Source organism: Phocoena sinus, chromosome 8, assembly GCF_008692025.1.
Source record: "Phocoena sinus isolate mPhoSin1 chromosome 8, mPhoSin1.pri, whole genome shotgun sequence".
In the NCBI taxonomy this organism is placed as follows: Eukaryota; Metazoa; Chordata; class Mammalia; order Artiodactyla; family Phocoenidae; genus Phocoena; species Phocoena sinus.
In genome coordinates this window covers 100,181,089-100,247,592 of record NC_045770.1, presented here as the reverse complement: position 1 = coordinate 100,247,592, position 66,504 = coordinate 100,181,089, and the positions used below count along the sequence as shown (strand labels likewise).

Genomic DNA, 66,504 nt, shown 5'->3' with positions numbered 1-66,504 from the left:
GCATAAGGAACCACCTCAAGACTCTAGTTTTTCATGAAAACAAAGGACTAGACTTACTCTATGGTGAACTTTCAGAGTAGAACAAGGACAAAGGTTAAATGGGAAGAAGGCAGATTTAACTTTAATTTGATAACAACTTCCGTCTTTAAGTTACCATTGTTATTCCAACGGTTTGCCAAGCACCTTGCAGAGATAGGGGTGTGTGTGTGATGTTTGGAAATGTTCATTTCCTTCCTGTTCTCACAGGGCAGGAAAGAAGGAATGGAAAGGTAATACTCTAGGCCAGGAGGAGGGTGGTAGTTAAAAGCAGAACATAGCACTTAAGAATGCAGTGCCGGGCTTCCCCGGTGGCGCAGCGGTTGAGAGTCCGCCTGCCGATGCAGGGGACGCGGGTTCGTGCCCCGGTCCGGGAAGATCCCACGTGCCGCGGAGCGGCTGGGCCCGTGAGCCGTGGCCGCTGAGCCTGCGCGTCCGGAGCCTGTGCTCCGCAATGGGAGAGGCCACAGCAGTGAGAGGCCCGCGTACCGCCAAAAAAAAAAAAAAAAAAGAATGCAGTGCTGCAGCCCGATGGCCTGGGTTTAAACCCCAGCTTGGCCATCTACTAGCTGTGTGACCTTGACAAGTTACTTACTCTGTCTGTGCCTTACTTTCCCCATATTTAAATAGGGGATAATAACAGAACCAAATGAGTTAATATGTGTAGGGTGCTTCGATTCATGGTAAGTGCTATATGAGTTTTATATAAAGTTGTTGACTGAAGAAAAAAAGCATGATGTGAGAGTTGTGAGTTAAGTTTTATTGGGGGCAAAGTGAGGGCTACAGCCTGGGAGACAGCCTCTCAGAGAGCTCTGAGGAATTTTGCCGAAGACGCGTGTGGGGGGAGGAGGTCAGCATATACGTGATTTTGGTGAAGGGGGTACGTGCAGTCAAGCACACATTTTGGCAGAGACTCGCTGCTTGTCACGAGGAGCAGGTGTCTCCGTGAATGGTTTTAGTGCTTTTCTAGACATGGGAAGATGCAAGAAATAGGGCTCGTACGATCTTTTCCCGAAAGTATTTATCTGAAGGCTTGTTCTGTCAATTTTCCCAGAGCACAGAGTGCCTCATTCCCGAGCTCCACCCTGAACTCCTTTCAGGGTGTGTTGAAGGTCAACGTCTTCAGTGGCTAGTGACGCCATCCTTGTAGTGCCAGATGGCGAGCGACAATTTTTAGTTGGCAAAGGTAAGCATGTATTTTGGACTCAAATTCGTACCTGTTACACCTGCTTTATGTGGGGAGCTCGTCCGGGATTTAGCAGCTGCCTCAGTGTCATGTAATGATTTGAGGGAACATCTGGTTCCATCTCTGGCTTTGCAGGTGAGGAATCAAGGCCTAGAGAGCAGAAGGAACTTGGCCAAAGTCACTCTAGGCCAAGCAATTTAGTGACAAAACAGGGACTGGAGCTCAGGCAAGTTGGAGTCGTGAGTCAGCCTCTTGCCGGCTGTGGGATCGCTGTGCGGGGCTGTCCAGCTATGGGATGAATGGGCTGCTTTGTGGGCCTCCAGGCTTGAGTGGGAGCCAGCGGAGGCTGTCTAACCTCCAGCTGGTCTGGAGGCTGCTTGGAGGAAAGGCCGTTTTTTCCTTCTGACATCTAGCTGGCCTGAGGGGTTGGGGAGCTTTGTCTGACCTCCTGGAGCCTTATCACAGCTGATGCCAAGGTCAATGGGGATGAAAGTGGGGGGCAGCTGTGGTGTGACACCAAAGGGGACCCAAACTAGAGATGGAGCCTGGCCTGTCTTGACTAAGCGCTTTATCAACAATCACACCAGTTCCTGCATCTTGCTCTTAAAAACCTTGTGCGTGTGTGTGTGTGTTGGGATGGGGTGGGGTGGGCAGGGATTTAAATGCCATGGTGAGATGCTCTCCACTGGGGTGAAATGCACCACTGCTCCAGCTGGTGGCTCACCCTGGTTCATCAGAAATGGTTTCCTCGAAACAGAAACAGATTCACAGTCTTCGAAAACAAATTTACGGTTACCAAAGAGGAAAGGTGGTGGTGGGGGGAGGATAAATAGAGAGTTTGGGATTAACATATACACACTACTATATATAAAATAGATAATCAACAAGGACCTACTGTATAGCACAGGGAACTACACTCAATATTCTGTAATAACCTCTACAGGAAAAGAATCTAAAAAAGAATGGGTACATGTATATGTATAACTGAATCACTTTGCTGTACATCTGAAACTAACACAATATTGTAACTCAACTATACTCCAATATAAAATAAAAATTCAATTTAAGAAAAAGAAAAGGCTTCCCTGGTGGCGCAGTGGTTAAGAATCCGCCTGCCAATGCAGGGGACACGGGTTCAAGCCCTGGTCCGGGAAGATCCCACATGCTGCGGAGCAACTAACCCCGTGTGCCACAACTACTGAGCCTGCGCTCTGGAGCCCACGAGCCACAACTACTGAGCCCACGTGCCACAACTACTGAAGCCCGCGCGCCCTAGAGCCTGTGCTCTACAAGAGAAGCCACCGCAATGAGAAGCCCACGCACTGCAACGAAGAGTAGCCCCCGCTCACTGCAACTAGAGAAAGCCTGCGCGCAGCAACGAAGACCAAACGCAGCCAAAACTAAATAAAATTAATTAATTAATTAGAAAAATAAAAAAGTAAAGATTTCCTCTAGAGACCAGAAGGGGCTCTTTCCCCTCGAGGGATTCCTGATATGATGCTGGAGAGGGCAGAGTGGGTGCAGAACACCTTGACGTTATCTGAGATTGCATTCTCCCCAGCTTTGGTGTGCTTTTGCTTCTAGTGGCCCCTTTGACTGCTCTTTGGGAGGCTGACCTAAGATGGTCCCTTCTTCAGGCAACCCACTGAGACCCCAGCTCATACAGGTTCCCCTCCCAAGTGTTCCTAGAGCATCTTGAAGCTGTCCCTACCGTGTGGCTTTGCCCTTGCTTGATTTTCTGAAACCCACACTGGACCACGTGTTTCAGAGGGCAGGAATCTCACCTGACTCACTTGTAAGTCCATGTAAGTAGATCTTGTCTCTATCCACCAGACTCCAATTGTCAAAACAAGGCTAACACACAGGTTAGTTATTAGGTTATGGGTATTAGGTTACAGGTTCAACTGCTGTAATCAAAGTCTAAATAACACTGTCTTAAATATAATTTCATTTCTCCTTCATGTAATAATAGTACAGGTCGCTCCACAGTGATGGGGACCCGGTTCTTTCCTGTTGCTTTGCCATCTTCAACATGTGATGTTCACCTCTGGTCTAATATGGCTGCTCCGGCTCCTGTCATTACATCTGCATTCCAGCTAGCAGGACAGAGAAGGGGAAGCAGGATGTGCCCCTTTCCTTAAACGGCATAACCAGAGGTTATAAAATTACTTCCACTCATTTGTCATTGGCTACAATGAAGTCACAGTGGCACTTTTAGGTGAAAGAGAGGCTAGTAAATGGACTTTTTAGCTGGGTGGCCCTAGACTAGGGGTTTAATTACCAAATGAAGAAGGAGACAATTAGGAGTGCCTGTTATACCCTCCCGTTTCAGTGAAGATAAGCTGAGTTACACTATGAAGACATAAAACCCCCAAATCTCAATGGCTCAACATAACTAAGGTTTATTTCTCACTCACATCTCGGGTGGGTGGGCAGGGAACCCTGCTCATCACAGTCTCTTGGGGAGGAAAGCAGATGGAGGCTCCCTCTGGATGCAGAGGAAGTGAGTGTGTGGCATATTGGACTCTGGTTCTTAAAGGCTTCCACCTGGAAGTGACGTATCACCTCTACTCACATTCCATTGGCCAAAGTAAATTCCATGGTCATGGTAAAGCTGGGGGTGGTGGGTACATGGAAGGGCAGGGGCAGTGTGATCAGAATATTTATGATAAGTAACAATGGCCACCACCCTTCATTCTTGTGCCTATATTTTGTTCTTCTTTGCTTCTCCCCACCCTGCTCCTCAGCCTCTTTTGGTCTGTAGATACGGATTTGGATGAGATTATATGAGAGGACATATACTAGGCTGTTAATTAGTGGGGAAACCAAGCCAAGAAAGAAAGAAAAAAAAAAGTCCAAAAACTATAAGAAAGCATGTTTGTAATCACAATTCTGCATTTATACAAGATTAGGTGTATGTGTGGTTTATGCATAAATTTAATAAAATAATAAAGGAAAGAAAAATTTAAAATATAATTTCATTTATCAAACCCAACAAAATAATAATAATAAAACTGTACCAGAGTAACCACATAGTAGTATCAGGTTTAAGTTTGGATGCACGTTACAAAAAACCTAAAAGAACCATAACTTTAACAAGATAAAACTTGATTTTTTTTTTTTCTCCCACTTAAACAAATCTGGAGGTGGGCCATCCAGAACTTGACTGGTTTCCACCTCCAAGGTCACTTCATGGTCCAACACAACTGCAGGGGTTCCAGCCATCGCATCTGAAATCCAGACAGCTGTTTAAGAAGAAGGCGGGGAAGTCAAAGAGACTCATCTCCCAGCTGAATCAGCTCCTTTAAAGCAGCCTTCCAAGAAATCCCTCTTATACATCTGCTAATATCACAAAGTCACTAGTCATGACTAACAGCAAAGGAGATTGGGAAGTGCAGTCTTTAAGCTACTGGACACATTGCTATATAACAAAATACATTAGACTCTTAAGGAAAACCAAAAAATGGCTAAAGACTGAACTGGGGGTTATACATACCACATGGCCAAACTTCTTTCGAAAACTGCTTTTCCAACTCAGTTCCCAAATCTCTCTCAATATCTTAGCTTCTTAAATATCTTGTTTTTGTTACCTCACATTCTGACCTACCTGTCTGCCACCCTTACTTTTGTTCACATCACTTCTCCATCCAGTCCACCAGCATAACAAAATCCAGTACTGAGGAGCTAAACAAACACTTTTTAGAAGTGGGTAGAAACACAATGACCATTTCTACTTTAACAGTTTTTGTTCCTGATCAAGGTCATCTGAAGGACTGAGATGTCTTGGAATAGTGAGATCCCTTGTTTCCTCTAAAATCCCAACCAAGAATGTAACTTCCTTGATGCTGGAGATGGTGTGTTTACTTTTGTATCCACAGGTCTTAGCAGTACAGGTATTCAGTGAATGTATGTGGAATGAATGAACAAGAGAAGAGAGTAAGGAGCTGCCTTCTCTTTCTTTCTCTCTCGTTTATTGCATGTATGAGGGCCACTCTGAATTATGAATGACATTGGGTATAATCGAGGCATGGTATATGGGGACATAGGTGCGAGTGATAGGGGACCAGGATCAAAGGGGGTGGGGCTAGAGCCACGGGAAGCTGAAAAGAGCCAGAAGTGGAAAATAGGAAGAAACAAGGTAGGAAAAGCAACTTTTTCTAATGCCACCTGCCTCAGATGACTTGAATCTCCTGGCACATTCCCCCCATCCCCCTCCTTTGCCCTAATTCTCTATCTTTAGTTATTCAGAAGGGACAGCATCACCCTCCCCCTGCCCCACCCTAAGATGACTTGGCAGTGACCCAGTTGATCCAGAGAGCAGTTTGTCATTTCCTCTCAACACCCTCAGTGGAATCACTTTGTCTATCACATTCACAAGTTCTTATTTTCATTGTTTTAGGAGTTTCTAGGATCTGCATAAAGAGGTGTATAAAATAGTCTTTGCCTGTCCTTATAGAAGTTGCTATCTAGAGGGAGTGAATGTTCAATTACAGAAAAATGTAGCAAATACTAAGAAAGGAAAAAAATGTTGGGTGTTTGAAGAACATACAAGGGCGGACACTTACCTAGTCTCGGGGGTACAAGAGAGGCTTTCCAAAAGTGGAGTCTAAGACCTAAAGGATGTGAGTGGTTGGAAACCTGAAACAACAGTGGCTTACAAAGGTGGTTTATTTCCCTTTCCTATAAAAATCCAGAGGTGGGCATCCAGCAGTGTCGTGGGGCATGGGGTTCCATGGTGTCAGGACTCAAGCTCCTTCTATTTTGTTGTGTGGTCAGGTATGGCCTCTCGTCTCATGGTTGCCTCGTGGTTCAAGATGACTACTCTAGCTCCAGCCATTGCACCCACACTCCATGGTCCAACATAGTACCAGTAATTGCAAGGACTGCTGAATATAAACTCACGCTAATCCATCAGCAGGTCTTCTAATTTTTTACCCACAAAGTAATACAAATACAGGATTAAAAATTATATAGCACAAAAGGGTTTATAACAAAAGGTTAAGGTCATCTGCCCTGGCCCTCCCCATCCTCTAGAAACAGTTTCAGCCCAGCTTTCTGGCAGCTGCTCTCAATGGGAGCCACTCTGACATTATGTTCAAAGTGAAATGACTGTAAAACCAGCCATGGCATCCCTCAAAAGAGTTATTGGTGTCTCAGAAGGGTTAGTACCTTGAGACTGCTTTCCCCACTGATCCCTTCCGTGGTCTAACAGGTGACCTCTCGTTGGAGAAGGGTGATCACCTGACCCAATGGCTGTTAATTCTTAGGAGGCCTGGCAGCCTATGAGGAGGCAAGAAAGAGTAAACTCTGCCCAATAGGGGCAACGGTGATTATCTTAGCCAATCAGATCCACTCTCTCTAGAATTTGAAATAGAAATTTGAGACTACTGAAAGAGTGTTAACACAAAGAATAAAGAACAGAGTCAAATAAGAAGAATGAGACCTAGAATATTGCTGTTCCTGGCACTATCACCACCCGTGGATTTTATTGTTACGTGACCCAATAATTTTCATTTTGCAGAAGCTGTTTGAGTTGGGTTTCTGTTACTAGAGACGATGGTCTTAATTCAACATCCAAATAAGGTTTTGAATTTGGGTGGCACGGTTTCCTTGGTCTAAGAAGCTCTCGTTCTGGGGTCCCATTTTTACAAAGCTGCAATTTATGGACGCTGCTGAGAGGCAAACAGGGAATGGGCTTCATCTCTAGGCCTGGTTGTCCAGTACAAACTGCCTAGAGAAGAGAGCGCTAGCATCAGGGCCTTGCTTCAAGGCACCACCCTCATGATTCTGCGCGTGAGGATGTTTAAGGCCATCTGTTATTTTTAAAGCACTACCCATACAGAATGGACTAAATGTAACCCAGGGCCTCGGGAAACAGCTTACTTTTCAGGAAGCTACTCAAGTGTTGTTTTGAGCAGCCCGCCAGTCAGTTCCAGACTGACAGCCACTGCTGTTTGCCAGGGGACACTTAGCACTGTGATCACACCAGTCCCGGCGTGGGGGGTTCCGCAGTCTGAGCTCAGACCATGTAGGGAGTCCCTCGGTGCTGAGGTTCCATTTGTTTCCTTTCGGGTCTCCTTTGGGTCACTTTGAGCAGACCCCCCGCAAGGCCGAGCTCTGTTAAGAAAGGAGACCCTCTCCCACCTACCAGAGAAGCAGCAGACGCTTGCGCAGGCGCACTCGCACTGGAGGCTTGGGTTCCGCCCAATGGGCGGTGTCCCTTCTGGGGGAGGGGCAATGGCCTGCGCGGGGCGGGCTCCACCGTGCGCTAGAGGGATCTCTTGGGCCTTCCCGTGGGTGTGGTCCCGGCTGGCAGCTGGAGTGTGTGTGGGGGGGACGGGAGGACGGTGTCGGGGTGAATCAGAGGCCCCCGGCGCGCACAACGTGCTGCGGGATGAGTGGCGTGGGCCCCAGCTCCTAGCGCCCGGACGTTGGAGGGGGGGGTCACATCCGGCGGGAGGGGGCGGGCCTCGTGGACCCCGGAAGTGTGGGCTCCGGCTCCGATTTAACCCGCGACGGCGGTGGCGGCGACTGCGGCGGTAGGGGTAGGTGAGAGGGGCCCGGGTAGGGGCAAGGACGGGGATGGGGGCGGCGCTGGCAGTTGCTCCCGGCGCGCCTCCGCCTGCTCGCCTCACCTTGGCAGAGGCTGGTGATTGGGCGCGAGGGGCGCGTGACTCCAGCGGAGGGCCGGCGCCCCTGCCCCTCGCAGTGGGAGGGCGGGAAGGAGGGAGGCATTGCCCGAGCTCCCTGCGCAGGTCGCGCCTCCAGCACCCCACCCCCTCACCGCCACCTTTCACCCTCCACCCCCTACTTGAGCGTCCTGCTGGTCACACATTTGGTGACGTTAGAGCCAGTTTGCCCATTGTATAGGCGGGGAAAGAAGCCTAAGGATGGGGTTTGACTTGCCAGAGGGAGTCCAGCGGCAGAATGGGGTCTGAGGGACGCTCTAGTCTTTTAACTCTCAGGGCTATGCCCTTTCTCCAGGGCAGTGAGGTTGTGGCTTTTCAGCCTTGATTCTGTTCTTATCCTTTATTCTGGACCCGGACTTGGGCTGCCCAGCATCACTGACCACTCCTTATTTATGGGCCTGCTGGGTACAAAGGTCATTGGTGTTTGTGAATCTCCAGTGTGTGCCTGTTTCCTCCTGAATTTAGAGAGCAGTGGTGTGTGTGTGTGTGTGTGTGTGTGTGTGTGTGTGTGTGTGTTACTGGCAGAGTTGACTACACACCTCAGGGTTTCAGTCCCTGAGACTAGTCAGTGCTTTCTCAGCCACACAATGTCTGGGCTCACTCACCCTTGGGAACGTCCACTCTTAGCTCTGGAAACTTCAAAAACTCACTTCCCTTCACTTCAGCAATATCCCAGTAGTACTGTTGCTGACTCAGGCCTTTTCCATTCTCTTCATTGGCTCCCTGCCTCTTACCCAGGAGTCCCATTTCCTACTGCTGTACCCAAGATGCTGCCACCTGACTGTCAGGCTGTGACTGTCAGCCCTAGAGCTGGAAGTGGTGGTGACCAAGGGATTTGGAAAGGAAAGACTTTCTTTGGCTATTGTCCAAAGCTGCGACCCTGGACAGGCCTGAACTCTGGTTCTGGATGGGAGTGAGGACTTGGAGTGAAATACTGGACCCTAAAGTGAGAGTTCTTGGCAGTCATAATGTCCAGAAAAGCTTTTCTCCTAGATTATCTGAGAAATCTGGCTTGGTGCCTTTGTAGTTTCTGTTAGGTAGAAATTTTTCTTTGTAGATTTCATCTGGGCTGCTTCTGATGGCTGTGTTTTGTTGTTGTTGTTTGTTTGTTTGTTTTTAAGGTAGCAAAATGTCTGATTTCTTGCTTGGCTGCCATGTGCTATTGGCAGTGTTCTGGGGGCTTTGTGAACATACTGGATTCTGGGAGCACTCAAGGTAGGTGATGAGCCCATTTTGCAGATGAAGTAAGTGGATAGTAGAGATGTTAGGTAGGGTGCTACAGCCAGTAAATGGCCAAGTTGGGATTTTTAACCCATCAGTCTTATTTCCAAGCAGATGTATTTGCTGGATGTTAAGAATCATCTGTGATGCTTGTTAGAGATACAGAGCCTCACCTCTGGATATTCTTGCTTAGATTCTGGAGAGAGACCCAGGAGTTTGTGTGTTTTTTTTTTTTTTTTTTTTTGCGGTACGCGGGCCTCTTACCGCTGTGGCCTCTCCCGCCGCGGAGCACAGGCTCCGGACGCACAGGCCCAGCGGCCATGGCCCACGGGCCCAGCTGCTCCGCGGCATGTGGGATCTTGCCGGACCGGGGCACGAACCTGCGTCCCCTGCATCGGCAGGCGGACTCCCAACCACTGCGCCACCAGGGAAGCCCAGGAGTTTGTATTTTTAACACTTGCACTGGGTGATTCTTACTGTAAGGCAAGTTTGGGAAGCACTGCCTTAAGGAGTTTGTAGATTTGCTGAGCTTGGAAGTGAAATTATTTCTAAGGCTTCTTGTTATTTTTTTGCTTATTGCTGTATAATTTGCTAATCTGCCGTTAAAAGGGCATTGGGGTAGCTAGCTGTATGAATCACCTCTTGAACACTGTTGGCCGGTCCTAGTAGGGTTTTTCCAGACTGACCTAATCAGATCAGCAAAGACCTTGTTTTAATCCGATTGGATCTCTGTTCGGAAATTCTTTTAGCTTCTCCTCACAGTCTGGAGTTTTCAGAAGGTTCCAGTTCATTCCTGGATAGTTGCCCCTTGACAGAGAGATCTCTGTAAAGGCAAAGGTCTGTGAGGTTTTGGGAGCTTTAAAGGCATGTTTATTTAGCAGGTGTTTCCTCCACTGCATTTCTCTCCCCTTTCACTGGTTTATGTCAAAGGCTTGAGCAAATACCAAACAGCTTTGTTTATTGTGATTTAGCTGGGGCTGACAAGTGGAGTCCCTGGGGCTTAGGATGGGCCAGACAGGGGAGGAGAGGGGACACTGAACCATGGAAGCCAAACAGATAAACCAGGTCAGTTATGCCTAGCCGTGAAGACATGTTAAGTACTGCTAATTTATCTGCTCCCTCCTGGGCAGAATTAGAAGTAGTGAAAGAGGGAAAGTCAGCATTATGCTGTTACTTTATTCTTCTTCTGTCCAGTGAACATTGATTTCTAATTTAATTTCTTTGTAAACAGAGGATGTACTTTGTATGCTTTGAACCGTTTTAATTTACTGTTCCATATATAAACATTTTGGGGTGTTATGTTCTTTTGATGAATTGACCTCCTTTATCATGAAATGACCCTTTTAATCCCTGATAGTGTTCTTTGCTCTGAAATCTACTTTGTCTTGTTTTAATATAGCCAATCCAACTTAAAAAAAATGTAGTGCTAATGGATTGATATCCAGAATATTTGAAGAATTCCCACAACAGTGAAAATACAAACAACCTGATTAAAGTGGGCAAAGGACTTGAATAGACATTTCTCCAAAGAAGGTATACAGATGGCCAGTAAGCACAAGAAGATACTCAACATCACTAGTCATTAGGGAAATGTGAGCCAAAATGACAATGAAATACCACTTCACACCCATTAGAATAACTCTTGTTAAAAAAAACCAAAGAACACCAGAGGTATTGGCAAAGATGTGGAGAAATTGGAACCCTTATTTGTATTACTGGTGGGAATGTAAAGTGTGCAGCTGCTGTGGAAAACAGTATGGCAATTCCTCAAAAAATTAAAGATAGAATTACCGTATGATCTAGCAATTCCAATTCTGGGTATATACCCTAAAGAAGTATAAGCAGAGACTCAAACATATATTTGTACACCAATGTTTCTGGCAGCATTATTCACAATAACCAAAAGGTAGAAGCAACCCAAGGGTCCACTGACAGATGAATGGATAAACAAAATGTGATACATGCATACAATAGAATATTATTCAGCTTTAAAAAGGAAGGAAAATTTTAACAACATGGATGAAACTTGAAGAAATAATGCTACGTGAAACAAATCAGTCACAAAAGCATAAATATTGCATGATTCCTCTTATATAAGGTTCCTAGAGTAGTTAAATTTATAGAGACAGGAAGAGTGATGGTTGCCCAAGGCTGGGGGAAGGGAGGAATGGAAGTTAATGTTTAATGGGTACAAAGTTTCAGTCTGGGATAATGAAAAAGTTCTGGAGGTAGATGGTGGTGATGGTTGTACAACAGTGTGAAAGTGTTTAATGTCACAAAACTGTACACTTAAAATGTTTAAAATGGTAAATTTTATGTATGTTTTACCACAATTAAATTGATAGGGATTTAAAAAAATTAGTGCGGTATATCTCTTTACATCTATTTACTTTTGGACTATTTGGTCTTTATTTTTAAGGTGGGTTTCTTGTAGGCAGCATATAGATGAGTTTTGCATTTTGTGAAATCCAGTCTTAAAAATTCTGCCTTTTAATTGGGATGTTTAGACCATTTACATTTAATGTGATTATTAGTGTAGTTGGGTTTAACTCTCAAGGTCCTTCTACTCCACCGTCTTGCTCCAGGTAATATGTTTTAATTTAACATGAGCGTGTCACTTGGGCTGTTTCCTTTGCAATTCCCTCTGACAGCTGTGCTCTGAGTCCAAGATGTGCTCTGAGTCTACTTGTTGGGTAGACATCCTGTCAGAGGTTCCTCGGTGGGGTGCAGTGCCTGAGGGGCAGGCCTTGAATCTGAGACACATGGGGTGCTGGGCGCTGGGCCCTGGTGGGCTCCATCTCTGCTCTAGAGCGCAGTGTATGGGGGATCTGCTTGCATCCGGGGCCCAGGTTACGTCTCCTACCCAGGTTTGCATCTAAAGGGTTAACGACTCTAGCTGGGTTTAACTTTATCATCTTGCTGCTTGTTTTCAATCTGTTCCATGTTCTTTCTTCCCATGTCCCTTTTTTCCTGACCTCCCTGGGACTGAGCTGTTTTTATGATTCCATTTTATTTCCTTTGTTAGTTTATTAGCTGTAACTGTAACTGTTTTTTTAAGTGGTTGCTTGGGAATTCCCTGGCGGTCCAGTGGTTAGGACTCGGCACTTTCACTGCTGTGACTTGGGTTCAATCCCTGGACGGGGAACTAAGATCTGGCAAGCTGTGTGCAGCCAAAAAAATAAATAAATAAAAAGAAAAGAAAAAGAAAAAGAGTGGTTGCTTTAAGATTTGTAGTGCGCGTCTTTTTTTTTCCTTTATTGCGCTTCACGTTATTGCACTTTGCAGATACTGTGTTTTTTTTTTTTAAATAAATTAGAGGTCTATGGCAATCCCACATCAAACAAATCTGTTGGCACCACTTTTCCAACAGCTTTTGCTCACTCACTTCATGTCTCTGTGTCACATTTCAGTAGTTCTCGCAATATTTCAAAGTTTTCCATTTTTATTATATTTGTCATGGTGATCTGTGATCAGTGATTTTTGATGTTACTACTGCAAAAGATTATGACTCACTGAAGGCTCAGATGATGGTTAGCATTTTTTTAGCAATAAAGCATTTTTAATTAAAATTATCTATTTGTTATATAATATCGGCCGCTATTCTTGATCACTTCAGGCAGGAGAGGAATTCTTTTTCTTTTAACGTCTTTATTGGAGTATAATTGCTTTACAATGGTGTGTTAGTTTCTGCTGTATAACAAAGTGAATCTGCTATATGTATATATATATCCCCATATCTCTTCCCTCTTGCATCTCCCTCCCACATAGTATGCATCTTTGACCTGTCACAGTCTATCATCAAGTGATCTTGTACAGCACTTTACACTAACAATAGTATACTCTCATTTCCTCCCTCCTGGCCTTTATGCTGTTGTTGTCACACGTTTCACTTCTATGTGTGTTATAAATCCTGCAATACATTATTACTGTTTTTGCTTTAAACAGTGAATTATTTTGTAAAGAGGTTAAAAAGAAAGGAAAAGCTCTTTTATATTTACTTTTTAATATATATTACAGTTTATCATTTCCAGTGCTCTTTATTCCTCTCTGTAGATCCAGATTTCCACTTCGTTTTACATTCCTTCTGGATTGAGGACTTTTAAAAAACATTTCTTATTCTTCTGGTCTGTTGGTAATGAATTCTTTTAGCTTTTGGATGTCTGAGAAAGTCTTTATTTTGTCTTTGTTTTTGAAAGATATTTTTCCTGAATATAGAATTCTAAGTCAGTTATTTTTCTTTCAGCATTCTAAGATGTGGTTCCAGTGTCTTCTGTCTTACATTGTTCTATGAGTATTCTGCTGTTGTTCTTATTTTTTTTTTTTTCTTCTATTCTTATGTGTCTTTTTTCCTTATGGCTACTTTTCTTTTATTACTGGTTTTAAACAATTTAATTATGATGTGCCCTGGTGTAGTTTTCATATTTCTTGTGCTTGGGTTAATTGAGTTTTTGGATCTGTGGGTTTAAAACTTTCATCAAATTTGAAAACTTTTCAGCTAGTAATTCGTCAGGTATTTTCTCTATTCTCTTCTCTCTCTCTTCTTTGGGGACTCCAGTTACATGTATTTTAGGATGCTTAAAGTTGCTCCACAGCTCTCTGATTCTCAATTTATTTTTTCCCCATCTCTTTTTTTTTTTTTTTTAAATTTGTGGTTTGTTTTGCGTAGTTTCTATTGCTCTGTATTTAAGTTCACTGATCTTTTCTTCTTTAGTGTCTAATCTGGTTATTTCCATCTGGTATACTTTTTATCTCAGACATTTGTAGTTTCCATTTCTAGAAGTTTGATTTGGGTCTTTTTTATATTTTCTATGTCTCAACTTAACATTCTCAATCTTCTTTAGCATCTTGAATATATGGAATATGGTTGTAGTAACCATTTTAGTGTCCGTGTCTGCTAATTTTCTTATCTGTATTTTTGAGTCTGTTTTACTGATTGATTTTTTTCCTCATTATGGATCATATTTTCTTCTTCGTATGTCTGGTAATTTTTGATTGGATGTCAGATGTTGTGAATTTTACCCTGTTGGGTGCTGAATATTTTTACATTTTTATAAATATTCTTGGCATTGTTTTGGGACACTGTTAAGTTACTTGGAAACAGTTTGATCCTTTGATGCCTCACTGTTAAGCTTTGTTAGCTGGGACCAGACCAGCCTTTAGACCAGGGTTAATTTTACCCACTACCAAGGCACTACCCTTTTCAGTGCTCTACTGATGTCCTGTGAGTTAGGAGGTATTTCCACTCTGGTGAGTGGGGACACAGATTAGTCTTGGCTCAGTTTGAGGCCCAAGGATTGTTCCCTGTAATCCTGACCAGTACTGTAAACACTCAGAAGAAAACTGGAGGGGGACTCCCTGCAGATTTCCAGAGTTCACGGTGTAGCTCTCTCCTCTCTGGTATTTGACCCTGTGAACTCTGGCTACCTTGGCCTCCCTAGATTCCCAACTCTCTCTTCCCAACTTGAGGAGACTGTCAAGCTCTGCCTTGGGTACCCCCTCCTTGTGCCATGGCCTGAAAACTCTCTCTAGACAGTAAGTTGGGGCAATTGTAGAGCTCACCTCATTTGCTCCCTGCTTCCGTCCCCCGCTGCCACCCAGGAACCCGTCCTCTGCTGCCAGATATCCAGCGTCTGAAAACTGTTGTTTCGTTTATCTTTTCTCGTTTGTAGTTGTTTGAGGCAGGAGAGTAAATCTGGTCCCTGTTCCTCTAAGTTTGCCAAAAAGTGGAGGTTCCCGTGCAGTCAGCACTTGCTGAGCACCTTGTGTGTGCTAGGCATTGACCTCGGTGCTGGGATGCAGACATGAGTGAGACATGCACTGGGCCCTTGGGGAGCTCCCAGTCTTGCTGGAGAAACATGCTGATTCCTAGGTAGTAATTGCTGTGTGGTACTTACAGGGCACAATGGGAGGGCAGGACGAAGTCTTTGGGAGAAGGAGCAAGGAATGCTTCCCAGAGAGCTGACGGTGAAGGATCAGCAGGCATTTTCAAATTAGAGAAGGTGTAGGAAAGAAACTTTAGGCCGAGGGAATTGTAAGAGCAAAGGCAGGGCAGCAGAGCTGGGAACTCCCAGAGGGCAGGATCCTTGTTGTATTGCTCTTTATAGATGTGGAATACTTGTCAGGTGATTGGAAGCATGTTGTTTGTTCTGGGAATAGGTAGAACAGAGAGTCAGGATGAAGTCTGCAGCCTATGGAGGAGAGGAGAGAGGTCTAGCTGCAAGGAGAGGCTCGGGGTCTGCTGGTGCAGGGCCTTGTAGGCCAGGCCAAGGAGCACAAGATTTTGAACATGATCCTAAACACTGGGTTTTTTTGTTTGTTTGTTTGTTTTTGTTTTTTGGCTTCACCAGGTCTTAGTTGCAGCACGCGGGATCTTTCGTTGCAGCATGGGCTCTTTGTTGGGGCGCGCGGGCTCCTCTTTAGTTGTGGTGCGTGGGCTCCAGAGCACATAGGCTCTGTAGTTGAGACATGTGAGCTCAGTTGCGGTGCGTGGGCTTGGTTGCCCGGTGGCATGTGGGATCTTAGTTCCCCGACCAGGAATTGGACCCGTGTCCCCTGCATTGGAAGGTGGATTCTTAACCACTGGACCGCCAGTGAAGTCCCAAACACTGGGTTTTTTTAAAAAAAGTTTCCAGCAGGGTGCAAGAGCTCTGATCGACTGCGTTCTCTGGAGATTACTGGGGGATGTGGAAGAGGGCTGGAGAGGGCTGAGTCTGCTAGAACCAGGCAGGCAGCTGCTGGGGAGGTTGGCTTGTGGTGGACGTTCTGCACCAGGATGGAAACGAGTCCAGAGCTGAGTGCGGCGGCTGGTACGGCATTGCCACCTCTAGCCTGTTTGACGATACCTTTGTATAGATTCCTGCCTGAGTCCAGAGTAGATCTGAGGAGGCTCAGGCCTGGTTTCTCTTTTTCTGTGGCTACACTGTTGCCCCCAACACACCTGCCTGCCTCTGCTGGAACCAGAAGTTCGTAGGGTCAGGCATCGCTGGCAGGGGTAGGGTCCGGAGCTGCCCCACTTTATACTAGCCTAGGATGGCCCCAGATCAGCTAGAAAGTAGTGTCTCATCATCTCGGACTTTGAACAGACACGCTTGAGTGACCCCGTACAGACTCCTGTTATTTGTCCTGCGTGTGTCTTTGGCTTGACCTTAATCTTGATCCTTCCTTAAGGATGGTTGAACCTATGTGGTCAGCTTGATCTGCGGATTAGAAAGTGTGAGGTGGGGTGGAGGACTGACAGCTGCAGTGTGAGATCCCTTCTGAGTCACCTCGACAGTTGGGACGGAGGAGAAACAGGTGGAAGTTCAGTGGGAAGAAGCTGAGGATGGTTTTCTTTTCAAGTCAGAGCCAGGGACCGGACAACGAGGACGCTTCTCTAAGTGGCTGGGTTGTGCTTTACTGTCAGGAAGTTTCAGGAACGGGCTGCTGGTTAGATGACCTGTTTCTTGGCCATCGTCTTGATTGAAGCTGGATGCTGTTGATCATAGTTATGTCCAGCCATCTGAGTTCCGTCGCTCTGTTGACTGATGTGCTCTCTGGAGGAATCTTAAGTTTTCTCTCCTTAGTGTCCACGTGGGAGGGGCTTGAGTTGCAGAGGTAGGAATGGGCTGAGTGTGTGCGCTTAGCCATGGTGATGAGATTCATGACCCTTTATTGAGCCCAGCCTGAGAGCCGGACGTTAGACTTCCTGGGCACTAACTCATTTCATCCTTATAAACGTCCTCTGTTACTGACGAGACCGACGTATGGAGAGATTAACTAAGCTGCCTCTGCCCTTTCTTGCTTCGTCTCCCAAAGACTCGTCCTGCCCTGTGCTCTGTGAGTACACGTCGCATTTACTACGCAGAGCCCTCCTTCCCTCCCCCTTTGCCCTGCTGGTGAGGCATCACTGCTGGAGGAGGGGGGCTTGGGCAGGGGTTGGGGCGGGGAGTGTTGGGATTAGCAGGGGTGAGGGGTTAGGGCAGTGATTTTCCAGCTGCCTTCTGGCAAGTTGCCTCGGGGGGCCCCCTTGAGGTCAAGGGGAAGACTGAGGTCAAGGGGAAGACTGAGGTCAAGGGAGAGTAGGGCTCTCCCCCTACCCCTTCGCCCAGAGCATGGCCTCTGTGATCTCTTCCGTGCGCTGGGGGTTTGAAAAAGTTTCGGAAAACAACAGGAGTGGGCACACCAGGCAAGTGGGAAAAGAGGATGGCGGCGGCACGTCCTGACAGCATGGCAGGCTGTGCTTAGATGGCTCCCAGCTGGAGGGTCAGTGTGGGGGGAGATAAGCAGAAGAGGGAGGGAGGGAGGGAGGGAAGAGATGGCTAGCTTCAGGGAAGGTTGGAGGGAGTTGGAAGCAGTGTTTTAAAGAAAATGAATCCAGAGGTGCCTGGCATATTAGAGGTGGGAAGACCCATTTGGAGTTTGTGGAAGGGCCGGGATGGATGCACCTAAAAGACATTGGAACAACGACTAGATAAAACCTGGTGGTGGACGTCAGAGGTGAGGAAGATGGCCTGGAGAGTTAGAAGTTAGGGTGAGAAGCTGGAGGATGCTGATGGAAGTGGAGGTTGGGAGGGGAGTCTAGTCTGAGGAGAAAAAAGTCTAGTTTGATGGGAGTGCCCCCTGCACTTGGCCCAGTAAACGGCTCATCATTCCTGGGTCTTCTCACCTGGGGGCCTGCCTCTGGGAGAAGAGGTGTCAGACGGAGTTATTCAGTGAACGCAAGGAGGATTCGCTCATGTAAATATCAATGTAAAGATGATACTTTCCTTCCAAAAACCTTGTCCTGAGAGATTGTACATCCCTCCTGTAGATGGGCCCCCTTTATATTTGTGGACCTTTGTTCAGATTGGTCTGGAGCCCATTTCAGAAAGCCACACCCTCTGCTTCCTTCTGGGACCTGCTCTTTCAGAGTCCTCCCCCACGAGCCTAACTGGGTGCCTGGCAGGGTTTTCAGGCAGCATTTTACCACAGTAAGTTTTATAAAGGTGTGAGAATGTATGAATTGATGCTACCTAGCGCTTGCTTGGTGGTTTTCCTAGCACCTCCAGAAGGTTTCATGTTTATTTCTTGTTAAGTCCTCATAACCAGCCCATGAGGTTGAGGTTGGTAGAGATAGTCCCATTCTACCAATCAGAAGCAGAATTAGGAGGCTGAATAACTTGCCCAAGGTCATGTAGCTAGTAAAAGGTCAAGCTGGGGTTTGAATCCAGAATATTGGACTCTCAAGCCCTGAACTCTTTCCACTGCTTTTCACACTGTCTTAACTGTTCAGCATTGGGGGCTATGGAGGGAGCTCTGACTCCCAACCCCAGAAATTCCTTAGAAAGAATGAAAACTAAAGAAGTCTCCCTTCTGGAGCATACGCACCAACTTTTCAGATTGTTGGGGCAGATTAATTCGACGGTGTTTTGGGCCAGGTGAGAAGCGCATGATGGTTTGCTTTTATCAACTCCTGTGGGAAGTTAGGTGACTGAAGGCCTGGTTACTTGATTGTGTGGCTGGAATCATCCTGGGAAAAGAAAAATAGATCAGGTCAACACGTATTTCCTCATTACAATAGATCAGGTCAACACGTATTTCCTCATTACAATAGATCAGGTCAACACGTATTTCCTCATTACGCAGCAGGCTTAGAAAGGTTTCTGAGGCAACCACAGGTGTTTCTGACAAGAGGGGTGGGATGGGGCCAGTTCTGTATAACGTGTGCAGATTGAACTGTGCAGGTTGCTATGGTAACAGCTTCTTATGCTACCGTAGGGAGACGTGGGAAACTTATAAGAAACCAAAGGCCTTTGCAACTCTCCTTGCAGTGTGATTTCAGGCTTGAAGTAGCTGGCAAGGAAAGGTTGGCTGGTAACTGAGAGGAGGGGAGTAACTGGAGCCAGTGCTTTAGCTCCTGGTGGAGTCAGGAAAATGGAAGCGCCTGGCTCAGTCACAGTTCTGTGTCATGGTTCAGAGGTAGCGGTCATTTTGCTTGACTCAATATTGAGCCCCGGGGGTGTCAGGAGTCGCCTCTAATCATGGGATTGCCCCCCCCTCCAGGAGGCAGAATAATTAATACTTGCTTAGGGCGCAGGAGCTTGCAAAGCTCTCTCAGGGCCATTTGCTCGTCCCAGACACACATGCGATCCCCAAGGTGGGATTATCATCATGGTGCCCATTTTCCTGATGAGGAAACTGAAGTTAAGGGACTTGATCAAGGTCACACAGCTAAAAAGCTGAGGAGCCAAACGCAAACCCAGGGCGTCAGTCCTCAAATTCTGTGCGTTTCTACTCTGTACCCAGCCAGGAGAGCTGGCACTAATTGTTTAGGCAGAAGCAAGGGACAAGGGGCGCTGCAAGGCATCTCTAGGACTGGCACACCTTAACTCTGATCTGAGCACCCTCACACTTAGAAAATGCTGCATTTTGCTTTCAGTCTTTACTTTCTTCTCTTTTTTTCTTTCTGAGTTTATCCTTGCATAGGATCTGATATCAGTTGAAACTATTTGTTGTTGAGCTGAACAGTCCCGGGGTAGATCCCTGTTGAGCAAGAGCCGTCAGTACCTTGCTTTCTTTTCCACCTGTTGAGGTCAGATCTGGGGGGCTGTCCTGAGGTGAGCGCTCGCCAGCATCCTCTCCCCACCGGGACATTCTGCAGCCTCCCCCTCGGGGAGTGGTGAGGAATGGCACGGCTCTGGCCTGGATCCACTAGGGGTAGTATAGTCGCCTCTGGGCCTCACTATCTTCCACTAGATCGTGTTCGCCGTGTCCGAGGTATGTGGAGCTCGATTTCATCAAGATAGGGTAGTGGAAAGAAGTCGAGGCCAAGAGACGCAAGCAGCAGGGGCCGGTGGCTGGAGACTTTGCGTCCCCTCCCAGCGGCGTGTGGCTTCCCAAGGCCCAGGGGCTGCACCTGGAAACTGCCTCCTTGGTTCTGGCTGGCGCTGCTCTAGCTATGTCAGGCCCCGCACAGTGCTCTGTGACAGAAGGTGGGCTCCAGGACACCTGAGAAATGTCTGTCACCTCCCCCCTCCCCCCACCCCTCCTGTAGAATCTCTCCTCCTCGCATGTGTCTCTCCTGGAGGGTATGGTGTTGATTTCAGGTGACAAACCACAGCCCACCCTGTGTTTGTTACAACTTTGAATTGGTTACTGAAATGTAAAAGTGGGGCGATGTCGCAGGGATCTGGATTTCTAGCCTCCCTTGGAGACCCGGCAGGTCTGGCAACGCTGGACCCCCCTCCTACCTGCAGGAGGTGCCTGAGCTGGGCTGGAGCCCGTGCTTTCAGGAGACACGGTGTCTGACATGCCTGCCTGGCCTGTGTAGGCATCTGGGTTTGTGACCTCTGTGGAGGTGAAAGCTGCAGAGGAGACAAAAGAAAGGTAGGAAGGAAGGAAGAAAGAAAAGAAACAAGAAGAGAAAGAAGGAAAGAAAGAAGGAAAGGAAAAGAAAAGGAAATGGGAGGGAAATCTCAAAAAGAGGGGATATGTGTCTATGTATAACTGATTCGCTTTGCTGTACAGCAGAAACTAACAACATTGTAAAGCAACTATACGGCAGTAAAAATTAATAAAAAAAAAAAAAGAAAAGCAAGTTTTTTCCCCAGGGGTTGTTAGTGAGGAAACGGTGATGCATTTTCTCTTCTTGGTGGAGGGAACGCAGATTAACACCTGCTCGTTTCCCACCTCGTCCCGGTCTCATCTCCTTAGAGTGGGAGTTGTCGTCTCTATACCTGTGCATGCCGTGCAGCTGCCTCCCCTTCTCAGCTGTCCTCACCCCGTCTCCGGCCTTGAGCATCTGCAGTAGCTCCCACGACAGCCCGGCTGTCACCTGCCCCCGACCTTCTGATTCCTGTCCCAGCACGAATGGCTCCAGCGATGAGGACCTGTGGGCTTCTCACGCCCCCAGCCCTCAGCGCTGACCCCCTCCCCACTTCTCACTCTACTCTCACCTGGATTCACCATGATTTGTTGTGAAGTGTTTCATTTTTTGAAACCAGACTGAGTTCCTAGAGAGCTAGCATCAGTTTTTACATAAGGCTGTGTCTGGCACATAGTCAGAAGCCAGTAAATACTTATTTCCATCCCTCTGCTCCTATTTATCCTTCCTCCCTTTATCTGGGGCCTTGTCCTGTTCTTGGTATATAGTAATTGCTCATTAAATGTCTATTCAGTGAAGCAGGAAGAAATGAATGAAGGCTGAAACAGTAGAAGCAGCCCCATCCTCATGTCCCTGTGTCTCGCCCACCAGCTGACTGGCTTGTTCTCTCCCTGCCTCTGGCTGTTTTTCTGCAAGCATTACCCTGCGCTATCTGTGTGCCGGCCTCTGCCGGGCCCTGGAAATACAAAGGTGAACGAGAATTCTCCTTGCCTTCAAGGGGCTTGCCTCTCCTCACTTCAACTCTTCTCCCCTGGGGCAGACCTCGGGTACCACCTGAGAAGTACCTATCATCCTCCTGGACACCGTGGTAACTGGGAGGAGATCTAGCTCAGGGCCTGAGTGCCCAGGGCTAAGGTCGTTGGACTTGTCAGGCCTCCAGAAACAAAAGTGTATGGACTCTGTGTCCCTAAATAACTTCGCAGTAACCCCCCAGTTCTCTATACTTGGTGGCATCCCTGGGGGTCGTGGCCACTTTTAGAAGCTCTGGTTTGGATTTTTTTCTGCCACCTTGGATGATCCAGAAGCAGAACACTGACGGCAACAGATGCCCAGACTTTGGGGGCACCTGCTTTATGGGCCTTGGGCAGAATATTGTCCTGTTCTCACCGCCCCCAGCCCCCCAACCTGTTTTTCAAATTATGAGAAGTGCTTGTTGCTCTCAGCCTCAGGCCTCATCCTTGGGTGACCCAGGATCAGGTGGTGTCTGTGAACTTCTGAAAGAAAGGCACCGGTAACTTCCAGGGGTGGACAGTGCTGTGATAAATCTTGTAAGATGGAACTTGCCCGCTCCTCGGGCCTGAGATGTTGTCAGCGGGCACAGATGTGAGCCTCCTCCACCCGGGAGGCAGGCACCGAGGAGGGCCCAGGTGATCCGTGACTTGCACGGGCTTGTAATCTCTGCATCTTGGATGACCTTATAACTAAACTCTACCCTCATCGCTCCCCTGTGTCGTTTGTGAAATCAAAATACCGGAGATGGGAAGGGACACTGGCCTCCGGTTGTTCGACCCCAACAGTTTGTAGGACCTTGGGCAATACAGCCGTTTATAGGACCTTGGGCAATACCCTTACTGTTTCTCTCTGGCTTTCATTTCATCTCTGAAGTAGGGGTGATTATGCCCTGTGTTCACTTTACTTACTAGGCTGATTATATAAATTAATGGGAGAGTTTGCAAAGAGGGCTTTGAGCTGTGGGACCATCAGGGTCCCATTTGACAAGTAAGGAAAATTGAGTGGGGCACATTTGGGTGCGGGATCCTGAGCACACCTATTCCAGAAGAAATGGGGACGGGTGGCTCTTCCACATGCCAGCAGCCTCTCGTGGAGCGGTGTGAGTGGAGGCGGCTGGGTGGGCAGAGCCTGGTGGAAGGAGCAGTGGCCGGGTCAGGGCTCCTAGCTCTGGTGTCCCCTCTCTTGTCTCCATAGGCAAGTTACATGCCACTCTACCTTAATTTCACCAACTGTGAAATGGGCATCGTAGAATTGAGAGGGATGTTGAGTTAGAAACCAGAAAAGGTGGAATAAGAAGAAAAGCACTACAGCCCACGTCCCACTATGGCTGAGTACATTTCACCTGAAAACTTGCTATATGGAAAGAGGTCCGCTTCCAGTAGTATCGAGGACTTCGGAATATGCAGGCTGACCTCGAGAGTTCATTCTAATGACCTGCATGAAATGAAGGTATTTCATACCTGAAGTTCTTGAGGCATTTCAAACATGCATGGCCTGCTTTGAAGTCTGCAATGAAAGGGAATTGACACAGGAGAGAGGCTTTTTATGACCACAGGGCTGAGATGGCCTTTCTTCTTTTTGTATTTGAGAGTAGCGCTCTTTCCCAATCAGGGAATGGCAGAGATAGTCATCCCCGAAGGGTGAGGAATGCCAGGTTCAAGGCTTTGGCGCATACCAGCAGAATGGAATCCTCTTCCCTGGCCAGGGAGCCTGATCCAGGGAGATGGTGGTCTAATTAGCGGAGCTGTGGGCTTCATTCCTTGCCCTTTTGGGGTGAGTTCTCACTGTCTAAAAGACACATGGTTGTCCGGATCACCAGGTAGATAGATGTTTCAGGGATTTTTGCCGCGAGGAGTTTATTTTTTTCTAAGCGACAGTTCGTTTCTTTTCTTCCTTCTTTTTTTTTTAAAAAAATATGTATTTATTTATTTTTTGGCTGTGTCGGGTCTTCGTTGCGGCTCGTGGGATCTTTCATTGTGGTGCACGGGCTTAGTTGCCCCGCAGCATGTGGGATCTTAGTTCCCGGACCAGGGATCGAGCTGTCCTCCCCTGCATTGCAAGACCGATTCTTAACCACTGGACCACCAGGGAAGTCCCACCACGAGAAGTTTAAAGCCATCAAACAGAGCCAGGTGTGGAGCTTCAGCTGGCAGAGGAACGCTATCATTTGGGCCGGTGGTTGGAGGGGAAGGCATCTCAGGGGGCCGTGTGTAGTGGTACAGGGGGTCACACGCTTCAGGACACCCTGGAATCACCTGGGGTGCTCCCTTGCTTATTTATTTCTTGATTGGCCACTGTTCTTTATTGAACACAGGAAAACCTCCTTTCTTGCTAAATATCTACAGTGACTTATTACCAGACTTTGATGAGTTACATCCTTGCCTCTGCTCCTGTCCTTGTGGAAGCAGCAGCCTCACACAGGTTTCAGCAACATCAGGGACTTTGTGTGACCTTGGACTCTCAGGCCCAGGGGGAAGGCTTGGCAGCTTTGTCTTCACAGACTCACCTGCGGACACCCACATGCACTGCAAGTTCAAGAAGGATGGACGTGCACACGGGACACACAGAGGCATCAGTACTACCCTTTGGTCAGCCCCATTAGTACAACAGTTCAGGATGTTGTAAAATACTTGAAAGTTTTATAAAGATTTTTTTTGGTGACTTTAATCAAAACATTTCCCTTTTGCGGGGGCGGGGGGGAAGTGGCTTGTGAGGGCAAGCCCGTCTGGGAAGCCAGGCCCCTCAGGGGGGCTGCAGGGTGGGTCCTACATCAGCACCTCCTGTGCAGTCAGATGAGCTCCCTGGGCCTTCTGGGCTGAGAGGCCCAGCGTAGAGCCCCTTGGCCTCTCCCTGCCACGGCCGGCATGCAGCGCGGCTCGCCTGGTCTGCTCGAAGCCTGACATGGCGGGTGTGCTCGTCGTATGGATCTCCCTGTGCAGGTGGCAGAGCTTTGGCTGTCCTCTCCAGACTGTAGCCCCCACGTTCTGCTGGTCAGTGTGGACACTGTGGTGGCGCTCAATGTCAGGCCGTAGGCACCTGAAGGGTAGTGAGTGTGGGGTCCTGGCGGAGACTTGGTAGAAACGGCGCAGGGGGATTGAGCCCCCGATTCTCATCCTGCCTCTGCGGGGACTCGTTGACAAATCCCTTCCTCTCCGGGATCTCTGCTTTTCCTCTGTCAGATGAGGCTACACCCGCCTGAGTGCCCTCAGAGAGGAAGGGGCAAGAGGATGACAGATGCTAAGCTAGCTGGACACAGGTAGCTCAGTAAAAAGGAAAACTGCATTAAAAATTAAATTAGTTAAATTATTATGCGGAGTGAAATAAGTCAGGCAGAGAAAGGCAAGTACTGTATGATTTCACTTATATGTGGAATCTAAAAAACAAATGAACAGGCACAGCAAAACGGAAACAGAGACACAGGTACGGAGAACAAACAGGTGGTTACCAGAGGCGGGGTGTGTTGCGGGGAGGAGAGAAATAGGTGGGGAGACTAAGAGGTACAGACTTGCAGTTGCAAAATAAATGAGTCAACGAGTATCAGATGTACAGTGTGGGGAATATAGTCAATAACTAAGTAATATCTTTGTATGGTGACTGAGTGTAACTAGACTTACCTGTTGATCTTTTTGAAATGCACGGAAATGAATTACTATGTTGTGTAATAGGACTAACAGTGTTGTAGGTCAGTTATATTCAAAAACAAACAAACATACAAATAAACTCATAGAAAAAGAGATTCGTGGTTACTAGAGGCAGGGGGTGGGGAGGGGGAATTGAATGAAGGCAGACACAAAGCACAGACTTCCCATTATAAGATAAGTAAGTACTAGGGATGATAAATAGATCATGATAAATATAATTTATAACAATTTTATAGATTTTTACTTATAAAAATGTAATTTATAATAGAGGCAACATAAGTATAATTAGCACTGTATGTTATATATGAAAGTTGTTGAGAGAAAATTCTAAGAGTTCTCATCACACACAAAAATTTTTTTCCTATTTTTAAAATTTTATATCTGTAGGAGGTGATGGATGGTCATCATTTCACGATGTATGTAAGTCAAATCATTACGCTGTACACCTTAAACTTATACAGTGCTGTGTGTCAATTATATCTCAATAAAACTGGAAAGAAAGGAAGGAAGGAAGGAAGGTGAGAAGCTTCCCGGACTAGTTAAGGCACTGCCAATTCCTGGCCTGGTGACCTTGGGCACCTCTCAGGGCCTCGTCTGTGAGGTTGGATAATAGCGAGACTCACTGTGTAACGTGGGTTTGAGGGTCCTGGTAATGGCAAAGACCTACGTAGTGCTCACTGCGTTCCAGGTACTGCCGTTTCACAGGTGGAGAAACTGAGGCACAAACAGATTAAATAACACACCTAGAAAGTGGCAGAACCAGGCTTCAAATCCAGGCAGTCTGGCCCCAGAGTCCATTCCCCTAACAGCCAGGCCAGTGGTTCTCAAAGTGTGTTCCAGGGACCCCTGGGGGGGTATCTCTGAGACCCTGTCTGGCCACCTATGAGGTCAGAACAGTTTCCACAACCAAAGACGTTATTTTCCTTTTTACTCTCTTTCTCAAATGAGTACAAGGGGAGTTTTCAGAGGGTTCACGACACGACATCCTTCTGATGGCTAGTGTGTGTGCTTTCATATTGTGTTTTAAAAATCTCTCACTTTGAATTTCGATACATATAGTAATAGCTAAAATCCACAGAAATGAAAACTCTTTGGGGTCCTCCGTAATGTTAGGAGTGACAGGTGTCCTGAGACCAAAAGGTGTGCCATTGGCTCTTGAGGCCGCGCTGCCTTAAAGGTGGTCTCATCGAGCATGGATGTGGTAAATGGTTGGGGAGAGTTGGGGCCCGTTCTGGGGAACTGCGGCTCTACGTGGGGCTCTCCCACTGGGTGTGTGGTGGGCACGTCTGGACCTCCTGGGGCCCTCGCGGATGGCACTGTTGACGGTGCCGTTTGTGTGCGGCCAGCCAGCTGCCCACCCTGGAGCTTCCATCCTCAGTCCAGGGGTGTCTCTGTGCTCAGCCCTGACTGTGGGAAGGAGCAGACACTGTTCTGTGGCAGATCCCGCTCTGGGTGGAGCCAGGATGGGTGCCGTTGAGGCCCAGCAAGTTTGGGCTGTGTTAGAGGCCTCAGTAACAAATCAGTGACTTCTGTGGTGTTGGAGCCTTTTGCCAGCATTGTTCTAGGCTAGGCCTCACGCTGGCCAGAGCTTTGCCTGTGTCGACCGTGGCACGAGCCCATTTTACAGATGAGGAGGCTGAGGCTCAGGGTGGGTCCACTGTGCAGGGCCCCACAATGGCAAGTGGCAGGGCCCAGGACTCAGATGAGGTGAGTCTGATCGAGTCCAGGCCCCTGATGTTCCAGATCTTCAGGATGTTTCTCCGTTCCTCCTGCGTGTCCAACTCGTGGTGGACTCGCTGGGTTTGCAGTGTTAATAGGGTGGGCCTCCCCATTTCTGCTCCTTCCCCAGGCCCCTGCGGTCTGCTGTGCCTCTGACCCAACCTTTAGCCCAAGGGTTTTGGGAGCAGCAGAGTGAGGTGTAGACGGAGTGCAGAATTTTGACTCTGCCATTTGTAACCTTTCTGATCCCCACCTGCCAGTGGGACGGTGCTGCCCCCTCGCAGAAGCAGGAGAGACAGCGCGTGTAAAACTCACGCTGCCGATGCTCCATAACCAGTGGCCTCCGTTTCACATGACGAGCAACGAGCTGTCGTCTTTCTCAGAATCTGGCCCCGGATCAGCTGCATCAGCATCTCTGGGAGAGCTTCTGGATTTCTGGGCCCGACTCTGGCCTACGACACAGGGCTCTGAGGGTGGGGCCGGGGCGCCTGCATTCTCAGCGAGTGTCCCCCCAGGTTTAGGTGCCCATCGAAGCCTGGCATTCCTTGTCTTGGAGGTTGGGGGGCGACATTCAGCCCTCAGTAGGTAACAGAAAGTGGGGGTGGCCCTGTTTGGGTAGCTCTTTATCAGTAGGGTGACCATGGAATTTGTTGTCTAAACCACGACACTTTTTATTTTTTGGCCATGCTGTGTGGTAGGTGGGATCTTAGTTCCCCAACCAGAGATTGAACTCACACCCCCAGCAGTGGAAGCGAGGAGTCTTAACCACTGGACCACCAGGGAAGTCCTGGGACACTTTTGAGCGTGAAAAGGGGCACCTTTTATAGCTACACCGGGACATGAGGGGTAAACCTGGACCTTCCTGACAAATGGGGTCGTGTGGTCTCTGTTTATTGGTTTCTCCTTTATCTTTCTGCCACCCTGGGAGATGCCTTCCCTTACTAGTCCAGACGAGGAAGCAGGCCTGGAGCTCACCTCTGGCTGCACAGTCATAACCCTGGGCCTCGATTCCATGGTGGCCCCTCGGCCCAGTCGTCACTCCCGCTGAGCCCTGGCGCCAGGGGTGGGGACTCTGGGTTTCTGTAGTGTTGGCATCTTCGGAAGATTGACAGAGCCTCTGTGATGAGAAATGAGGACTATAAGGCGCACATCTAGAAAAGATAAAAACAGATGAAAGGGGAGGATCCTGTCAGCAGAAGGGAAGTGAGTCCTGGTGCTTCCTCTTCTCGCTGGGGCTCCATCCTGGGGCCTGCTTGTGACCCCTGTGTCACACAGACATCAGTTGATGTTCCTCTGGGCAGAGCGACAGGGAGAGGACCGCTGAAACCAGGTCTTCTGTCAAAGCAGGCGTCCCATTCAGGTCGGTCGATTTCATTTCCTTCTGGTGGCTGTAGGGCCAACTTGGTGGTGATTTTTTTGTCCTTCTCTGACAAGGGCACGCATGTGACAGTCTGGTTTTTTAAAAATAAATTTATTTATTTATTTTTGGCTGCATCGGGTCTTCATTGCTGCGCGCGGGCCTTTCTCTAGTTGTGGCGAGCGGGGGCTACTCTTTGTTGCGGTGCACGGGCTTCTCATTGCCGTGGCTTCTCTTGTCGCGGAGCACGGGCTCTAGGTGTCCAGGCTCAGTAGTTGTGGCGTGCGGGCTTAGTTGCTCCGCGGCATGTGGGATCTTCCCGGACCAGGGTTCGAACCCGTGTCCCCTGCGTTGGCAGGCGGATTCTTAACCACTGCGCCACCAGGGAAGTCCTGAGAGTCTGTTTTTGTGGCACGTGGAGTGGATGGCTGTTGCAGAGAATGCTTGAGGGGAACCCAAGGTGGTTGGTGCTAAACATAACCGGCAGGGAGGCTCCTGAGCCTGTGATGTTAAAGCCAGCAAAGCCCCCACGTGGAGGGTGGTGTATTTAGGATTCAGGCAGAAATGGACACCTCCCAGAGTGTGTGCTGGCATCAGGGCTCACAGGCGGCCTTGGGCCAAGTTTAGTCTCTGTCCCTGGCTGTCAGCCTCCCTCCTCCTGCCTCTCCTGTCTGCTCCTTGGGGAGCTTCATCTGGCACTGCCAGGAATCATGGTTTTGCCTCTGACTGCCCAGTGCCTCCATGTAGCCTGCTGTTCATGGTCTGGGTGGAGAAGCAGCTTCTCGGTCTCCCTGGGGACGGGGGTGGTTGGGGGGCTGGACTCTGACCCTCCTTGGTCCTCCCCGTGGACTGGAGGCATCGTTGGGAAACTCCAGTTGGTCCTTTGACAGACGATGAATATGAGCTTGGGGGTCCCTTGCCCCTGAGCAGTCCGTTCCTCACTTCAGTGTCGTTCTGTGCTCCCAGGGAAAGATGGAGACCCTGAAAGACAAGACCCTGGAGGAGCTGGAGGAGATGCAGAATGACCCGGCGGCCATCGAGCGGCTGGCCCAAGACTTCCCTGAGGTAGAGGAGGGCTGTCATGGGGCCAAGGATAGCAGATGGGACTGAGGCCCTTCTCTTTTAATTTAATTTTATTAATTTTTATTGGAGTATAGTTTTTACAATGCTTTACAATGTTGTGTTAGTTTCTGCTATACAGCAAAGTGAATCAGCTATACATAGACATATATCCCATCTTTTTTGGATTTCCTTCCTGTTTAGGTCACCACAAAGCATTGAGTAGAATTCCCTGTGATATACAGTAGGTTCTCATTAGTTATCTTTTTTTTTTTTTTTTTTTGCGGTATGCGGGCCTCTCACTGTTGCGGCCTCTCCCGTTGCGGAGCACAGGCTCCGGACGTGCAGGCTCAGCGGCCATGGCTCACGGGCCCAGCCGCTCCACGGCATGTGGGATCCTCCCGGACCGGGGCACAAACCCGTGTCCCCTGCATCGGCAGGCGGACTCTCAACCACTGCGCCACCAGGAAAGCCCCTAGTTATCTATTTTATACATAGTGGTGTGTATACGTCAGTCCCAGTCTCCCAATTCGTCCCAGCCCTGAGGCCCTTCTTAAGGACACTGGCTTGTTGGGGGTTTGGGCTGAGTTTATCTGCCTGTTCTGTGGCCTTCACCCTGGCCAGGCAGAGGAGCCCCTGAGGTCTCAGTCTAGTTCCTGGGCCCTCTGGGAGTTCCGGGGGTGCAGTGCCAGGAAGTCCAGGGCCCCCGCGCCAGGTCTGGCGCCTGGTGCCTTCCGGGACCCGCATGCCTCAGGAGCCCCCACACTGTTGCTCCAGCCTGGATTTGGAGGTGGTTTCTAAAAGCACTGGTACCGTTTTGTAACCGCCTGGCCTGGCCCTGCGTCTGCAGGAGGAGCCGTTCTGGGCCTGGGATTAGTCTCATCTCCTGTTTAATCCCTTCCCTATCATAACAGACACCGAACCATCTCAGTTCCTAATCGTGGTCCTCACGGGAATAAAACAACCCTTCTGAACGTGCAGAGCTTTACACTTTATAAAGGGCTCTCCCTGCCCTTTCCGGCGCCTTGACCCCGTGACTCCCCTGCGAGGTCAGAAAGGTCAGGTGACCAGATGTGGCCGCAGAGCTGGACGTGCCTACGATCCAGCCTGTCCGTGGCTCTGCACGCTGCCGCCTCCGCCCCCGATGCGTGGGAGACACGGACACAAATAATGCCAAGCTCGTTGGTTGGCCTTTGGAATGTGTTTCCATTTTTGCTGATGACAAGGGAAAAATGAAGGAGGGCAAGCTCCCTAGACTTTCAAAACCCCTTGGGCTAGGTTCCTAGCACGGGCTATAAGATGGTAATTGAGTCACCATGGGATTGTGAGGGGAGATGGGAGCTCTTTGAGTTTGGGGTGTGGACTTTGCTCAGAGAAAAGAGTAGGGGACCTCTCTCCATGTGGAAGAGTGTGAATATCGGGGTCTTCTGGTGGGGTGCTTGAACTGTCTTATTGACTGATCAGGGGCTTCCTAGTGAACCCCTAATGGAGAAAGATTTGGGGGAGGCTCTGGGGAAAGGGGGCAGAAACGGGTAGGACCAGGTTTAGGGGAAGATGACACTGCATAGATTTACTGGTTAAGATCCAGGGAAAAGGCAGTGGAGGTATACAGAGGACATGTCCACTGAGGATCTGGGGCCCCGTCAGGGGCAGCTGAGCAGAGGGCTTCAGGCCCCCCGCTCTGTGTCAGACACATAAGAAAAGAAAAGCTCTCCCGGCTGATGAAAGTGAGACTGGAACTCCGCAGTGCGGGCGTCCCTGAGTCAGGGTGCTTGCTCAGTGGTTCCAGAGGGTATTGGTGACAGCAAGGCAGACAACCCAGGAGTGGGGGCAGACCTGAGCGGCCGTGGCCAGGCCCCATGACTTCTGGTAGCCGTGGCGTCTCTCTTTCCAGTCTGGAGCGGGGGAGAAGGCTCCAGGCCCACCACAGAGCGCAGCGCTCGAGGCCCTGTGGCTGGGGACCGGCAGGATGGCAGCCCCCGGAAGCCCCCTCCTCCAGGACGCCCATGGCCTTCCTGCATCTGACTGGGGACAAGCCAGTCAGGCTTGGCTCGCCATGTGCCGACCGTGGTGGAGAAGCTGCCCAGTGGCTCCCGCGTGGAAGCTGGTCTTGCCAAGCTGTGCCCTGAGCCCTGCTGTGGGTGCTGGTGCCACTGGTGCTGCTGGCGTCCCCATTCCCTCAGGGGTGTGGGTCTGACTCTCTGCCCTCCTGTCAGTAAAGAGGACTCCCTGACAAATAGACAGGGCTTCAGGTGAGAGCAGGTCTGGGAAGGGTTCCCGAGGCTGCCGCCTCGCCGGCTGGTGACAATAAAGGACCTGGACGAGGGGAGAGTGCTACTCAGCTTGGGGGTGTGCTTTCAGTGGGGCACATCCAGGTGCAAAGGTTGGCATCAGAGCCTCGGGCGCCGTGGGTTGCCTGTGCTGGTGGGAGTCCTCAGCTGGTCCTGGGGACTCCCCTGCGGTTCTTGGGGGCCTCTGTGTTAGCTCATCTGAGCAGCTTCTCTGTAGGACACACCAGTGGAGGAGGCAGGGACAGGTCCCTCTGGAGTCGGTGTCACGGGCTGGCCCTGGCGTTCTCACTCCTCACACTAACTTTATTTGGGGGCTTCGTTGCGTGTCTGGCCTGTGGTCAGGTCTGGGCCACATCAGTGCACCTCAGAGGAGGTCTTTTGACTCTGAATCCCGGGGGCAGGTGGTTGGGACTTGGTCCCTTCCCTCCTAGGAAGGCTCTGACTTTCTCTGCCCCCCTCCCTGGAGCTCTGCACAGCCTACGGGGGTGGGGGGGGGGGTCTCCTCCCACTCGTCTCGTGGCCCTTCGCATGCATCCACCATGTAGGCTGTGGGGTTAAGGATTCGGTGAGGTGTCTGGTTTGGAGTGCTTTGCTTAGAGTTGGAGCCTGGGTCCGTCTGACTCTAGCTGGGGGCTGAGTGTTGCCCGGCCCCGCCATGGTGAGTGACGGGTCCTGGAAACCCCAGGTCCAGCCCCCTGCGAGCTGAGTGGTGGTGTGGCGGGTCTCATGGTTAAGTGTCCTGCTCTGTAGGTCCAGGACCTGCAGCTGGAGCGGGAAATGGCACTGGCCACCAACCGGAGCCTGGCCGAGCAGAACCTGGAGTTCCAGGGTCCCCTGGAGATCAGCCGCTCGAACCTCTCGGACAAGTACCAGGAGCTCCGGAAGCTGGTGGAGCGGTGCCAGGAGCAGAAGGCAAAGCTGGGTGAGCGACCGGCCCCGGGAGTGTTCGCTGGGGGCGCCTCTGTCCACTCAGGGTCCCCATTCCTGGTGGGGCTGGGGGAGCTGCTGGAGTCACGTGGAAGGGCAGATTCCATCTCCCTCCCCAGGACAGGAAGGGGCCAGCAGTTACTGTGGGTCACCATGTCCCCAGCCCTGGCTCAGTGCTTTAACAGCCATCTAAGGGTAGGTACTGTCGTCATTCTCATGTCATAGATGAGAGGAGTGAGGCTCGGAGATGCAGGAACGTGGCTAGGGCTCCACAGCTACGTAGAGGCGGAGTTGGGATTTGAATCCAGAGAGCATGTGTCCGGGGCTGCTGCTGGCCACTCAGCCAGCCCCGCTCTGGTGATTTGTGGAGCTGGTCCGGGCTCTCTGTGTTCCAACCTGCTGTCTGTGAAGGTGAGGGGCTGTCTTGGTCCTGAAGGTGGGGGACTTCACGCTCAGGCAGATGAAGTAACTCCCTGAGAGGAAGAACAGGATTGGGGGGTTGGGGGGGGAGGCTCCAAAGCCTGAGGTCTCTTGCTTCCTGGGCTGGCGTGGAGGGGCTCAGCTGAGCTCCTTTCTGCTCAGGAAGGGAACCGACCAAAAGGGGCTCTGCCGCGGACCCCAGGGCGTTGGCTGGGCCCCCAGCACACAGGACCCTCAGAGAGCCTTGCAGAAACCTTGGCCGCCACCACGGAATCCAGAGGCACTTTTGAAATGTCAACCTTTCTGCCCTTCCTTGCAGAGAAATTTTCTTCAGCACTGCAGCTAGGGGCCTTGCTGGACCTTCTGCAGGTAGAAAGCATGAAGATTGAAGAAGAGTCTGAGGTGAGATGGCTGTTGACACCCCCTCTTCCTTGAACAGTTGCCCCTGCAGCAGGAGCCCTGGTCCTGAGCACCAGTGTCCGCAGGGCGTGGGGCCAGGGCTTTAGTCACGGCAGCGGTGAATGGCACCTCCACCGGAGTCCCAGTGGAGGCCCTTTGGGGTGCAGAGAACAGGAACCCAACATCACTGGCTGAAGCAGAAATGGGCGACAGACAGCACAGCTGCGGGGCAGCTGGCAGGCCTGGGTGGGAGGGCAGTGCAGTAGGAGCCCTCCAGGGCTGAAGCCAGGCCCCCAGCCCCTCCCCACTCCTGGGGCTGCCGGGTCTCTCTCTTCTGCTTCCCTCTGGGCCTCTCTTCACTCTCTGTGGGCAGACTGGCTCTCTCCACATGTCCATGCTCTGGGTGGAAGATGCTCCCAGGTCCCACAGCCCCTGGGCTGGGCTGGGCTGTGCTAGTGACCAGGGGGCCAGTGTCCATGTGGCCAGTTGACACACCGTGTAGCAGCTGCTGTGAGCCTGGCACGATGCCGGGGTGGGGACGGCGGTGTCCATGACAGGTGGTCCCCGCCCGCTGGGGGCTGATGTCCTGGTGAGGGAGACAGAATAAATAAACACACGCTTGTATAATATATCAGCAGTGAGAAGGGCCATAGAGAGAAATTCCCAAAGCGGGGGGTGGGCCAGAGAAGACAGGCGGCTCCTGAGCCTGGCTGGGGTGGGAGGGCCGCAGCTGACCTCTGACCCGGGGGTATTCAGGTGGCCTCGATCCCGGCAGACCCCTGTTGCCACTGGAGCTTATGTCTTCCAGGCCATGGCTGAGAAGTTCCTGGAGGGCGAGGTGCCCTTGGACACGTTTCTGGAGGACTTCTCCTCCCTGAGGATGCTGTCCCATCTGCGCCGGGTTCGCGTGGAGAAGCTCCAGGATGTGATGAGGAAGCCCAGGGCCTCCCTGGAGCTGGCTGGGGACGCCCCTCCTCCCCGCCCGCCTCCCCCATCTCTCCCGGGCCCCCAGGCGACGCCCCCTGTCGCCGAAGATCAGCAGGCTCCGGAGGCCCCTCCCTACCCGTTGCCCTACGGCCCCTCTCCAGGCTTGCCCGTGGGCCCCACCGCCCAAGGGGCGCTCCCGCCGGCCCCGTTCCCTGTGGTGTCCCAGCCCTCTTTTGCCTACAGCGGTCCTTTGGGTCCCCCGTACCCGTCAGCCCAGCCAGGACCCAGGGCTGCCGCGGGCTACTCCTGGTCCCCACAGAGGAGCACGCCACCCCGGCCGGCCTATCCTGTGGCCCCCACTTGTGCCTCCGGCCCTGGGTACCCCATGGCGGGGGGCCGGGTCCCCGGTCCTGGTTATCCTCAACAGCCCCCCTACCTCTCAACAGGAGGAAAACCTCCGTACCCCACGCAGCCCCAGCCCTCAGGCCCCCTTCAGTCGCCCTATCCCCCTGGGCCTGCCCCTCCCTATGGGTTTCCACTGCCTCAGGGTCCTGCCTGGCCTGGGTATTAGGCGCGGTCCTGGCCCTTGGCCCTTCCCTACTTCCACCTGTACCACAACCTTTGCCCCCCCCACCCCCGCCCCCGCCGAGATTCGAGGGTCAACTGGAAGTGGAGTTGGCTCCCCGTGGACTTGTGTCATGCGTGGGGGCCTGGAGGGACCTGGCTGGGAGCACACAGGCCTGGCAAGGCCCCGGGCAGTGTGACTGGCTTGGCTGTGCCGGACGGCCCCAGTGCTTGCTGGCCTCCTGGGGGAAGGGTGCGCCTGCTTTCGGTGACTGCCTTTGGCTTTCCTGGTTCTCACCAGGCAGGGCGTTCGGTCCTCTCTGTGGGCTGCTCACCCGCTCCCTCTCCTCTGGGATTTGGCACGTTCGACCGAGGTACCCACACTAAGGGATGCAGCTCTCTGAGCGTCTTGGGTCCATTCAAGGATGGCCTGCCCCACGCACCATGGCAGGGTTGGATCAGGGAGAGAGAACAGAGTTAGGAAAAACACTTAATGATTTTTAAGTCACGCAAAACCATAATTGAACTCCGACAGGCTGATGTCAGTTGAGCCTGTCCTGTGTGCTGGTTTGAACGACAGCAGCCGAGCCAGTGCAGTGAGCGGGCCGGAGATCGTGGAGGCGGACCCCAGCCCTTGCTCGCCCTGGTTGGAGGATCTGGGGGCTGCCTCGGACCGTCTGGCTGGAGGAGGCCCAGGAGACTGCGGCCACTTCGGGAGCTCATTTAGGAGTGGAGAGCCGAGTCACCTCCCCGGCCACCTCTCTTGTCTGGCGTCCCCTGCTTCCGGTTGACTTCTGAGGCCCACCCCGTCCGTCTGCTCCCTTAGTGCCTTGAGTCTCGCTCACAGCAGCCCTCACTTCATCCCCTTCCTTTGGCTGCCTGATGTAACTCTTCCCCAGCCCCAAAAGCCCTCCTGAGAGAGACATCAAAAGATACCCTAACAGTTTCTTCCCACGTGGTGCTTTGTAAAACTCCATCACTGCATCAGAGTCATTTCTTTGCATCTCCCTCGTCTTCAGAACGTACAGGGCAGGGATTGTGACTCTGAGCCACATGCAGCCCCCAGCACGTTGGGGATTTTCAGCACATTCGGTAATAAAAATGACAATAGACCAAAGGGGGGTGTGATGAGCAAAGCATTACCTTGGTTGCTGCAGATGTGAACCGGGTCTCAAGGGCAGACTCTGGAGCTGCTATCTGTTAGGAAGTCATATGTGCCTTGAATTGTCCACTAAAGTACCCAGCATCTGGTGGGCCTGGGGTGCTGGGGGCCAACGAGGAAACTCGACCTTCTGGTGCCTGCCCCCCTCCCCGGCCTGCGTGCCATCAGTGGGTGCGTGCGACGAGATGCTCGATTAGCCCTGTCGGTCCCTGACCAGCTGTGCTTGCTTCTCATAAGTTATTTGTACAGAGAGATCACTAAGGGACTCTGTTGGTTCGAGTGCTTCTGAACTGGATGGGCGATCGCTGGTGTGCTTGTGTCATATAATTAGTTGCCATAATAAACTTCGATGAGTTAAAGGTGTTGTGGTTCCGGTGAACTTGGGAAGTGAAGACGTGGCTGCCAGCGGGGGGCATTGATTTTGTCGACTGAAAGAAAAATGCACAACGTAAGACTCGTGGATTTCAGTTTTATTTGGAGACCTTACTGCAGACTACCGCCTGGGGAACAACCTCTCAGTAGCTCTGAGAAACTGCTCCAAGGAGTTAGGGGGAGAAGCCAGTATAGACACGATTTCGGCTAAGGAATAGGTGCAATCAGGCACCTCTAGGTGTCACCCTAGAGTCGTTTCAGCTCTTCTACGTGTCCCCGTGTCTCCCTCTGGCAGTCTCAAACCACTCTGGGCACACAGAGAGAGCCCTGGATGTGTGGGTCCCTGGATGAGCTAGTTTTTAAAATTAATGCGTGGGTTTCCCTATGGGATTGCTGCACGGTATGAGGATTCGCTTTCATCGCTTCCGTAAATTTCTGAGTTGCCTGAGAAAGTCGTAACTGGCCGGTAAGAGCCTTGTCCGTTTTTGGAGCCGAAAGCTCTCATCTGGTATCTTCGCTTTTGTCCTGACAAACCCTGTCAAATTGCCAATTTGATGAAAGACGTCGGGCTGGCCTCCTACCTAATCACCCAGTCAGAGCCTTCCCGGTGTCTTTCAACCGGATAGTTATTCTGAGTGTCTTTCAACCGAGCGCTTTCTCTGTATCTTTCAACTGAGAAGTCAGGTACCTTTTTTATCTACTACCGAATGGAACTCAGGATCGCCAACCAAGATGGGAGCTCTGAGACTCAGGAGAGACTCACCCAGTCGTCTGGACTCACTGAGGAGGCAGAAGGCACGAGGGGCCTCCGTTGGTACCAGGGCTCCAGGTGATTGGAGAGTTCAGGTGGAGAGAAGTCTGCTCTGGGTCCCTCTGTGGTCACCAAAACTGTCAACTGAAAGAAAAACACACAGTGCAAGAGCTGTGGGTTTCAGTTTTATTGAGGGACCTTACTATATATGGACTATTGCCCAGGAAACAGCCACTCGGTAGCTCTGAGAAGCCAGCATAGATACAATTTTGGCTAGAGAGAATATGCAGTCAGGCACGCACCTTGGTTAAAAATGACCCTGCTAGTCGCGAGGATCAGACATCTCAGGTGATGATTTTAGTGCTTTTCTGTGTATGCGTGGGAAGGTGCAAGAGTCTGGGTGCATTAAAGTTTTTTCCGGAGGTATCTCTATCTCAGGGGCTTGTTTTTCCAAAGCACAAGTGCCTTTTTGTTTTTTCATCCCGACTGCATTTCAGGGTGCACTGTCGGTCAGCGACTGCACTGGCTAATGACTTAATCCTTGTAGAACTGGATGGTGGGCAGCGTTCTTTGTTTTGCGATTTCTTCTGTAGCCTTCGGGCCTCTTTGGTTCATGTTCACAAAGCCCCATCTTTCTGAATATTGTTTCTGGAGCTGCTGCCCTCCCCTGCCCCTTCACCCCCGGGGCGTGGCTCTTACAGCATTTCCCTTTCCACTTTTGCCCCGTTTTTTTTTTTCCATCTGAGGCATTTTCGCACTGGAGCCTGCACATTTGCCCCGTCCTGGGTGGAGAGCTTGGGCGGTGCGAGGCCACAGAGCCCCACTAGCGGGCATGAGAGCCTCAGCGGAGCACAGACAGGGCCCCATTCTTGCCACCTGCTGGGCTGACCGGACTGTCAGCTTGTCCACGAAGGACCCCCAGCTTGGGTTCGAATCTTCGCATCCAGTTTCTAAAGGCCAGATGGAGGGGCGGCAGGCTGCTAAACTGGCTGTGGAGCCAAGCGGTTTTCTGCCTTACCCAGCCTGCCTCCCTCTCCAGCTCCCGCTGAGCTCAGCTGCTCATCGTGAGGCCTGGGAGGGCGTCCTGTTCTTTCAGCAGGAAGGGCAGCTTCAGGGGAGTCAGGAGACCAGGTTTCTAATGGACCCCTGAGTCAGCCCTTCTGTTTCCTTCCCAGCAAGGTGACGAGGGCAGGCTGCCTGTGGATGATGCCCAGAGATGCTGAGAATCTCCAGCGTTGAATGCTCAGCGGGGCTGCACCTTGTATTAACCTTTGATGTGCATCCTCTCAGCAGCCCTTCAACCCCCAAGTTTAAACAAGTGGAGGAGACTGCAGGCGGGTAGTTCAGCGGGTCACTCAGCCTGGGGGGGGGGACAACCCTTGCACCTGCTGTGATCTGGCTGCAGGGGATCCTCTGAGACGCCACTGTGGGACCAGAAATCGTCAGGCTTCAGGAGGCCACGGTCCTGAGAAAAGCTTGGGTGATCTGTGCTGCGAATCCCCCTGGACTCCGGTCAGAGGGTTACTGCCCTTGGCCGCCTCCTGAACTCTGACCTTGCCTTGCAAGCGTATCAGGGACTGAGAACGCGGGACACCAGGGAGAGCTAGGAGACCCCTGGGCTTTGTAGGAAGAAGCTGAAAATCTCAGGGCTGGGGGAGGGGGCACAATCAAGTTGGTGCTTTGCGTTGGTCCCAGAGTGGTGGTCGGGGGTACCAGGGGCCGAAGAGAGGAAGCAGCACCTTCTAAGCAGCTCGGCGGAGAGCTGCTCTAGCTGGTCACTCAGGGCGTGCCACCCCTGCTGCTCTCGCCTCTCTCTCCCCAGGCCCTCCCCACCCCTTCCTCCCTGTCCTGCACCCGCCACATGAAATCACTGGGCGTCCTCTGCCAGATCGCAGCGGGCTACTTCTTTTTTATTTTTTTTTTGCGGTACGCGGGCCTCTCACCGCCGTGGCCTCTCCCGCCGCGGAGCACAGGCTCTGGACGCGCAGGCTCAGCGGCCATGGCTCACGGGCCCAGCCGCTCCGCGGCACGTGGGATCCTCCCAGGCCGGGCACGAACCCGCGTCCCCTGCATCGGCAGACGGACTCTCAACCACTGCGCCACCAGGGAAGCCCCCGCGGTGGGCTTCTTGCTGCCGTGGGGGCTGCACGGGGACAGACCCTAAGTGTCAAGTTCAGAGCCTCGCAGAGATTCCTAGCGCGGTGAGAAGGACACTTAGCTGCGGCGAGGCTGTTTGAAATGCCCTTTCAGTGCCACTCGGTACTCCCAGACCCTAGCGGCGTGACAGGTTTGAAGCTAGAGCCGGTCCTTGGTAGTGCGCGTGAGCTTTCCTTTTGGGGTCCCCAGTTTCCTTAACATGCGGAGAACGTGCTAGAATCAGGTTGCCCGTGAGGGTCAGGTAGGCAACGATTTAGGGGAGTAGGCCGGGGCAGATGAGTGCTGCCCTCTCTGGCCGAGGTAGAGGGTGTATCCTCTGCTCTGCTCTGGGCTGGGGGTGGAGGGGTTGGGGGCCGCAGGCTGGAACGTGGTCCCCGGGTGGGCCCAGGTCACAGTAGGGCATCCTCTGTGGCTGAGGGAGACCGTGCAGTTGCTTATCAGAGGAGCGGTGCCGACCAGCGGCCTGTGGGCTGTGTCAGCCCACCGAGGCTGGAACTTGACAAAGGTGCTTCCGAGGCTGAGGTAGTTCCTATTCAGTTGCTTAACCAAACATCTCTTTGGAAATGCATCACCCAAGCCCACCACCACTTGCAAAACAGTTTTGTAGAGAGACTTTCTACTCAACGCAGCTCTTTTTGTGGGGTGGTGTGTTTTTAAGTAGGTCATGGTGGCTGTGAGGCCACTGAATGGTGGCCAGACTAGAGATTAAAGAGCTTTTATCCGGAAAGGGGCTGGTGAGAGACATTTGGTGCCTCGGGCCCTTTGCCCCTCCCTGAGAGCCGCCTCCCAGTTCCCTTTTGAGGAGCCCCTTCAGTATAGGAATCTCTGCCACGTGACTCCTGGTACCCAGGAGACTAGGTGTCCCTGTTTCCGGATTCCCTGTGTGGTCAGGGGCAGAGCCACACCCCGGGCTCTCTCGGGACAGAGTCCCGAGCAGGGGGTGGGTGAGAGGTCGGTTGGAGGGTGTCAGTGGGGGCAGAGGGCTGGCCAGGCTCTTCTGGCATGCTTGTGCCACTCAGCTCCCGATTCTGTGAGCACCCCGCCTTCATCCCCACCATATCCTTCTAGGAACTTCCTTTTGCTCTTCCAGAGTTGCTTCTGTGGCTTGGACCATTGATATCTCCTGGTGGATATGGGGCCAAATCGAGTGGAGAAAGGCCCCAGCCCCGAGATGTCTTCTCAGGGCCCAGTGAGGCCCGGCCAGTCCTCTCCCTTCACTAGACCCTTAAGTTCCGAGTCAGATGTCCTCCTCTGGCTCGTCGTTAAGGAAACGCAGGCACTGCAGGATTAGGTATGTGTCTAGGCTTGCTGGGGGGTCGAGGGGACTATTCCAGTTAAGGGAGTTACTTAACCCACAGGAATGTTCAGTCCTGTCCTCTTACTCTCACGTTAGAAGGTTAACTGATTGGCTGAAACGACTTGAGCTTTGGACTTTTAACAGCTGTGTGAACCCAAATCCCAAATCGGCTAGGATTTACTAGGTACCCACTTTGTGCAGGGCCCTGAGGTGGCACTGGTGCCCTTTGGGCTTGACAGCCAGTGGTCCCTGCTCTCGGTCACGTGAGGGGCTGCGAGGAGAGGGGGCACAGATCGAGGGCTGGTGATGAGGCTCTGGGTCAGGCAGCCACACGTGCTGGCTGGTGGCTGCTGTGCTGTGCGGTCCTGTGTCAGTGTTGCACCCTCTGACCATGAGGCTGCAGAGCCCTCGCCCCCGGTAGGTGCCCCTTCCCACTGGCACCCCCAGAGGGATCCACAGGGGTGGACCCTGGATTGAGGAGGCCGGGCACTCTAGTTCTCAGGAAGCAGAAAAATCATTATTTACAAAGAACATATTAAAAATGCACGAGAGAAATCAGCCCTTGCCTCCCACCACCCGCAAGGTGTGAGCATCCTTGTGGATCCTCATGAGTCAGAGTTGGAGAAGAGAGCTGAGTCCCCCAGACGGGGGAGGGAGCTGCCCGGGACTGACCCCGTGTGTCTCTGCTTGGGAGGGATGCCCTGCTTCCGGGCTCTGCCCTTTCGCAGCTTCCACACCTGGAAGGGGGCCAGCTGAGCTGCGTTGGGGTCTTCGCCTGGGCTGGTGAAGATGTGGAGAGATGTCTGAGCTGGCCTGCCTCTGCGGGGCAGTAGGACATGTTGAAAGTCACGTCCATGGTCCTGCCCAGGCAAGGACCTGGACACTGTTTTCCAAGCAGTGACTGCAGAGTATTCTCAGGACAGAAGGTCTGGCTCTTGGTGTTTGTTCCTGGGTCCCGGTTCTGTGTGGTGAGAAGGAAGCGTGTCGGCGGAGGAAGCCTCATACTCTGGAGATGGTTCAGGGAGGTGGGGGACAGGCCCAAAGCCCCCCAGCCCAATGTCAGGGATAGCAGCTTCTCCTTCCTGCTGGTGTAAGTCCATCAGGCTACTCTCAGGGGTGCTTTTTTTAAAAAAAATCGAGGTATAGTGGATTTACAATATTATGTTAGTTTCAGGTGTGCAACATAGTGATTCAGAATGTTTATAGATTAGCCTCCGTTTATAGTTATTATAAACACTGGCTATATTCCCTGTGCTGTACAATACATCCTCCTAGCTTATTTCTTTTATACATAGTAGTTTGTACCTCTTAAACTTCCCCCTACCCTTAGGGGCTCTTTTATGTAGTCTTCAAAGATGGAGATTTTTTTTTTTTTTTTTTTTTTTTGCGGTACGCGGGCCTCTCACCGCCGTGGCCGCTCCCGCCACGGAGCACGGGCTCCGGACGCGCAGGCTCAGCGGCCATGGCCCACGGACTCAGCCGCTCCGCGGCATGCAGGATCCTCCCAGACCGGGGCACGAACCCGCGTCCCCTGCATCGGCAGGCGGACTCTCAACCACTGCGCCACCAGGGAAGCCCTGAGATGGAGTTTAAGGTCCGTGACCCCTCTGCTCAAATGGCCAGAGTGGCTCCCGTCACCTAAATCGCTGACGCTTACTCTTTTCCTTTATAAGAGTCTAGGTGCTCGTCCCCCAGCCCCCCACCCAGGTCATGGATGGGCAGGGTGAGCAGAGGTGAGGAACCAGGTGGCTGGTGCCTATTTATCCCCAGGGCTCTGCCGGGGGCCAGGCTCACCTTTTACAGCCTCTGAGCCCCGTGCAGATCATAGTCACTGTCAGAGGAGTTATCGGGCTGGGTGGAGACGCGATGCAGGGCCCCTTCCAGAGCTGTGGAAAGAAAGGAGGCCATTTGAGCAGGGTTATCCCTCCAGGCTACACAGAGAGAGCCCTTCAGAGCCAAGAGCCCTGCGGGGGCTGGAAGATCACAGAGACTTTCTGAGCTGGTGGCTCAACAGCCCTGAAACTTGTTGTGATCAAATCAGCTGGTGTCCTCTAATGATGCTGACCGCCAGGCTCCCTGCGCTTAATTGTCAGTGCCAGTCAGGGAGCATTCGATACAGGGCTCTGCGGGCCACGGATGGTTGCTCTGTTCTGCCTCCAAGGGATCCGAGGGGCCTCATTTATTGAGAAACAGGTCCCTCAGGTCACAGCGGTGCTGGGGTTAATGACATCCCGGCGCACTCTCTCTAGCTGAGTGGCCCGTGAAGGCTGTATCCCTTCCATACCCTGCCGTGACCGGCTGTCAAAGGGGGGCCGTTTGATCCTTCTGCCCCCTGCTCGGCCTCCCTTCTTTCTCCAGGCGATCATTGTGACCCTCTGCTCGGCCCTGCCGTCATTCCTAGGAGCGCCAGCTGGTGCTTACCTGGAAAAGCTGAGATTTGGGAGGTTCCTGGGAGGCTGACTGTATTCGTTCTCCAGGTGGGAGGCCGTGGGGTTCTCAGCTGGGACCGGACAGTCACCGTGTGGTTGCGATGGAAAGACACTGAGCGGATGTGGGAGATAGTAACACTAGACATGATGCTCTGTCCTCCTCCCCAACAGGGGCCCAACTCGAATTCCCTGTTCCCACTGTGTAACGTGGGGGTGGTGGTGCAAGGGCCCCCTGAGCTCCTTCAGTGCAACCCTTTTTCCCTTTCTTCCCGGGAGGCTCATTCTAGCAGCGCTCAGGCTTTTAGAGCAGCTTTGGGTCGGCTGGCAAGCTGACGGGCGGGGCAGTCAGTCAGTTATTAAACATTTATCAAGCCTGGAATTGGAACACGAGTGATAGGGCAGATATGGTCCCTGCCCTCCTGGAACGGAGGGGCTTTATATTGTAAGAAAGACTTGACAACACAGCGCCTTCTTGAAGGAATTGGCCCTTGACACACAAAGTGGGGGAGAAGTTGGAGTAGAGGCAGGAGGAGGGCTGTGGCTCTACCCACAAAGGGGGCTCCGGCTGTGGCCAGAAGGAGAGAGGATGGAGACCAGGGGTGGGGACAGGGCCGGCTGCATCCAAATGTCTTAAAACTGGCCTTGTAAAGTTGTTCCACGATAAAGACGTTCCATGATAAATCTAGCTTGGACAACCCTTCTTAACATATGTCCACTTTGGAGATGAACCACGCAAAAATGCCCATGAAGGTTCTGACAAGTCCTGAAGAACTGTGTCTAGCTTTGCTTAACTCACTGATTTCCAAGTCTCTTTGATCACGGGGCCCTCTTCTCTGAGTACCACCCATTAACACCTGTGGCTACAGTCACACCTTAGATGAGCTCAGTGGAGCTCAGAGGCCTCAAGGAGCCACTGGCTCTGTCCATGGTCGGCAGTGACCCATGACCCTGCTTCACGGCCTCCTTCCTGAGTCTCGTGGCTACTGACCTGGGCCGAGGGAGGATCCTGCCTCCGGGGCTACTTACTGTTCTGGTTCAATCCCGTCGGGCCAATCCACTGGCGCTGCTTCTTCTGGCGGACTGGGTGACAGACAGGAAAGGCACATGGTGGGGGGGAGGGGGTTGAGACAGGCATGGGCAAGGGGGGCGGGAGCCAGGGAAGGAGGGAGGAGGCGGCAGGTGCATGCTGAGGGGCCAGTTCTCCAGGAGAAACCACCGCGGGGTGCTTAGAACCAGAATTAAGACCTGGGAGGGCACCAGGGACCCAGCCATCACTGCCCACCTCTGGCAGTGGGCAGCCTCTCTAATCTCACACCCTTGTCTCCGAATGATTTCCTCCCGAGTTCTGCAAGGCCAGGATGATACCCCTACCTTCACAAGGTCTGGGGTCGCCCATTTGTTGTATGAGGAAACCAGAGCTCAGGGAGGAAGTGGTTCGATTAGCTGCTAAGTGGTAGAGCCGGCCTGGGGCACGTGTCTTCTGGGGTCGGACCGTCTGGACCCACCACAGTCTGAAGAATGCCCATACCCTCCCTTTGGGCTGGAGTGGGTCCCAGCTGGGCCCCTGGATGTGGGCGAATCAGTGATTTTCCTGACTTTCTGTTAGTTACTTGGTGCGGAGAAAGGCCGGTGGGCAGGAGAGGGGCAGGGCTGGGTGGTGAAGCAGAGGTGCTCCTGGCCGGCTTTCTGGAGGCGGGAACCCTCCTCTGTGGGGCTCGTGGGCAACCCGTCCAGTCTCCCCACGCAGGGGCTTGAAAGGGAGGAGGTTCGGGGCACCTACACCTACATTTCTTCACCAGCTTCTTGTAGGCGAGAGGGCCACACACCACCAGCAGCATTACCGCAAGCACGAGGGCCAGGATGACGCTTGCCACTGTGCCTGCACCCAGGCCCGCTGGGCGTGTGTTCTGGCCTGCAGGAGGCAGAGTTAGGTCAGCCCCAGCCTGGGAGGCATCAAAACTGTCCGTTCAGAGGGAAGCTCCTGGCTGGCTGGCTGGCTTCCCCCAGTAACTCACCAGCATGTGCGGAAGGCAGTTTTCTATCTGCTGTCTCTGCCACCCGTTCATTTATCCACCATTTACTATGTAACAGTTGATCATCGGGCTATCATTTGCCCCTCCTGTGATCAACTCTTTAAGTTTCCACCATTTTCCAGTTACTATGGATGATCACCTTGCCATCATATACAAATAGCCATCCATCCATTCATCGCTCTCTTTCCTGTGTGAGTCAATTACCATTAGTGTAGCAAATATGTACCCCCCCCTTGCTTTTCTGCTTTCCATCTGGAAGAGCAGAAGATGGAAGGAGAGTTCTATCATTCATTAGCTGCCTGACAATGGCGGCCAGTCTCCTACTGATGGTTCGTGCTCACTGCTGTCTGAGCACTCTTGTCCCCGCTCCCCTCATTTGTCACCCCTCCATTCTTCCCCAGGGCTCTCTATTTAGTTCCTGGGGCCTGTTCTTCAGAAACGTGCTCATCGACTGAGTCTTAGAAGGAAGATCCAGAACCACCCTCCACCCACCGTGGGCCGGGCCCAACTCACAGGTGACGAACACTCTCTTGCAGTGGGATTTTTTCTGCAGAAGCTGGTGGCACTGGGACAGCTTCCCCGGGGGACAGAAGAACCCCCTGGAGGTCTTCTCGCCGGTGTCCAGCAGCTGGTAGGAGCTGACGTTGCCACACTGCTGCTCCCGGCACACATCCTCCCACCTCGCCATGCCCTTGCCTGAGGAGCTGTCGCACAGGGCGTCCCACTGCTTGCCCTGGCGCACCTCCACGGAGCCTTCACACGTGCCGCTGCCCCCCACCAGGCGGCTCTGCACCTTGGGCTGGAAATCTGGGGGGAGAGCAATGGGAGGTGAGGTGGCGGGCTCGGCGGGAGCTCCCTGGGCCCCGAGCTTGCATGCCTGGTCACTGGGACCCTGTGACACTAGCAAAGTAGGGGCCCTGGCAGGGCCCGGCGCTCGGGGGTCTGGGTACCACATGGGACTGCCTTCCTTTCTGCCTTTCCCTTCTTCTGGCATCCTCTCTGGCATTTTCCCCATCAAGCCCTGTCCCTGGCGCCTCTGGGCCACTGCAACAGCTTGGGCACGTTCGGTGAAGAGGCTGGCAGTGCCCGTCAGCAGCCACCAGCAGGGAGTCGTCCCCCACCCAGGTGGCAGTAAGAGAAGTGGAGGAATAGGCCCCACCTGGGTCCACTTCCCTCTTTGAAACGTCCTCTCATTCTCTTGCTGCTCCTTGAGAGCTGGGAGGGCTTTTCAGAGAGGGGAAACTGAGGCCCGGGGGTGGGAAATACCTCCTGCTCTGAGTCCTGGAGATTCGCAGGTGGGACTGAATCCAGGAATCCTGCTGCCCAGGCCTCAAGCCTGGAGGGACCAGCTTTCATAACAGGGCCTGGTCCGACAGAAACTGATTCATTTCTGCTTATCAGGGTTGGGCCTGGAGGCCCACATGTGCTCGAGTTAGAGCGAGTTGTGATCTCAGCAGCTTTGGCCAGTTTCTATAGCAACATCCATCTTCAAAGCTCTAGTAAATCTTCTATTTAGAAAAAAAAATCCAAAGGCAAGCTTTCTGGGCATGGTTTTGCAAGTTGTAGCCTACAGGAGGGCTCCTAGCAGAGGGGTGGGTGGGCCTGAGAGCCAGCCAGGTTTTTCTATCAGGCCAAGAGATCCTTGGGGGCTGCTTCTGCCTGGAGGGGGCAGCATCTTACTAATTCACACCATGTGTCCAGTGGTTTGGGGGCATCCCTGCCTGCAGGATAGCCCAGTGGTCCAGAGCAAATGCTTCCCAGATGTGTGCACATGAGTCCCTGAGACTTTGCTGAAAGGCAGGTCCTGATTAGTAGGTGGAGGGTGGGGCCTGGGAATCTGTATTTCTAACCAGCCAGGTGAAGCCAATGTTGCTGGTCCGGGACCACACCTGGAGTAGCCAAGGCTTACACAGCAGGCTCTGGAGTGAGGCTGCTTGAGGGGAAACCCCAGCTAGTGCTCCATGATACTGAGTAAGAAATTTAACCCCTCTGAGCCTCAGCTTCCTCATCTGTAAGGTGGGGATAATAATAGCACCCACCTTCTAAGCTTGTTGTGAAAATGAAGGAATGCCCTGACTAGTCCCCAACGTGATGTAAGCACTCAGGAAGTATGACTTCTTAGAGTCTGGACTTCACTAGACCATCTGGTGATAGGAGCCCACTATGTCCCGAGGCATGCTGTGATTATCCTTATTTTGACCTGTGGTCCCTTTCCCCACAGTTTCCCCATTGATCCTTGTTTTGGGATCCCCCAGACCAGTCTCTGGGCTCCTGGCCTCGACCACACCGCCATCGCCAGTCTCTTCTGGTTGGTGGCCTATGACTCGGGAGCCTCCGCAGGAAGTCCTCTGGGGCCCTGCTCTGGCTTTTCTCTACCTACTGTGCCTCAGGGACCTCCTAGGTCTCACCATCGCTCCAACATCAACTGTCCCCGGGATTTATAAACTCCCCTCCTACAAGGCTGGTCCCCTCCAAGCGCTGCATCCTGCTTGGGCCCTTGACACAAGCCACAGTCCACCAAACTCACCAGCGGACCGTGCCTCGTCCTGTAAGTCCTGCCACTTCCCCGTGTGGCAGCCGAACCAGCGGTACATTTGGGCTTGTTCTGCGTTACTTTGCAGAGATGCCCGGGGCGTTGGGTGTGAGTGTGGCCTCCCCACCCCATGGCCGCCCTACCTCTTAGAGGCCAGTGATCAGCCCTCCATGTCCCTTGTGTTCTCCGTAGCGCTAGTGCCCTGTGCTGCACGGAGGGCTTTCAGGAACGTGTGGTGACTGACCACATGGGGGCGCCCGTGAGTCTTGGCCCGGTCCCACTCACCAGAACAGATGAGGCCAAGAGCTTGGCCTCCCGCCTGGGGCTGAACTTTTCTGAAGCACTGCTCTAGGGTGGCACATCTTCTGTTCTGGATCCTCCACCGGATTGGCAAGGGACCGCTCTCTCCTGGCTCTAGTTTCCTGGCTGCCTCGGTCTCTGGCAGAGGCCTCAGGAAAGAGCCACACTGGAGGGCTGCACAGATGAGGTTCCCCAGGTCCTGGATCCCGTCCTGGGACTCGATGCCGACGGTGCCACCCAGGCTGCCGCTGTAGAACTCCACCAGGCCTGCACACCGCAGGCCCCCGGGTCGCGCCACCAGCTGCAGCCTGGGAGGAGCTGGGAGGTGGGGAGGGACCTGAGTGCTGACGACCAGCAGCAGGGCCTCTCTTGCTCTGTGGTTCTAACACACAGATGGGTGAATGACTGGCCGACGGCCCCGGGAGGTGGTGAGGTCCCAAATATTGCATGGAACATGCGCTACAACTTTTCATGCTTATCTGAAATTTAAATGTAACTGAATATCCTGTGTTCTTGTTTGCTAAATCCGACACCCTACCCCCAGGGCCCCCAGAATCCTTTTACCTGTGGGCTCCGGAGTGGTTATGGGCGGGGGGCTCGTGGGAAGAGGTGTTGTCCTCAGTGGCTCTGAAAACAGATGCTCTGGTTAGGGAGGGGGCCGGGACTCTGGGAGGGAGGAGGGAAGAGTAGGGGGTGTGGGGAGAGTTGGGGTCAGCAACCGGCCATGTTGAGAAAGACCTGGAACTCATGATGTAAGTACCATGGGCCCCATTAAGTCCACTTGACCCACACGTTGTGTCTAAGCCTCCTACGAGGCAGGCAGTACCGGCCCATTTTACAGTTGGGAAAACAGAGGTTAAGAGGAGACAATGAAGTTAACTGTTGGCAGCACCAGCTCTCGACCTTTTCCATCCCCAGACAGGTGCCAGCACGCCCTCAGTACTCCCCCTCCAGTTCCCCACCAGTGTATGTTTCTGAGAGGGTAGTTGTAAATCGGGGACCCCTTCCACCTGCCTGCTCAGGCCCCAGATCACAGGCGTGGGCAGCCTCCTCGGGGCTGATGCCCAGGCCCAGGGAACCCACGGGGCCACCTAGTTACCCACCTAAGCAGATCAGGGCCAGAGGGTCCCCCTGATTTGCCTTGCTGTCGCTGCAGTTGGAGAAGGACCCCAGTTGTCCGCGGCAGGTGATCTGGCTCTGGGGTCGCTTCCCTTTGAAGTGACGGAAGTGGGAGAGGAGCAAGGGCTCCCTGCATTGCAGCTCCTGGCAGAGCTTCCAGGCCTGACCGGGGTCCTCCCGGTGGAACGGGCGCAGGCCCCAGCTCTGGCTGTGCACCGTGTACCACTTGTCCTTGTAGTTGACCTCCAGATGGCCCTGGCACCGCGAGCCGGAGCCGCTTAGTCTCACTGTGAACCCTAGGGGTCAAAGAGGTGGAGGGGGCAGTCAGGCTGGAAAGGGCCCTCCATGGGGGCCCCTCCCTGCACCTTCCCCATCTGGACCCCACCCCTAGCAAGGCTCCCGTTGCCCACGGGCTGATTGGTTTGCTCCTCCCGTGAGCGTCGTCCTCTGGGACCTTGCAGGGACTTTCCAGAAACTCAGGCTGATGCTGCCCCTGATCTGGGCAGTCCCTTGAAACCAGGCCAGGAGGACGGGGCTTGAGACCTCAGAGCCCAGGGAACTCGGGGCAGTGAGCGAGGGGCTCTCAGCACCCACCGTCCTGCAGAATCGCCCCTTCCTGGAAATTCTGTTTCAGTAGACCCCAGATAGGGCCCGGAGCCTGATCTTTTTCTCTCTCTCTAACTTTTATTCTATTTTTTTTCTGTTCATTTTTTTAATTGAAGTCTAGTTGACTTACCATTACTGTGCCAATCTCAGCTGTACAGCAAAGTGACTCAGTTATACACATACAGACATTCTTTATTTAATATTCTTTTCCATGATGGTTTATCCTGGGAGATTGGATACAGTTCCCTGTGCTATACAGTAGGACCTTGTTCTTTATTCATTCTAAATGTAACAGTTTGCACCTACCAGCCCTAAACTCCCTGTCCATCCCTCTCCCTCCCCCTTTGCCCCTTGTCTCTAACTTTTAAAATCAGTTTTATTGAGGTACAATTTACATACAGGGACATGCACTCATTTTAAGGGCACTTGTTCAATGGAATTTGACAAGTGTATGCACACCTATAGCCCCCGCCATGCTCTGGAAGAGAACACGCCCATCACCTGGAAGTTGGCCTCATGCCTCTTCACAGTCGATTTCCCTGAATCCAGCCTCAGGCAGCCAGTGATCTGCTTTCTGTCACTAGAGATGTGCTCTGCCTGTTCTCGAACGTTATATAAGTGGGATGGTACAGCAGGAACCATCCTGCTAGAGTTTGGAGCTAGGATGCCATTGCAGGCTTCCAGGTCCCGGCCCAGGGCCTACCAAGCCCTCTGTGGCCTCTTTTGGTTGCCTGGTAGCTTCACGAGATCCTCTCGCCGCATTTGTCACCAAATACATTCAGCATGATGTTATCTCAGGAAATGTGAAAAAGAGAGTCTGTGGTGGAGTGAGTCTGGGAACTGCTGAATCTGCAAATGCTTAACTGAGTTCCTCACTGCAGGACTTCTCAGAGCCTTTACTAGGCCAGTGTCCCCTGTCAGGAGCCTGCAGTGGGTGATGATGTAGTGTTGCCTACCCTTCGTCCAACGAGTTCCGTGGAACTCTGTTTGGGAAACACTAGCCTCTAGGATTAAAGTCCAACCTCTAAGGCAAGACATTTCACACAGTTTACAATCTGGTGCAGCCTCTCTCTGCAGCCCCAGCTGCGAATGTCTCTGGCCAGGGAACATCTGGCAGGACTGGGCAGGAAAAGGACTTTGCAAGGTGCAGTTATGGCCAGTATCTTTTCTGTGCCTGTTGAGTGGGTCATAATAATAACTAGCATGACACCCAGCATTTGTGGGGTGCTTTACAGCCATCTAGGGCATCTATCTGCAAATGGGCCTCTTAAGTGTGCGTGCATGCATGTGTGCGTGTGTAGGGGGTGTGGGCTGCACTCTCTCTCTCTCTCTCTGTAAGGTGCGATTCGCTCCGATGGAGGGATGGCAGTTCCCCCTACAGCCTGGTGGAATCGTTCCACGCCCCCCTCTCCACGTGGCTCTTCCTTACCTTGGTCCTCTAAGTTGAGCCCTCTGAGGCCTCTGAGGCAGGAAGTGACTGCAGAAAGGAGAGAAGAGGGTCAGAAAGGGAAGTCTCTCTCCTGCTTCGTCTCACCTCTACTCACAGCCTGATCAATGGCATTTTTGCCTCCAGCCACTGTCGTGGGCTCCAGGGGCAGGGATTTTCGTACTACAGATGGCAACACTTAGGAGGGTCGTGAACCAGGTTAGTGGGTTGCAACCATCAATTTTCCTTCTTGTTTTAAAACTTTACTTTTTAAATGAACATGCAGTAAATTCCCTTTTCTTTTAGTGCACAATTCTATGAATATGAACACATACACAGATCTGCGTAATCACCGTAACCATCAAGGCATACAACAGTCCCATCACCCGCCAAAATTCCCGCATGCTGTCTCTCTGTAGTAATATGCAGCATTGCAACCATCAATGTTTAAAAAAATCATGTAGTAACACAACCATCGATTTTTAAAAAACTGAAACGGGCTAGAATAGAAATGTCAGAATGCATCGTGTTTTGTGAGGATACGGCTCACTTTGTGTGTGTTGGGTGGCAATATAAAAACATCCTGAGTGTTGCTTTCAGTCAAAAAAAGTTTGAACGTCATAGTTCTAGAGCGCTGAGAACTGAGCCAGAATGTGGGAACCCAGGACATTTGTTACTTTCTAGAATTCCCAAGGCAGGATAAGAATGATAGCAATTTCTCTTTAACAGCTCCCAGTTCTAGAGGAGGAAATCAGAGCTCAGAGAGGCAGAGGGCTTGCCCAAGATCACATGGTCAGTTGGTGAAGGAGCCCAGTGGACTTGGGTCTGGGGGGAACTGGCCTCCCCTCTGTCCTGACTCCTGCCTGGGCCCCTTCAATAGGAATGTGGGCCATTGGGCAGTCCCTCCTCCTCGAGCCTCATCTGACTGTGGAGCAGGGGTGTCAAAGTGGCTCGTTGTCCGTGGCCATGTGTCCGGCTCATGTGTGGCTGGGGCAGAGGCTTGATCTGGGTGGGGACAGGTCGGGTGGCACGCCTGTACGGCCTCAGAGCCCACCCTCCACCTTGGCTGCCCGGCTTTATCAGTCGTGGAGCAAGTGTTTGGTTTCCATCTGCCCCAGGCTTGCTTCTCAGTTGGGAGCTGGGCACAGCATCAGTCAGGGTGAGTACTTTATATAGTAAAGGGCTGTGTTTAAGTTTCTTTTGAGAAATTGTTGCTGGGTGTAAAAAGTCCCGTTTTTGCCTGAGTGTTCTGAAGCTGGTGGTAGAATTTTAGGGGGAGTCATGCCCCACCAGCCTGCCCTCTCCCTCCAACCAAGACTCCTTGTAATTAAGTTGTGGCCTATGCTAAGTTTCTTCCATCTTGGCAAGAGCCCGCCATGGTTGCCCCGGGAGTCCTGGGCCTTGGAAGGGGAAGGTATTTCTCACACAGAGGGCATGTCGGGTCTCGAGCAGAGGCCAGAGCTCTGGCCTGGGTTGGGAGGGGGTTGGCCAGCTGTCAATCATCTGATCTATTGCAATGGGCAGGGCAGCCTCAGGAGGACATGGTGGAGATGCCCGGCTAGCTTGGTGAGAGAGGAGGCAGGGGGCCTTTGTCCAGCCCTCACCTCTCACCCCTGACCTTCCACTCCTACCTCCCTCCGTCCCAGTTCCCACCATGAATGGGGCCGTACACCTTTAGGGATTCATTTCTTTGGCTAAACCCTGAGGGCACTTATGGGGATAGGGGACCCAAAGATCCATTCTTTGGTGCTGAATGTTGCAGGATAGGTTTTCTGGTACTGATGCCTTTCTCTGGGTCTGAGTACCAGCTCTGCCACTTCCTTAGCCCCTGTGAGCCTCAGTTTCACGGTCTGAGGCTCAGTATGGGAGCAAGAAAGGGACCAGCTTCATAGCAACGTTGTGAGGATGAGATGAAATAATCTATGCAAAAGACAGCCCAGTGCCTTCCTGGCTGGCGTTCATTGCTTAGAGCTTGTGTTACCGGTTGTGGAGCTGGCTGGGCCCTGGGCAGGGGTGGGTGAGACTGCAGGCCTGCTGGGGAGTTTTCCCAGGGGCAGGGGTCCTTGTCTGGACACTTGGAGAGCCAGATCACAGGGCTCGCCACCTCCCTTTCCCACCTGGGACCTTCGCAGTCCCAAAGTCACCACAGTCAACGTCCGTTAACAGCAGCTACCAATTATTGAACACCTACTGTATACTCAGCCCTGGGCGAGGGGTCCTTACGGATATCGTTCATCTTCCACACGGCCCCACAATTTGAATTGAATATGTTCACAATATAGCTGTCGGGAGAGGCAAGTGCCCTGTCCCGGGTAACACTGCCAGCAACAGGCAGGGCCTGGATTTGAACCACGAGTATGCCTTCCAAACCCATCTCTCTGCTTTCTGCCATCCAGCTGGGCCTCCAAAGTGTCAAGTTCAGGGAATGAACAAATGAGCAGAAATGAACATGACCTTGACCCTGACCCTGGTGCTGGAGTCCCCAGACCCTGAAGCCCCTGGGGACAGGGACTGGGCCTGACCATCCCTGCGGATCTCACACAGAACAGCCAGAGAACATTCTCAGGAAAGACTGAACAACCTGAGAACCAAGAAAAATTCTAAAAAAGAAAATGCTCTGTGGAGAAAAGGCATCTAATGCATCCCAGGGCTTCGCCTCCCTCTGGGACTCTGACTGGCCTCAGGTGAGCAGCATTTCTTGTCTTGTCCCTCCATCACCGTCACTGTCACCACCACCATCACCATCACAACCATCAACACAGTCACTGTCACCATCGCCACTACCACCATCATCACCATCAGTGTCACATCATCATCACCATCAACACAGTCACCGTCACCACGACCATTATCAACACAGTCGCCGTCACCATCACCACCACCACCACCACCACCACTACCATCCTCAACACTTTTTTTTTTTTTTTTTTGCGGTACGCAGGCCTCTCACTGTTGTGGCCTCTCCCCTTGCGGAGCACAGGCTCCGGACGCGCAGGCTCAGCGGCCATGGCTCACGGGCCCAGCCGCTCCGCGGCATGTGGGATCCTCCCGGACCGGGGCACGAACCCGCGTCCCCTGCATCGGCAGGCGGACTCTCAACCACTGCGCCACCAGGGAAGCCCTCAACACAACAAAGTACTAGTTGTACTTTCTCCTAGGCATTTTTATACATTAACTCTCTCAAACCTCACCACAGCTCTGTGAAGTTGGCACTATTATTTTGATCTCCATTTTATAGATGAGGGAACAGAGAGATTAACTAACTTGCTAAGCAACTGATGAAGAGTGGGTCCAGGACTCCAAGCCAGGCCATCTGGCACAGTCTGTGCTTTTGACCGCTGGGCCTAGCTGCCTCCCTTCCCTTCAGAGGGAAGGCTGCCACGGCCTGCTCTGTGTTTCACTAATTCCTGCATGTTCCCGGCGTGCAAACCTGATGAAAGAGAGTGAACTTGTGATTCCCTTCAGTCAGTGAAACATACTGTGGGAAGACTTTCCATGAACTTGCTGTGTGATTTTGGCAAGTCACTCAACCTCTCTGGGCTTGGTCTCCTCATCTGTAAAGTCAGGAAGTTAGGGTCCACCCTCCCTCACCTTCCTTTCGGTTCAAACTTCCATGATCTATAATCTTCAGCTCCTGATGTAGCTCAGCGGCAGGCAGGCAGGCAGGCGTGGGCAGGCGAGATGTGTGACTGACTGGGAGCCTTCCTGGGTGCTGCTTCTTCCTGTCTGTCCAGGGATCCGTTCAGGTTTTGATTGTCCACAACTTATTTTCGTTCTTTCAGTTGCTTCTCACAGGGATCAGACCAACATCCTCCTTCCCCTGAACCCTGCTGACTGTGCTCGGGGTCCCTTTGACCCCCTCCCTGGCTACAGCTTAGCCCAGCCCCTGCGTGCAGCCCGAGGCCCAAGGCTTTGCTGCTGCAGAACCTGCAAACAGAAACCTGGGGACCCATGATACCAAGAGGGACAGGAGGCACAGAAACATCCTGCCATTCCCCAGTCTCTCATCCAACACCACACCCCGAGCAGCTGGGGCCAGGCCCCTTCCCTCCCCTGCCAACCTTTCCTTGGAGGCCCCACTATTTAGGGCTTAGACTGGCCAAGCCAGGGAACGATCAGGGCCAAAAATCCAGAGAGACAGTAGGAGGGCTTTTTCACTCTCCCCTCCCCGCTCTCATGTCTGCCTTTGCAGAGATTTTACCATTTTGACTCTGCCTGCCCTGATGAGGTCTCAGTGAGGAGTAAATGAATCCCTGAAAGAGGCTCTGAGACGTTTACGAGCTCACCCCCTCCCTCCCCTGTCCTCTTGCATCCCCCCACATTCCGGATGGTTCTCTCTCTGGTTCCCTGTACAGCAATACTCTGGGCCACGTCAGGCCACGGATGACTTTTATTTACTCGGTACAGTGTTATAATTTTTTTTCTGGAGCCCATTGTTTTGAAAGATTTCTTTCTGTTTTGTTTCTCTTTTTCTTTTTCGGGCCGTACCGGTGCCGCATGGGTGATCTTCGTTCCCCGACCAGGGATTAAACCTGAGCCCCCCCTGCAGTAGAAGCACAGAGTCTTAACCACGGGACCTCCAGGGAAGTCCCTTACTTTTCTTTTTTGTAAAAGAAATCCCAAGATCCAGATGTTTTTGAAAAACAGTATGCTTTGGCCACGTGGGGCTGCATCCCCATGAGCCCCCAGGGCAGCCTGTTCTGTCCTGGTTTGCCAGCACCCCTCGGGGCACCCTACTGTCACCCTGCATCTGGAGAGCCTCAGCTTCAAACACATGATGGCTTCTGCAGCGAAACATGAATTTTCACAGTAAGTGGGATGTGTCAAGATTATAAATAGTCTCCTATTCATTCAGGTCAGGATTTGCACTGTAAACGTTTGCCAGAAATTTGCAAATTTGGGGGGGTTTGGAATTGCAAACGAACGTTGGTGGACCTGTATTATCGGTCCCATTTTATGGCAGAGCCAGAACTTGGCCCAGGCTGCTGGCTTCAGAGCTTGTACCCTTGATGCCACCTCTGACCCACTCATGGGCCTGCCTGGACCCGTGAGCACCTGTGCTTGCAGCCCTACACACTGGGAAATGGAGACAAGAGTGTGGCCTGCCGAGGGTCCCGGGGGCACCGGGATCCCAGGGAGGAGCTGGGACTTGACTGATGATAATAATAGTGACGGCGACCTCTGACCCCGTGCAGACCCCAAGGGTTTTTTATGGGAGACCCCATTTCTTCCTGACTGCCTCAATCAGGGAGACTGTCATCACTCTGTTTTCCGGATAAGGAAACTGACAGACTGACTTAGTGCGGTTTGGAAGTCTGATGTTCCATTTTTTCCATTAACAGTGATTCCCTTTAATAGTCCATAACATTCTCATCAATTTACAGCAAACACAATATGTCAACTGCCTTTTGAGGGCATTCCGGATTTTCCTTCCCTCCTCCTCTGCTGAGAGGCTGGCTCGGAAGGCCAGGAACTCAGCTTTTCTGAAACGACTCTCATCAGTGGGGCTGTGTTAACCTGAGCCTGTATCAGGGCTTCAGGGAAACAAAGATCACAAAGGGCCGAAATTCTGTCTCTCGGGTTGAGCACCAGACGAAGTGGTTGGTTTTTGATCAGGAGCCTTTTTATGTGCAAAACTTGTAGAAAATCACACTGGGCTTGTGCCAGGAGGAGCCTGGGGGCTGGAGCCTGCAGAAGGAACAGCGGATCCAGGTCTCTAATCTCGCTCACCCAGGGTCTGCGCCGATGAGCGACAGTGCGCAGCTTGTGGGCAGAGTGGCCTTCGTATCTGAATTGCAATTCCACGCTCTCCCTGGTGGCCTCGTGTGTGTGATTGAATTTGCATGAGTTTCACGCCACCGTATGTGACTCCAGTGTCACAAGGACACGGCCTCCTTTCTGTTCAGAGCTTCACATATCCCAAAGCCCGCACAGGGGCACGTCCTTTCCATGCACAGCCCTGTGAAGAAGGGACCGAGCTCACCCCTGTTTTCAGATCAAGAAACCGAGGTTCAGAGAGGCTCAGTGACTTGCCCAAGGTCACACAGCTCGCTGGTGGTAGGGTCGGTGCAGAAACTCCATCACCATCACTTGACAGGGCCCCATGGGACTCTACCACTGGAGACCTCAGAGCCCGCTCGCCCATGGTACAGAAGGGGGAAACTGAGGCCGGGGAGAGGGAGGGGTTCACTCCGGAAGGGAGTCTGTGGCAGTACAGGGGACCCGTGCTGCCTCTGCCAGTTGCCACCAATCTCCTATCCTGTTTCTACCACATCTCTCCCAGCTGTGCCCCAGGGAGAAGGGAGTATCAGGGTCCCTGTGGGAGCCGTATGGGTCAAGCCCCCCCAGGGGTACATAACAATGATGAGGGCAGGGGTGGTGACAGTAGTAGTTATAGAGGAAGTGATACAGGGCCACGATTCCCTATTTGCAATTCAAAGTCTAAAACCAAAAGTCTTTTCTGATGCATTTGGCAGGAAGGCATTTGTGCCTTCAGTGTGCGAATTCGGTTTCACTGCAGAAATGGGAATGTGTTTGATTATGGCATGTTGCCCAGTCTGGAAAATTCTGGGTTCCCAAATGCATCTGGCCGGAGGCTCCAGGTAACGGCTTGTGGACCTGGAGAGGCATGAGTTCCAGTTTCTCTCCAGGGCACTCTGCCCCCTTTCTCCTCTGCTTGGCTCCTGGTTGCCTTGAGTTCATTGGAGAAAACGCTCTGTGCTCATGGAGGCCTCCACAGCTGCCTCGCCGCCAGCCTGTGTGTGACAGCCCGTCTGCCTGCAGCCGTCGTCCCCGGGTCCACATAGCATGGTGCAATAACTCATTTCCTACATGTATTTACTCAAATATTATCTTCTCGTGAGACCCACTGCAACCTCCTTGGATACAGCATGGCCCCTGAGCTCCCAATCCCCAACCTCACATCACTTCGTGACCTCCTAACATCTATATGATCATTGATTTAGCTTCTCTCTGTCTGTCTCCCCATCACACCCCAACTACGATGTTGGATGCACCTGGACAGGAATTTTGATTGTTCATTGCTGTCCCCAGCACTCAGAACAGTATCTGGTGCATAGTAGGTGCTCAATAAATACTTGCTGTCTGAATGAATGAACCAGACTTAATGACAGCAATTATCCTTTGAGATGGGCACAGTGGTTATCCCCATTTTATAGATGAGAAGGCTGAGTCTCAGAGGGGTGTTCTTGTCATTTGTGAGTGGCCAAGCAGAAATCGAACCCAGATCTGCGTTGCTCCAAAGCCCCACAGGCCTTCACACATGTCTGCACGCAACACAGACACACATATAGCAGGTACACACACAGCACACACACACATGCTCACCAGGCACCCACATGCATGCACACAGAACAGGTGTTCAATCAATTTTGTTGGGTGGAGTTGAAGTCCCTCCCTGGTCCCCTGGTCACTGCAGGGAAACCCCTCTGAACTGTAGGTGCTGGTCAGAGTGACCAGAGGGGACAGTGCCAGCCCCTGAGCCCCCAGGTCCCTCTGCTACCCGCTGGGGGTGGGTAGCTCGGGGTTGCTGGGGGCCTGATTCTTTGCACCCAGAGCCAGCAAGAGCCTCAGCTCTGCAGCTGGGGCTGCGGGCCAGATGGTGGGCTCACACTGGGTGTCCCCTCTCCTCTCCTCTCCTGTGGATGCCCAGCCCCCCTCAGCCAGTCCTACCCGTTGCCTTCGCCCTTGATGTCCCCTCTGCCTGGGACACTCCTCCCACTTTTCTCTGCCTGGCTGGTTCCTTCCATCATTCGGGTCTCAGGCGAGACATCACCTCCTCAGAGAGGAGCCCCTCAGACTGGGAGCCCCTTCGAGCGTGAACTTGGTTAATGAGTCTCAGCCATTGCAGTTTCCTTTGTTGCACTGATCACGATATTTAGAAATTTGTAAATATTTCGGGTGCTCCCTCCACGAGGGTGGACCCGTGTGGATCACGGCTGTATCCCCAGAGTTTTACACAGAGCTGGACACCTAGTAGATGCTCAATAAATGCATGTGGATGAATAAATGAATGAATAACTAGCCTGTGCAGGAGGACTGGGGGAGAGAAAGACTGATGGCTAGGCTCGAGGCCTCCCCACCAGGTCCTGACTCACCTTGTTCCTTGCTGACTCTGATAATAATACATTTATGTAATAAATAAATTTATATGATAAATTACATAATAAATAAATTTATATAATGAATGAATTTATTATTATTATTAATGCTCACTGAGCACTTACACACACCGCCATTCCTATTAAAGCTCTGTATTCATTGATTCACTTAATCCTTATAAATCGCTATGAGGCAGGTCCCATTATTATTCCAATTTTGCAGAAGAGGAAACTGAAGCTTACAGAACGGGCCCATGGTCACCCAGCTGGCCAGGGGGGACCAGAATTCAAACTACCAAGTCTGTGACTTTCTGAAGCCTTAGTGCCAGCTTCTGGAGTCCCGGTGGCTGGGCCTGAGCCTCTGGGCAGTGATCAGGGCTGCCTCCATGCCCCACCTTCAGCAGGTGAGCCCTGGGCAGGTTGGAGCTCAGGGCAGCCGCAGAGGGAAGCAGGCTGTGAGCATCTTCATGTACCAAAGGTCCCCAAGCCACGGGCACAAACTTGATGGCCAGCCAAGAGGCCGCAGTGTTCCCAGGGCTCTGGCGGTGAAGCATCTCTACTTGGAATGTCTTGAAGGGTGCCTGTGCTGTTTGCCCCCAGCCACAGCCCTGACCCTAGGTGTCCCCAGCCCTTGGTGGCTGCCTGTCTGCTAGTGGTGGTTGTGTCCTGCAGCCATTTTCCTACTCGTGGGAGTGGCTTTGGTGTGTCTTTGCTCTTGGCTAGGGGTACAGAGGAGCCTCCACGAGAGCAGAAGCACTGCGCTGGGGTGGGTTCTGCAGCTCACTAGCTGCTGCCCCTGGACCTCAGTTTTCCACACTGTAAAATGGGGACAATGGGCCCACCTGCTTCCTAGGTTGTTGTGAAGCTTTCAGAAGAAAATGGCTTTGAAAGTATTTCTTGGGCTTCCCTGGTGGCGCAGTGGTTGAGAGTCCGCCTGCCGATGCAGGGGACACGGGTTCATGCCCCGGTCTAGGAGGATCCCACATGCCGCGGAGTGGCTGGGCCCGTGAGCCATGGCCGCTGAGCCTGCGCGTCCGGAGCCTGTGCTCCGCAACGGGAGAGGCCACAACGGTGAGAGGCCCGCGTACCGCAAAAAAAAAAAAAAAAAAAAAAAAAAAATATTTCTTAAGCTGTGACCCGCTGAACAATGGGAATGTTTGTTATCCACCAGTTACACACACACACACACACACACACACACACACACACACACACACACACACACACACACTGGGAATCCTGTGCTCCTGGGCTTCCAGATGGTTCCCACACTCTGGTGAAGGCACTGCCTCCACGGCTTCCTGACTCTGGGCTGCATTAGGCCTAGTCCTACCAGGAGCCTCGCCCCTGATGGGGTTCGGGGGAGGCCAGCAGAGCAGGACTCCACCCCCACTCCCAGGGGGCTTGGCTAGAGTCCTGCCCTGCTGGGGTCAGAGGCCACAGGTGAGGGGTCAGTGGGGAGCTTAGGGGCCTGGTCCTTGGAGTCTCCAGGGCCAAGGAGGGTCCCGTAAGCAGCGGGGTCCATCCGTCAGCCTCTGCCCTGGGGACAGAAGGTACTTTGTACCTCCTGCAGCTCCATGGAAGAGTAGCCATGAGAACATGTGTGCACATGTGCCATCGCCACATGCATGGGAGAAGGCAAGTCTACATTTGGAGGCCATGTTTTACCCATGAAAACACACACACGTATACACACACACACACACACACACACACACACCTCTCACACACACATACTCACACCTACATACCCATTTTCTAGGAGGGACTGAGGCCCCCCACTAGGCAGGCAATGTCCCCAAGTCCTTTCCCTCCAAACTGGGAAGCCGCAAACTGCCGCCTGTTCTCACCTGTTCCCGTCCCGAGTCAGTCACCTCTCTCACCCTGCCACACCTTCCAAACCCTTGAGAAGTGGCCAGATCTTACCCAGTTCACCCCCCCCCTGCATTTTATAAATAAGGAGATGGAGGCCCCGAGAGGCTCGGACCTATCTGAGGTCATACACGGCCAGGCTTGGACCCCAGGGCTCAGGTCATGAAGTACCCTCCCCTCCCCTGCCCCTCCCGCTTGCTCAGGACCCTCCCCACTGGCCAGTGTCGGTGACACCCCAGCAGCAGGGCTCCGGTCCTGAACTAGCGTCCCAAGGCCTCAGGGATGGAGGACTGCCCTTTCCACCGTCTCCCCTCCGGCAAACAGTAGGCCCCAGACTCACCCACCCCTAACCTTATCCCCAGACAGCTTCTCCAGAGGCCCCAAGTCAATTCTACAGTGGCCCCCGGGGAAGTGTTCAGAAGCCCCTCCTCTGGGTCTGGAGTGACAGTAGACCCACACCTGGCTGGTAGGCCTGGCTGAGACCCCCTCTGGGATGAAACCAGTAACTAAGGACTAAGGTGTACGTCTTTGACATCTGCTCGACGGTGATCCGCTCCCCACCCTGCCCTGGCCCGCTCTGCCCAGAGCATCATCAGAACTGCCCAGGAGATGGCAGTTTCCTGTCCCTGGAGGCATCCAAGTAACGGCTGGACACTCATGGGGTGGGGTGTGGGGTAGCAGCAGAGGGAAGCCGGCATTGAATGAGGGCTGGACAACTTGATTTCTAGGCTGAGGGTCTGATCTTGGCATGGATTCCACCTCGAAGGGGACAGTAAGGTCCCCAACAGTGCAAGAGAGAAGCAGAGGTGGGGCCTCGGGGGTGGGACAGGCAGGGCCAAGAGCCGAGCTGGGGCTGGGGGAGAAGACAGGGATCCTGGTGGCCCCAGTCCTCCGTGCTGCTCCAGAGAGGTGACATGCGGGCCTGAGTCAGACTGAGGGGATCTGACTCTGGCATCTTCTTCTCTGTACCCTGAGCCCAGGTACCCCAGAAGACACCCCAGAAGGGGTACTCACCCAGCAGCCCTAGCAGGTACAGGGCGGCCAGCGGCGGATGTTGAGACCCCATGGGCGCGGCCTCCTCTGCCTCAACCTCAGCAAGCTCGGCCCCGGTAGGTGAGGGTGTCTGGCCCTGTGTCTGCCTCTCCGGGAGAAGGGGGAGGGGCGGGCAGGCTCATGCAGGGGTGGGACAGGGGAGCAGGCAGTGTGGCGCCTGTGACATCGTGTTTGAAGTTGAAACTGTCAACTTCCTCCTGGGTAAAACCATCTGCCCCAGTTCGAATGGCGGCCCTGATCTCTGCCAGCTTCCTGTCCGGGGTGCCTAGGCCTGGGCCAGTGCCCTGACCCTGCCATGCTGGGACAGGGCTGCGGCCTGGGGGAGCCCTGAGCCGGGCCAAGGGGAGGGAGGCCTGGGGGAGAGGGTTGGGAGAGACGGGGGACACGTCCCACCGAGAAGTCTCTGAGCTGTGCTGAGGTGATGAATGAGAGGTGGGAGGTGGTGGGCACCGCCCCAGTCCTTGCAGCAGAGACTCAGTGATGAAAAACCAAACCAAACCCTCCATCTCTGCTACCGGGATGAAGTAGGAGTTGGAGGTGAATCCCCGCAGGTGACATTTTACGAGCAAACACAGGAGAGGGCTCCTCCATGGACCCTGGGCTTGCATCAGGGTGTGTATGTGAGAGCTCAGTGTGGACGGCGTGATCTCTGTGTCGATGTTGCTGAAATAAACCCCGGGCTGCTGAGGAAGAGGAGGGGTGCTGGGCATTTTGCAAAGCAGATGGGGGAGGCCAGTGACCGACCAGGGAAAGGCTCAGCCTCTCTGGGGCCTGGGCTCAGGTACCTCACTCCAGAGTAGACGGAGCCCAGACCCAGGCTCCTTGGGGCTTCTCGCAATCCGGGCCATGCCAGGGGTGAAGTGGCTCAGGGACATGACAGTAGCCGAATATGAAGAGCTGGAGGGTAAGGGTCTGAGCCAGGCCTCCCAGCTGCACGCCCCCCATCTCCACATCCCCTCCGCCAGCAGCTGGAGGCCCTCTAGGGCTGGGGGTGGGGGTCTCCCTCCCTGGGCCCGTGAAGTTGTCTCAGCAACTACCCAATAGCATCCACTCAGCTCCCAGTATCCAACACTCCCCAGTCTCCTCTAATACGGGGCTGGGAGGGTGTTGGGGTGCTTGAATCCATTCCCTAAGGAAAGGATCAAGGCCTGGGGTCAAGCCCTGTTATAGGTGTGATTGGGGAGGCACACCCACCACCTCATACAGGATTCGGAGGCACTTCCTCCCCTCCCCAGAGGTGACATGGAGGCCTCGGCCAGCCCTTCCTGGCCCCGCGCCTTCCCACTCCCCCCACTCCCCTTACCCTCCCAACCCACCCACTCTCACATCTATCCTTCCCATCCTGTGACTGGAAATCCCAGACTTTTCATTCCTTCATTCAGTTGTTCATCCAGCAAACCTTTGCCCCATGCTAAGCACCAGAGATGCAGAGATGGAGACACGTGGTCCCCACTCTGCTTACACTCCGAGGACCCTCTGGATAATTTTTCTCTTAAAGACTCGGTGTTGGGAATTCCCTGGCCGTCCAGTGGTTAGGACTCTGTGCTTTCACTGTTCGATACCTGGTCAGGGAAATAAGATCCCGCACACCGCGTGGCATAGCCAAAAAAAAAAAAAAAAAAGACCCTGTGTTTAGGAAGCTTTTATTGGTCACACTAGTGGTGTGTATTAAGTGGCCCTTCATGACCCTGTTACCACATTCAGTTTACATAACTGCAGCGGGGAAGGGAGAAGGGGTTTTTATTGAGCACCTACCCAAGCTGGGGGGCGTGGCCTCTTCCCAACGACCATGGGAAGTGGGTGGAGTTTTCCATTTCACAGACGAGGAAACTGAGGCTCAGAAAGTAAGGTACTTGGCCTCAGGAGGTTAAAACTAAGATTTGAACCCACATGTCTCTCACTCCATGACGCTTGCCGCTACCCTCCAACCTCACTTACTAAAAGCAAAGAAAGCAAACAAAAAATTTGGCTTTTTATTTGATCTCAGAGTCTTCGTTACAGACAAGGGTATGGTTTTTACCCTTTTCTGTTAGTTTTTGGAAAATTGAAAGCAGCTCAGGACCTCGGGTGGCTGCCTGCCCCCGTCCCAGTGGAAGGGATCCCGACACTCCTAAAGCATCCATTCCCTCTCCAGCCGCTGTCCTGTTGGCGCCCCACTCTGCCTCCTCAAGACCCGCCCCTCTGCCGCCCCCACCACCACCACCGGTGAGCCTTCCTTCCCCCCCTCCCAGGCCTCCAGGCCCACTGTTCCCACTCAGACCCCAGATCCCTGGCGGGAGTTTCCTGTCCCCAGCGCCTGTACTTTCCATGACACAAGAGGAAGTCGGCTGAGCCGGGGTTGGGTTTTCCAGGCCGCCTGGCCGGGGTGGAGGCCAAGGGTGGGGGTGGGGAGGGGGTTAGCACCCCACCCAGGGCCGTGTCAGTACCTCGTCGGCCTCCGCGGGAGAGGCACCTGCCTGTGCTGCCCAGGCCCACACCAGGTAACCACGGGGGTTGCGTGTGTCTGCCACTCAGTCGTCCAGCGCTGCCTCGGCCCCTCTGGGCTCCCTGACTCCCCAGCGCCCACAGGATTTGCCCTCTCTGCCAGGGCAAAGGGGCCACAGGGGACACGTGGAGAAGGGGGAGGAGCTGAGAGTTGGGAGGGAGGGAGGGGCAGCGGGAGGAGACGAAGGATGCGGTGAAATGTGACTGGTGCCTAGTGGGTCCTCAGTGTTTGTTGAATGGATGGATGAATCCGTGGGGTGCTTCCCAAAGACCCGGGATGGCCCGGTGGCCAGAGGAGGTGTCTCTGCTCTGCAGTGGGCGGGAAGAGCCCTGCACATGTTTGTTTGTTGAATGACTCAGTGACCTAAATCCTAGCAAACCTGTACTTGGAGGCCTGGAGGGGGTTGGGGCACGCGGGTGGGGAGCAGACTTGGCAGCAGCTCTCCTCTACCTCCCACCTCAGGAGGTGCACCCCTCCCCCAGCTTTGCTCCAGCTCAATCAGATCATTAGTGGGGGCCCGGGAGGGGGGAAAAGGAGGGGCATAAGATCTGATTCTGGATCTGGGTGGGCAGCTGAGGGGCATGCAGATGTGGTGGCGGGGTCCCACCTCTGCCCTGTATGGCCGCTCAGAGCCTCAGCTGACTTATCTGCAAACCATGGGGTTGGATGATCCCAAGACCAGTTCTCTCGTTCTAGGACACCCCCTTCCGAGGCTGCGCCATCGCCATCTGAATTGGAGGTGGTGGATTTGTCTGTTCTGGGACCTGGAGGGTTTGACTGTTTCTCTTGAGTGAGGAGATGTCAAGTGCCAGGGCTTTGGGGGAAGGGCCGAGCGCAGAGAATCAGAGGTTGCCCTGGGTAGGGGCATGCTGGCTCTGTAAGGTGGCTCAGTGTGTGCACTTTCCTGGAACCCCGGGTGGCCGTACAGCCTGCAGGGACAGGTCCGGGCACCCTCCCCGCACCTTTCCCAGCCCCTCCCAGGAGCCGCTTTTTGCTATCTGATGACACCGGTCTCGCATCCCTGTGGTGAAACCTTGAGTCAAGGACTCAAGCAAGTTCCCTAAACTCATCTGTGAAATGGGACAGTTTGAAGGTGAAGCATGTCAACCTGTGTAAAGAGCATAGCACAGTCCTGGCTCCTGGTAAGGGCTCTGAGAACCAGAGCTGTTACGATGATCATTTCAGGGTGGAGAGTATAGGGTTTGGGGGCCCGGATGCCGACTTTCCATTCTGACTAGTTGGGTGACCTTGGGCAAGTCATTTCCCCTTTCTGAGACTGATTATCTTCTTTCTCTAAGATGGGGGTAGGGAATGAGCCCTGCATTGCAGGGCTTCTGGAAGGTTCCATTATAATGACACGAAGGGCTTGTAAACCCTAGTGCACTTGCTCCCTTGGGTAAGTGTGAGGCTGGTTAGCTCAGGCCTCGTTCACTTAAGCCTCCCGGGGCCTATTCATATTTCCTCATGGGGACCATGTGCCTGGAGGCCCAGCAGATGCCCTTGAATGAACTGAACTGCCCTTTTCACTCCCACCCCCACCGGGCCTGCTGCTAGCCTCCCCATGGTGGGTGTGCAAGAAACATCCCACAGCCCATGGCACGTGTGCGAATCACACATCTCGAGGACTCAGCCTTCACAGTTTCTCTTCTGTTGCTCCTGTAAGTAAGATTGGACTTGTTCGACCACAGGGCATAAGTTTTGATTGAGAAAATGAGGCCACCTAGTAGACAGAGTAGGACAAGTGTTAACCGAGCCCATTTTTCAGATGAAGTAACTGAGGATCAGAGAGGTTAGGTAGATTTCCCAAGGTGCACAGCTGACCAACAGTGAGGTTTGGACTGAGCCCCCAGGTCTCCTGGCCTGTGGGTGACCCTTTCCCAGCATGGCCTCTCTCTCTTATATCAGGCTGGTGCTTCCCCTACCCTTTGAGGATTTTTGCTGTGTTATAATAGAGATGATGGGGGCCTAGGAGGTGGATAGACCCAGCTGTGTGCCCTCAGC

The 66,504-nt window shown here is 52.7% G+C and overlaps 2 protein-coding genes across 4 annotated transcripts; one reads left to right on the top strand and one right to left on the bottom strand.

The window, feature by feature from the left end:
* Positions 1-7,656: 7,656 nt before the first annotated feature.
* On the top strand, positions 7,657-37,499 carry VPS37C (VPS37C subunit of ESCRT-I). Of its 3 annotated transcripts, none has more exons than XM_032641399.1 (6): positions 7,712-7,771; positions 9,037-9,126; positions 29,168-29,266; positions 32,302-32,473; positions 33,218-33,300; positions 34,106-37,499. In XM_032641399.1, exons 3-6 carry the CDS (start codon positions 29,174-29,176, stop codon positions 34,793-34,795), a joined length of 1,038 nt encoding a protein of 345 aa, XP_032497290.1. In that variant the 5' UTR covers positions 7,712-7,771; positions 9,037-9,126; positions 29,168-29,173; the 3' UTR covers positions 34,796-37,499. The 3 variants fall into 3 exon arrangements, with proteins under 3 accessions (XP_032497288.1, XP_032497290.1, XP_032497289.1); XM_032641398.1 differs by having other exon boundaries at positions 7,714-7,767; positions 9,033-9,126; XM_032641397.1 differs by lacking the exon at positions 9,037-9,126 and having other exon boundaries at positions 7,657-7,767.
* Positions 37,500-41,007: 3,508 nt separating this feature from the next.
* On the bottom strand, positions 41,008-62,130 carry CD5 (CD5 molecule). The gene is given in 13 exon segments (XM_032641465.1): positions 41,008-41,646; positions 42,322-42,413; positions 42,949-42,970; positions 42,972-43,030; positions 43,033-43,068; positions 43,983-44,036; positions 44,743-44,868; positions 45,503-45,796; positions 47,808-48,140; positions 48,387-48,449; positions 48,926-49,237; positions 50,977-51,024; positions 61,980-62,130. Coding segments are annotated over 12 exon segments (1,488 nt in total). The 5' UTR covers positions 62,032-62,130; the 3' UTR covers positions 41,008-41,646; positions 42,322-42,324.
* Positions 62,131-66,504: the final 4,374 nt, after the last annotated feature.

Bases quoted from the DNA above. Each gene is read 5' to 3' on its own strand.
- VPS37C (XM_032641397.1), top strand. From the start codon at position 29,174: ATGGAGACCCTGAAAGACAAGACCCTGGAGGAGCTGGAGGAGATGCAG. The intron at 32,474-33,217 runs GTGAGCGACCGG...CCTTCCTTGCAG, and splicing joins GGAGCAGAAGGCAAAGCTGG to AGAAATTTTCTTCAGCACTG. The intron at 33,301-34,105 runs GTGAGATGGCTG...TATGTCTTCCAG, and splicing joins AGATTGAAGAAGAGTCTGAG to GCCATGGCTGAGAAGTTCCT.